This window comes from Zingiber officinale, chromosome 1B (genome assembly GCF_018446385.1).
Source record: "Zingiber officinale cultivar Zhangliang chromosome 1B, Zo_v1.1, whole genome shotgun sequence".
NCBI classification, from domain to species: Eukaryota; Viridiplantae; Streptophyta; class Magnoliopsida; order Zingiberales; family Zingiberaceae; genus Zingiber; species Zingiber officinale.
In genome coordinates, this window is record NC_055986.1 from 76489543 (window position 1) to 76561631 (window position 72089).

The 72089-nt window shown below is 40.8% G+C and overlaps 2 protein-coding genes and 1 long non-coding RNA gene across 20 annotated transcripts; all 3 read left to right on the forward strand.

Annotated features, from left to right (window-relative positions):
- Positions 1-21207: 21207 nt before the first annotated feature.
- LOC121972145 (NAC domain-containing protein 104-like) lies at positions 21208-22251 on the forward strand. Of its 3 annotated transcripts, none has more exons than XM_042523845.1 (3): positions 21208-21455; positions 21539-21843; positions 22009-22251. In XM_042523845.1, exons 1-3 carry the CDS (start codon positions 21278-21280, stop codon positions 22153-22155), a joined length of 630 nt encoding a protein of 209 aa, XP_042379779.1. In that variant the 5' UTR covers positions 21208-21277; the 3' UTR covers positions 22156-22251. The 3 variants fall into 3 exon arrangements, with proteins under 3 accessions (XP_042379779.1, XP_042379855.1, XP_042379911.1); XM_042523921.1 differs by having other exon boundaries at positions 21545-21843; XM_042523977.1 differs by having other exon boundaries at positions 22056-22226.
- A 14761-nt stretch (positions 22252-37012) lies between these two features.
- On the forward strand, positions 37013-43365 carry LOC121967861 (ACT domain-containing protein ACR3-like). Of its 15 annotated transcripts, none has more exons than XM_042518362.1 (10): positions 37013-37164; positions 38642-38838; positions 39954-40042; positions 40242-40441; positions 40689-40734; positions 41242-41356; positions 41430-41497; positions 41803-42408; positions 42567-42671; positions 42825-43365. In XM_042518362.1, exons 4-10 carry the CDS (start codon positions 40338-40340, stop codon positions 43176-43178), a joined length of 1398 nt encoding a protein of 465 aa, XP_042374296.1. In that variant the 5' UTR covers positions 37013-37164; positions 38642-38838; positions 39954-40042; positions 40242-40337; the 3' UTR covers positions 43179-43365. The 15 variants fall into 15 exon arrangements, with proteins under 15 accessions (XP_042374296.1, XP_042374323.1, XP_042374355.1 ...); XM_042518389.1 differs by having other exon boundaries at positions 40280-40441; XM_042518455.1 differs by adding an exon at positions 40535-40601 and having other exon boundaries at positions 37014-37164; positions 39954-40441.
- Positions 43366-63601: 20236 nt separating this feature from the next.
- LOC121967936 lies at positions 63602-66472 on the forward strand. 2 transcript variants are annotated; one of them, XR_006107884.1, is made up of 3 exons: positions 63908-65373; positions 65458-65581; positions 66042-66472. It is a non-coding gene; the product is annotated as an uncharacterized LOC121967936 (long non-coding RNA). The 2 variants fall into 2 exon arrangements; XR_006107883.1 differs by having other exon boundaries at positions 63602-65373; positions 65458-66472.
- The last annotated feature ends 5617 nt before the right edge of the window (positions 66473-72089 follow it).

A 72089-nucleotide genomic window follows, 5' to 3' on the forward strand; every position in this document is an offset into this window, starting at 1 on the left:
GCAATTAGACCGTCCATCATAACACTCCCGCAACACATAATAATCATATGTACACACCACATAGATATGCAGAATCAGCATATTTAATCCAATCAACCTGGCATTCCCCATGCTACCTTCTATGTTATTCAACTAGGTACATATAGTCAAAAATGAAAGTCCACATGGAATAGGATACATCGATCCTCTATAGACTGACCAAATCGATAATGGTATACCGCTAATTCAGTCTTCTCCCCGTCAGTACAAGTCATGTACCCAATATACTCAAGATATCCAACTAAGCACGAATCACCCAAAGATCAGCATTTTTATAAAATAGAGTAAGTCTATCCCCTGTTGATCAGACCAACCAAAACAATGAATCAGTGATCGACTATCTAAATATAACAAATGTATGTTAATCCTCCGCAATCACAAAGGTATATCGATCTACGACTACCCAAGTCGAAAAACGTAAATCAGTCTTCTACTGACCGATCTAACAAGAGTAAATCAATATTTACTGATGAAATTAACTAAGATAAAATGGTATATTACTTGGCTAGGTCAACATGAAGATATAGATACTATCCACTACCCAGCTAATAATAGCAGAGGCTGGTATGTGCCTCAATCTGCTAACCAACTAGTAGTAACAAAAGCTAAAAACTACTGGTGTATGATATGAAAAATCACCAGAAACTGTAATCCTTGATCTCTAATAGGGTCGATCATCATCAGTGGCTAACCCATCACATGTAATATGGGTACAACATCAGACAGATACCAAATACAAAGTGCTATTACATGTCATAACTATTATAGTCAACAATGCATATACTAACCAAAAAGGTAGGATGACAATATACCAGCATACCTCCTATAACTTGGAGATGTCCTGCTGTTACCAGGTCCCAAAACCCGAAAAGTCATATCGAGAAGACTAAAACACGAAATCCGAAACACCGAAAATAAGACTTGTAAACCAAGCTCTGATACCACTAAATTGGTATAAGATAAATCTCAAAAATCCAGAACACATAGCAATTATCATATACCTGCTCTGATACCACTAAATTGTCACGCCCTGGGGAAGTCCCTGTCCGAAGAAATTTCGGCAGCACCTCCCCTGTACGGGTGACAATCTGAAACATTTCTACTGACACAATATACATCAGTCACAGGCGGCTAGAATATATACACAACCACGCAGTTATATATGCAGCCTACTCGGCTGATACCATAAAAATTCAACCACGCAGTTATATATAAATCTAACAGCCCACTCGGCTGTACCAAAACCAAATACAGCGGAAATCCAAAAGACAACACATACAACTATAACAAAGACTGCTAGCCGGCTAGGCTTACACCACACAACAACACAACACTCCAGGAACAAAGCCAGAACACAAAGCTAAATACACAAATTCATATATATCAAAATACAAATAAACAAAAAAAGAAACAGATCTTCTGATGTGACGTGGGGACCGACAAGTAGGATACTCCAAGTGACTCCATAAACAACCTGGTACCTGAAAATAGTATCCTCGGGGGATGAGTCCAACACTCAGCAGGTAACAATTGATATGCATAATAAAGAAAATAACAACTAGCACTAATCATGCGTACAGTCTCCTGATATAAGAAGGGTAAATGCAACTGAAATAAGTAGGAGAAAACTGTACTAACTAGGACCAGGGTATAAGTACAACAGGGTCGTTAAACCGAGAGTGTCATAAATCCTGTATGCATGTCAATCATATGCATCCATATAAATGCAGTAAGTAAATGCAGCAAACACAAGCAATAAATGCATCATGCATATGATGCCAATGTCATGGTCACCCCTGACGCCAGTCAGCCATCTCACATATAATGGCGAGACTGAGTGGGTAGGGCTCTGACAGCCGTGCACTCTGACATCACTGCTCCTGATGAGTGACCGAGTGGACGGGATGCTGTCGGAGTACACCTATCCTCCTACCCCAAATCATAAATGGGGGAGCTCAATGCTCTCATCTCCTGGTATACGATGACGAGGAGGAATCTCTGCCGGCTACCACGCTGCGTCACACTACCCATGAGCGGACCAACAGAGCCAAACAGAGTCCAACCGCCTGCCGGCTACCACGCTGCTACACTAAACCAGCGGAGCCAAACAGAGCAGAACTGTCTGCCGGCTACCACGCTGAGTCACCGGACTAACGGAGCCAAACAACAGAACCGTCACACACCTGTCTGATATACCACTAACCCATGAGTGGTGGTGTGTATAGATACATGTAACTGCTGATGTGCTCGACAATAATGGAGCAACTATCGCACAGCATGCAATCATGTGAGATGATGCATGACACTAAACATGACAATATCCTGAACAGCATAGCAACATCCATATATAAATATAAAATGTGTACCATAGGATAATGAATCAAATCAAAGGTACACAGATCAGACAAGGTATCAAAAACCCTAGGTCCTGAACATAATATATAACATGGTTGTGTCACTACCCCTATAAGCATGTATAATCAGATAAGGACTAACATGATGTGCATAACAAATAAACAAATAAACATGTAACAAATCGGGTAGTGATCAACCGAAGCAGATAAGAAAATACAATCATTGCTATTTGTTAAAGACATTACTATGCATATCAAATGACATAAAGTCAAAGTACCCGCCTCCGATAAGAGGATCGTATCCAGTCCAAATCTGACGTCGAGAGGCTCGTCTCGAGTCAAAGTCCTATGTCACCAATATATATACTTTTATTTAGCTAACATTCAAAGGAATGGCTAAATAAAATCCTTAAGGCTAAATTAGGGTAAAACCCTAATCAACCTAACCATCGAGTATAATTCATCTACAACAAAAATGATCATACCTAACTAATATCAAATTCGAAACAGGACTATAATTTACCATGTATCAAAACGTACCTAAATCACTCCATAACCAATTAGGTATGTAACAATTCATACCTAAAACAACATGTATCCAGAACGTGTCAACTCAATCCATACACCAAACCCTTACCTTATGGCTGCTGGACCAAGATTCTGCTGGAATGAGGGATGCCGGAATAGGGGCAATTGCTGGAGACCCTCCTCACTGTCGGATCACTGATCCATCGAAACCCTACAACTGCCGGACCCGATCAGAAGGAAAAATCTAGAGTTCAATCAAGTGTTACAACCAACTCACCTTGTTGGCTCGGCAGTAAGGAACTAGGGCACGACTCAAGAACAAGGAGTAGGCGGCGATCAACCAAGCAGCGCACAAGGGATGGCTACAGTGGTCGCAGGATGATCACCTCCGACCGAGGTGGCGACAATGCGGCAGTGAAAGGCAACCGACAATGGCGACAGGGCAGGGTGGCGCCGTCGGGCAGAGACAAGAGGGAGGAGGACGACGCTAGGGCAGAGAAGGAGAAGAGAAGAGGGGAAATCAGGTTCGGCGAGGGAGAAGATGAGAAGAGAAAGGGATTTGCCACAAACCCTAGGCCACGGCTGAGGAGAGGGGAAACTGTCGCGGCGCCGGTTAGGGCACGGGAGGAGAAGGCATCGCGAGGTTTAGGGCAAGGGACGGGCTCGCGGGGAAGAAAACGGGAAAAAGGAAAAATAAGGAAAAGGAAAAAAGAAAACAAAAACAAATAAATAAATTCAACTTTTCATCGTTTAAATGGGGTAGTCCAAACAGGCTTTTCCGGACCCCATTTTTATCCCCGTAACCTGAGCCATATGAGCTCCGAAAAAAATTCAGAAAAATTTCTAAAAATTTTGAAAAATTCCCTTATCATTATTCGACATTTTTCGGTATTTTACAGACCAACTACTTTTGCGTCGGTCGAGGCGTAGTCCTGCTGAGGCCGGCCATGGAACCAGGGTCTCCCCTAGGACTCAGGTGCCCCGATCAGCTGTAGCCTCTGCTCCAGAACTGCAATTTCAGGGTGACCCTTCCATTCCTCCAGAAGCTCGACTGGGGCTTGACCGAGGGAAAGCCCTTGTTGTTAAAGAAGAGGTTAATGCCAACGGAAGCTCCATACCAGCTGCATCGGCTGGGCCTTCCTCTCCTCGACCATCTACTTCCACTCATCCTCCTCCCAGTAGGACCACTCCCAGATCCTCCAGGTCCAAGGTGTTCCGCTTTCACACCAATATACCTTCTGAGAGGGGATACACCATGACCCTTCTTCCAGTGCTAGTACCGTCATGCTTTGGGGGAAACTGGCAATGGCCTGGAAATATGCTTTGGATAAGGCAGACTCTCTACCCATTCATGGTCGGGTGGACTTGTTCGCTGAAGATGCTACTGCGATCATTCCTTGATTTCTTTTTGTTCCTCTCGTCCAATTCTAGTTATCCCTTTCTATGGCCAGCTCTATGCCGCAATGTTGCACCTGAGTCAGACAGCCAAAGACCTATATCAGTAGAATAAGATCCTGAAGGAGCGTATTGAAGACTTGGAGTCTCCTCCTTCTGACCCTCCTCCAGAGTTACGTCAACTAAAGGTAGAGGTGGCATCCTTAGAAAAGTTGAATGTTTCACAGGAGCATCTTCTTAGTGAGGCCTTACTTGAAGCCCGACATGCCAAGCTACCTGCAACCCCGCCAATAGTGCCTCATACTCCGCGTCATTGTTGGTAGCTCTAAAACTTATCATAACGGCTAGTTGCATGATGTCTTCCTAAGGGGATATCAGAAGTATCCCTACTTTGCTCCCTTGCTGAGTGGACGTCTCATCCACATATATTTTCCATATTTTCTCAGCATCGCCTTGATGGATTTCTATTAGGAAGTCAGCTAGTGCTTACGCTTTGATTGCTGTTCGAGGCTGATATTGTATATCATATTCGCCCAACTTGGTAGCCTATTTAATGAGGCGACCGACTATCTTCATGTTGGTAAGAGCCTTCCCTATGATGTAATTAGTTAGAATGGTAATTGGTGTGCCAAGAAGTAAGGTCTTAAGCGGCAAGCCATGAGAACCAATCCATAAACCAACTTCTCTAGGGCCGTGTATTGGGACTCACCCCCTTTCAATAAGTGGCTGAAGATGTACACTGGCCGCTGTACATCATCCTGCTCTTTTACCAACACTGCCCCCACGACCTCAAGGGTAGCTGACAGATATACCCAAAGCGATTCTCTAGCAATAGGTTTAAATAGCAAAGGCAAGGTCTCCAGATGTTGCTTCAGTTCCTCAAAAGCTTTGCTCCATTCTTCATCCCACTGAAACTTAGCAGCCTTCTGAGTACTATGAAGAAAGGGAGCGCCCAGTCTATAGATCGAGATATGAACTGAGAGAGCGCCGTAATCCTGCCCACCGGCTTTTGTGCCTTTTTTATATTCTTGGGCGACTGCATGTCTCAGAGGGCCTAAACCTTCTTTGGGTTGGCTTTGATTCCACGCTTAGTAACAAGGTACCCCAAGAATTTTCCCCCTCGGGCTCCGAACAAGCACTTCAGTGGATTTAACTTTAGGCCATATTATCTCAGGGTGCCATAGATTTCCTCCACATTAGTTATAAGACCTATTGCTACAGTGGACTTGATGAGGATGGCATCTACATAAACTTTCATATTTCGCCCGATCTGCTTCTGGAAGATCTTATCCATCATCCGCTGATAAGTAGCTTCCCTGTTGCATAGACCAAATGACATAAATGTATAAAAGAAAGTACTGTCGGCTGTGATGAAGCTAACCTTCTCCTAATCTTCCTGAGTGAGAGGGATCTGGTGGTATCCTTGATAAGCATCAAGCATGCAGATCCTCTCATAGCCCGAGATAGAGTCCACCATCTAGTTGATCCTTGGTAGCGGGTAGCAGTCCTTAGGGCTGGCTCGGTTGAGGTCTTGGAAGTCGATGTAAACCCTCCACGTTAGAGAGCTAGGGCAAAAATTGGACCTCTCTAACGTGTCCTACTTTTAAGAGCTGATCAACTTCATCTCGGATGATTTTATTTTGTTCGGTTGAGAGGTTCTGCTTCTTCTGCTTGACCGGTCAGGAATTAGGCAAGAGGTGTAGCTTGTGCTCAGATACCTCAGGCTTGACTCTTGGTAGCTCCTCAGGGGACCAGGTGAAGACATTCCTATTACATGTCAGGCATTTGATCAGATCTGTCTTGATCCCGATCGGCAAATCGCTTGATATGCAAGTGATGCTCTCTCGATGCTTTGGATAGAGTTGGCCTTCCTCCCAAGGGATGGATTCCTCTACTATAGGCAGAGGCTCCTCTTAGATGACATGGATCCTTCCATCCTAGGTTCTTTAAGCTTTGCAAGCCTCCACCTTCACCATATCGACATAACATATGCGGGAGACCAGTTGCTCATCCTTGACTTCCCTGACCTGGTCGCCCACAGGAAACTTCATCTTCTGATGGAAGGTGGAGACAATTGCTTGGAACTTGTGCAGTGCGGGTCTTCCCAGGATGACGTTATAGGAGAATAGAGAATCCACTACAATAGAAGTGCTCCTCGGGGTCCTCACCAATGGCTCACTACCCAAAGAGATGGCTAGCTTAATTTGACCCATTGGTCACAATTAGTTGCCAGTGAACTCATACAAGAAAGTAGCTATGGGTTGGAGCTCACTAGCATCTATCTGCATGCCCTCGAACGCATTCTTGAACATCACATTGACAGAGCTTCCGGTATCAACAAAAACCCTGGCCAGGCGACTGTTGGTGATGATAGCTTTGATTATGAGGGCATCATCATGGGGTAGCTTCACTCCCTCCAGGTCTTGCGACCCAAAGCTAATCATGGGCCCAATAACTTGTTCCCGGCTACACCCCACCGCATGTATCTCCAAGCGATGCTCATGAGACTTTCAGGCCTAGGTGGAGTCTCCATTAGTGGCCCCCTGGAGATCATGCCGATCTCCCTGATGATGACATTTCCCTTGTTCTCCTCCTCAGGGGATCCCATTGGCTCCTTGCCCTGGCCTGACTACTGGGTTCCCTAACCTACATTTTCGGGCAGGGGTTTACCTGATTGCCCTACGAAAGCAGGAGAGTTGGCCAACGACTTCTGAAGCTTGGGCGCCATCTCAAGCAGAGGCAAGCCCAGTTCAGACGCCCTCCGAGAATCTTGGGTGAACTGGATGCAATCTCTAGTGGAATAGGTATGGGATCTATGGTAGGTGCAATACCGAGGCCCCCACTGACCGGACCTAGGGGCTTGGACAGCTTCTACTCGTTGTAATACCTTGGAATCCTGACCGGGAGGAAATCCTGGTCGGGCATCCCTGGAATGGGGAAAGGGTCGAGTTGGGGGCTAGGGTGGCTTCTTCTCTAATTTGTTAGCAGGAGCAGGAGCAGGTGTCTTGTTTGCTTTCCGCCGAGCCGCCTGTGCTTCTTCTACATTGATGTAGTTGACTGCCTTCCCTAGCATCTCATCAAAATTCTTTATTGGCTCTCGGATGAGATCCCGGAAGAACTCTCCCTCCCCTAGACCGTGGAAGAAGGTGCTCATCAAGATCTCTAAGGTAGTGGACGGGACGTCCTGGGCTACCTGGTTGAAGCGTTTAATATAGCTCCTTAAGGGTTCCACAAACCCTTGCTTGAGGGTGAAGAGATAGTGGTCTGTCTTCTAATACTTCCTGCTACTAGTAAAATGGTGCAGGAAAATGTTCTTGAAGTCTTGAAAGTAGGTGATGGACTCGTTCGACAGTCCATCGAATAATTTTTGTGTAGGATCGTAAAGCGCTAGAGGGGTGGGTGGGAGAATAGCGCTCATGACTAATTTGTTCGTTTTATAAAACTTTAATTAAATACACAGCGAAAAAGTAAAAAGATACAATGCAAACACCAAGATTTTACTTGGTTTGGAGCTTGTGGTGACTCCTACTTCAAAGCCCACATGTAAGAGTGCTTTCGATGGACAATCACTATAAATTCACAGATTTACAAATACAATGATTAAATGAAGTAATGTAAATTATACTGACAATTAAGAACAGAGAATTTTAAAGCTTTCGGTCGTTGGAGTCGAGTTACGGCTTTGTCGGATCGTCTTTTGAGCAGCTTGAAGAAGCGGAAGTCGTTCATTGTGTTGTTATGAAGCTCCTGGTCGAAGCTACTTTTATAGGCTTTCTGAGCGCTCGGAACCCCTCCGGGCGCTTGGACCACGTTGCTCGGCCACTCCGTGTGTGCCACATCAGCTTGGTGACAACTTTTAAGTTTCGGGCGCCTGGACCGACTCCGGATGCCCAGACAAGCTCAAGGCACTCGAACCCCTTCCGGGCGCCCAGACCAGCTTTTTCCAGCACCTTATTTTCTGTAAAATAAAGTTAGTCCAAGCATAAAATAATATATATAAACTGAAATTTGATAGCCTCTAACTATCCGGTTCTGACTTTGAGTTTCGTCGAAATTGTAGGTCGAATCGAGGCCTACTATTCCCTCTTCGGGGAACGCGCCCTCACCAACTCCTCTCAGAAGAGTTTATCTATTGTTAGATTGATCCTCCAGTCTAACTGGACTTTTGCTCAATGTCTGAAGCTTCCGGTCTTCATACTGGACGTCCGCTCTACGATCCATCCAGACTTCCACCCAGTTCGCGACACCAGGATTTCAACCTAGAGTCCTCGACTCTAGGATTTTTTTCTCGAAGCCTTCAACCCACCAAGACTTTCCACCTAGGGTTACCACCCTCTAGGACCTAGGGTTACCAGCCCCTAGGGTTTTTCACCTGCCTAAACGCAGCTAGGGCTTTTACCTAAGAACCCTTAGAACTTTCCTGCAATCTCATTTAAACTTGTTAGATAACAAATGACATTAACTTTGGACCCTTTGCCATTATCAAAACTCAGGTTCGATCATCGGATGCTTCCTTCACCAATAATCTCCCCCTTTTTTGATTATGCAAACAAAATTTAAAGTTAAGTATAACATAACTTGATTATAAGAACATAAATGCATACAAGTTTAAAAAAAAAATGTAATATCAAGATTCATTTCAAGTGCAATTAAAAAGATGCAATATTTAAAACAACTTGTTGTAGCTCCCTCTTAATCACTCATTCACTTTTTAATTACTTAACTTTTACTTTTCTCTCCCTCTGTCATATATCAAAAAATACTAAACAGACAAAAGGATGTAAAGATAGAAAATTCTTAGCTCCCCCTATAAGGTAGCTCTTACTTGAAAAATATTGGCAAGTTCGTAGTTTTGAAAGTAGTATTTAATTTAAGAACTTAGCAAATCTATAAGGTTTGAAAGTGATTTGGGGTTTACCAAAAACTTAGCTAAATTTAAGCTTTGAAAGATGACTTAGCTTTTTAAAAAAAACTTAGATAAACTTAAGTTTTGAAAATTATTATTTTGAAAGACACTTAGCTAAATTAGAAATTTGTTCGAAAATACTTAACTTTTAAAAAAACTTTGTCAAGTACTTAGTTAAGTGTTTAGCTTTAAAACAGGATTTTGATTAAAGCTCAGTAAAAGAAATTTATAAAAACTAAGTTTGCTAAAAATTTACAAAATTATAATTTCAAGATCATTTTTTTAATAAAATCCAAAAAGTACTTAGCTAAACAAGTTGATAAAAGGTTAGGCTTTAACTAAATTTAGATTAAGTACTTAGCCTTTTTACCAAATAATTTAGCTTAGTTTTGAAAATAATTGCCTTGAGAAACACCTAGCTAAATTAGAAATACTTTGAAAATATTTAGCTTTTTTAAAAAAATTTAAGCTTTGAAAACACTTAGGTTTAGAACGATTTGATAAACACTTATCTTTAAGATAATTTTTCTTGAACCAAAAAAGCATCCCTTTAAAAAATTGAACTTTCTTTTTCAAAAATACTTTTAACTTTTGAAAAGTTTAACTTTGAAAAACAATGCTTTAATAAAAATTAAATTCTTAACCTTCTTTGCACTCTCCCTTAATTAATGCCAAAAATTTTTAGGGTCCTAAAGTCCAAGCATGAGTAACAATATATTTTCAAGTATAAACATCTACTTTTAAACAAATGTCTAATCGTTAGCTACTAGATGTTTACCATGAGGTTTGATTAGTTAGTCAAATTTAGTAAGTGTTCCAGTTAGTTTGACTAAGTATGGATAACTTAATTTGATTAATTTGAATTTGGTATTTATTGCCCAGACTTATGTTGATGCACATACATAAGCATTATGAAGTCCAAACAGTACCCTATACATCTCACATCATTCTAAGTATTTTTCATACACAAGTAATGTACTCCCAGTGTGCTTGTGAGATGTTTTGGCTGAGACCGAGGGGAACATGCTTTATAGGGGTTAAATACCTAGGCTAAGTCCAAATTTTGAAAAACTAATAAAATTGGGATTTTAAAAATATTTTCCCTACAAATTTAAAACCAAGCTATTTAAAATAATAAAGAGGAGTATTTTAATTTTATCAATATTTAAAAATATTGAAATTGAGATTTAAAATATAAATTTGAATTTTCAATGAGTTTGAATTTCAAATTTTAAAAATATAAGTTTAATTAGATTTAAACATTTGATAATAACTAAAATTATGAAGATTTTGAAAATATATTGAAAATTAATTAAGTTTAAAATTATAAACTTATATATTAATTATGATTTGAAAATTAATTATCTTTTAAAAATAATTAAGATTTTGAAAAGCTAAGAATTAATAATTTGAAATTTAATTATGATTTGAAAATTAATAATCAAATAATTAAGATTTTTGAATTTTATTAAAATTAATTTTCAGATTAATCATGATTTTGAAATTAATTAGATTTTATAAATAATATTTTGAAATTAAGATTTATTAAGATTTTGAAATTCATTAGAATTTGAAATTAGGATTTCAAAATTAATTATGCTAACTTAATTGAATTAATTAATTTAGGTTTGGTTAACTACTTTAAACCTAAGTCCATCTCACCCTTTTCTAGATTTTCAATCAGGAAACCTTATAGGTTTTTGTGAGATGGCTAATTTTATCTTTGATTTAGATTATCATCTAAGGATTGATTTATATTTGAGTTAGACTGAGGTTTTACAATTAGTTCATTAAATATTCATTTAAAAAATTGGCTTCCAGGTTGTGGCGATGCACTAGACCTTCTTGGGTATGAGATCATCCACCACTTTTAGACAAAGTCTTTCAAAGAAATTAGATATTTAATTTCCCTTTTGAAACCCTTAGGTCTAACTAGTCAAGTGTAAATCACGCCTAGACCCTTATCTAGTCTAGTCTAAGCATGCATAAAAGGGCAGTAAAAATAAGCATCAAACAAATTTATTTATCGATAGAGATGGTCCTTCTATTGGCTCCCCCTATATCATAACCTCGATAGGGTCTATCAAGGTAATGTATCTGATCCTTAGGGATCCAATATTGATCAAGTCCAACTTGATTAACCAAGTTCGACTTGGGGACCCATGCTTGAACTATTTTTTTATTAGTTCTATTTACAAGTGATAAATAAGACTACGTCACCTGCAGTGCTTTCTTCTTCTTTTGCTTCTTCACTTCCTTTTTATTCGGACAGTTGGTTTTGATATGTTCCTTCTTGTTGCAACTTTAGCAGGTTACCTTGGTCTTTATTTTTGGACTTGCTTGCACTGTCTTAGACTGAATCACCTTCTTGATGTCCTTCTTGGTGAATCTCTTCTTCTTCTTGTAGAGTTTTAGTACCAGATTCACTAGCTCGGTTGTGATTTCATCGTCATCTTCATCTGAGTCTGGCTCTTCTTCGGACTCGGGTTCAGTTCTGCGCTTTGCTTTTGCTTCCTGCATTATGCTCGTACCTGCAATTAAAGCAATACCTTTCTTGGCCATAGGTGTATTAGTCTGTTCATGTAATTCAAACTCTGAAAATAATTCATCTAATCTAATGGAGGAAAGGCCCTTAGAGACCTTGTAAGCATCTACCATTGATGCCCATAAGGTGTTCCTAGGAAATGCATTTAATACATACCTGATGATGTCACGATTTTCTACCTTCTATCCGATTGTGTGGAGACTGTTGAGAAGGTCTTGGATGCGCGCGTGTAGTAGACTTGCAGATTCACCATCCTGCATTTTTATGTTATACAACTTATTTAAAATTAAATCTCTTTTACTTACTTTCATGTCAGAAGTTCCCTCGTGGAGCTCGATCAGCTTCTCCCATAGTTCTTTCGCGCTTGAGAATGAGCCTACTCGGTTTAGATTCTCCTTTGTTAAACCTACTCTTGAGAGGTTTTGGAGGTAGTATTCCATTCGTCCTTTCTAGTAGCAAAATCTTCACCGGAGAAGAGAGGTAGGCGAGCTGTGCTAAATCCTTCTTGGCCGACCATTTAAAAAATCTAGCACTGTAGAAAAATAAGAAAACTTGTTCCAAGACTTGGTCTTGGATTAGTAGTGCGGGAATAAGAGAATAAAAACTCAAGTGGTGTTTCCACAGACTTCGAGAAACGAAAGAACTTGATCGATAAAAAAGATCGGAAGGTGGCAATTTTACCGATTCTGATTGACTCCGAAAATCAAAAAACAACCATGAAAAAATTGCTTGAATGGTGGTTTCACCGATTCGAAGCGACCCCGCTTTGATACCAATTGTATGATCGTAAAGCTCTAGAGGGGAGGAGGGAGAATATCGCTCGTGGCTAATTCGTTCGTTTCAGAAAACTTTAATTAAATACGTAGCAGAAAAGTAAAAAGACACAACGTAAACACCAAGATTTTACTTGGTTTGGAACCTGTTGCGACTCCTACTCCAAGTCCCGTACGTAAGAGTGCTTTCAGTGGGCAATCACTATAAATTTATAGATTTACAAATACAATGATTAAATGCAGTAATGTAAATTATACCGACAATTAAGAACAGAGAATTTTAAAGCTTTCGGTCGTCAGAGTCAAGTTATGGCTTTGTCGAATCATCTTTTGAGTAGCTTGAAGAAGCGGAAGTTGTTCGTTGTGTTGTTCTAAAGCTCATGGTCGAAGTTGCTTTTATAGGCTTTCTGAGCGCCCGGAACCCCTCCAGGCGTCTGGACCACGTTGCTCGGCCACTCCGCGTGCGCCACATCAGCTTGGCGATAAGTTTTGAGTTCCAGGCACCTGGACCGACTCTGAGCGCCCGGACCAGCTCAGGGTGTTCGGACCCCTTCCGGGCGCTCGGACCAACTTTTTCCAGCCCCTTATTTTCTGTAAAATAAAGTTAGTCCAGGCATAAAATAATATATATAAGCTAAAATTTTACAACCTCTGACTGCCCAATTTTGACTTTGAGTTTCATCGAAATTGTAGGTAGAACCAATGCCTATTGTTTCCTCTTCGGGGAACGCGTCCTCACCAACTCCTCTCAGAAGAGTTTAACTATTGCCAGATTGATCCTCCAGTCTAACTGGACTTTTGCTCAGCATAAGAAGGTTATGGTCTTTATGCTGGATGCCCACTCCACGACCCATCCAGACTTCCACCCGGTTCGCGACACCAGGATTTCAACCTAGAGTCCCCAACTCTAGGATTTTTGCACCAAGCCTTTGACCCACTAAGACTTTCCTCCTAGGGTTACCATCCCCTACGACCTAGGGTTACCACCCCCTAGGGTTTTCCACCTGCCTAACCGCAGCTAGGGCTTTTGCTTAAGAACCCTTAGGACTTTCTTGCAATCTCATTCAAACTTGTTAGATAACAAATAACCTTAACTTTAAACCCTTTACCATTATCGAAACTCAGGTTCGATCATCGGATGCTTCCCTCACCAACAGTTTGTGCCGAGCCTAACAAAGTGTTTAAGAACACTCGACACTTGATAACATCACTATATTGGTGCAGCAGTGTAGCATTCTGAAATTTTTAGAGATGATCCTCTAGATCTTTGCTACCATCATATTCTCCAATAGCTGGGGGCTTTTACCCCTTCGGAAGCTTTTCCTCGAGTACCCTTAGAGAGAAGGGCACCTGCTCTTCGAGCATCTCCTTTGGCTCTTCCCGAAGGACTATAGCTTTCCCCTTCTTCGAATTTCTGGGCAGGAAACTCTCGGCCTTGGAGACCTGCGGTTGCTCTTTCTTATTATAATAGTCCGGGCCCTTGTTATAATAGTCCGGGCAGGGCTCATGATAGAAGTCTTGAGGAAAATCCTTGAGTTATTTTCTCTTAGACCCTCTATCTGAGATGCGGGTCTGCTCCTTGGAAATTACGAGCATCTTGTGTGGGTATGAAGCAGTGGTGTGTTTTTCGAAAGTCGCTCGCCTTTTGGCCTCTTTGAATAGTTTGTACTCTCCTACTGTCATGGTGATGTTGATTCTTCCGGTATCATCCATCATCACGTTCTAGAACAGGTGAAGGAAATTCCCACAGACGGTGCCAAATTGATCCTGTTTTGAATCTGAGTTAGACGAAGACCCGCTGAGATGGCGTTGGTGTTGACAGAGAGGCGACTTAGACACACTTAGCGTACGAGCACTGAAAAGGTGGACCCCCACATGGAGGTGAAGGACAGTGGTGACAAAACGATGGTATTTAGGCTATGTGCACACTCAGACAAGAACCCAGAACATTAGAGACCAGAAACTAGAGAAAAAGTCCCTGGCGCAGACCCTCCGACGCTCAAGTCAGGTATTTTTTCCCCAGAAGAACAGTGTATGAAGGAAAAAAGTACTATAGAAGATGAGTACGAATGTGTGCATGCGCGTACCTAGCTAAGAGATAGGACCTCCCTTTTTATATGACAATGCGTACCTCTGGAGACTGACCGATATCAGAGAATGTTGGGTGCTAGGACTTGTCGGGTGATGGAGGGCATGTGGTGCCCTCTCATTGGTTGAAGGAAGTTTCCATTCGCAGATAATAGTAGACCATCAGAATATTCCCTGACGCATGACAGTTATTCTCTGACAGGCGGTTACGATTCCCTAACATTATTGTTGCCTAGTGTTTTCTATCCCACCCGGATTTAGCTACGGACAGCTCGAGATGACCATTCGGGTGTGACACCTGGCTCGAGTCTTGATGAGGGAGACGAGTTGTGGTGAGGGTCCCATCTTTCATGCTTGGATCACTGAAGGGCCGACTGAGAGTTGTCTTATTGAAAGTATCAGGTCTGGCTATGCAGACCGGGTTGAGGAAACCTGACCAGTCGGGACAAGTCAGGCATTACTCTAGACTACATCGTATATCTCAGATTTGGGAACTTGATTTGTCTGTACCTAATCAGGAATTATGTGGCTAATGACGTTAGGAGGGTTAACTCCTTCTTTCCCCTCCTAACTGCTGACTGCCACGTCCCTTTGACTTCTGACTACCACGTCCCTTTGACTTCTGACTATCACATCCCCCTGACTTTTGACTATCTGGACTCATCAAGCCCCCCTTTCTGCACAGTATCACAAGTGATGGATCTGGCATGCAGTCTATTGAACCACCTTTATACGGAGTCTGATAGAGTGTTTAAGAACACTCGACACTTAATAATATCGCTATATTTATCAAGCAGTGTAGTATTTTAGAACTTACAGAGGTATCGTCTGGGTCTTTACTGCCTTCATACTCCCCAATAGCTGGGGGCTTATATCCCTTCGGTAACTTTTCCTCGAGCACCCTTGGAGGGAAGAGTACTTGTAGTTCCTCGAGTGCCTCCTTGGGCTCCTCCCAGATGACTATGGCCTTTCCCTTTTTTGAATCTCTTGGCGGGGAACTTTCGGCCATGGAGGCCCGGTACTGTTCCTTCTTGTTGTTGTAATCCTAGCCGAGGTCACAATAGAAAGCTCAGGAAAAGTCTTCTAGCTATTTCCTCTTAGACCCTCTATCGGAAATGTGGGTCTAGTCTTTCAAGGCCGCTAGTCTCTTCAGTGATTGTGAATCTGTAGTATGCCTCTCGGAGGTCACTTGTCTCTTGGCTTCCTTGAACAGCTCGTACTCTCCCGCTGTTATGGTTATATTGATCTTCATGTTCCAGAACAGGCGGAGAAGATTCCCACAGATGGCACCAAATTGATCCTATCTGGAATCTGAGTCAGACGGAGGCCGGTTAAGGTGACGTCGGTGTTGACGGAAAGGCGACTTTGACACACCCTGTGTATGTGCGTCATAAAAGCGAACCCCCATGTGGAACCAAAGGTCTGTAGTAATGGACCCGGTGATCCTTGGATCCTGCACACATTCAGATAAGTACATGGAGCGTTAGAGACTAGAAACTAGGGAAAAGGTCCCCAACGCAGGCCATCCGCACGCATCTTCAATAGTTCTTTTTTCCTTCCTTCGTACACTGCTTTGTCGAGGAAAAATGACCTGACTTGAGCATCGGAGGGCCTATGACGGGGACCTTTTCCCTAGTTTTTGATCTCTAATGCTCTATGTGCTTGTCTAAGTATGTGCAAGACCCAAGTACCACCGAGTCTGTTACTACAGACCTTTGGTTACACGTGGGGGTTCACTTTTCCGATACACATACACAGGGTGCATCAAAGTCGTCTTTCCATACACATCAATGTCACCTTCGGTAGCCTCCGTCTAACTCAGATTATGGATAGGATCAATAGCTAAAGAGGATCGAGGAAGTGGAGATTGAGAATGAAAGACAAGGAAAAGGGAAAAGGGAAAAGGAGGGGTTGTGACTAAGAGGAGAATACAACAATGATGAAGCAGTTGGAGGAGAAGATGGAAAGGTTGGAAAAGAAGGTGAGGAGGAAGGGCAATGCATGCTGGCTAGCTAGGAGGCTATAGTTGAAAACAATATAGAGGATAAAGGAGGATGCATTGAGGAAGAGGAAGTGTGCATGTGGCAATAGATGAGAGGAGGTTTGATGTCTGTTGGAGGTCATCAATGAGCTTAAAGAAATAGGTTTGGCAATAGAAACAAGAAAAAAAGGAGTTGATTTTAGAGCTTTTATATGAGTATGAAGAAATAGGTACTTATAGGTGAGCGAATCCAAGTGGAACGATTAGTCAAGGTGAGTCATTTGATTGGATCGATCAGTTAATTGAGGCAAACTGGTCAATGAGGATACGCCATTAGGTATGAAGGACAACCAAGGGTCTGCATGGATTGACCAAGCTTATCCATTCAAATAAACTAAGCAAGCCTAAAGGGGCAATCAAGTCTTGTGAGCAAAATAGGTCATTAATCCACACGAATTGTTCGATCAATGTGATTCAGTCTATTAAGACATGTTTGTTTGATTGAAGAGGCTAGGTGGGACTGGTAGAACTAATGGTTGGGTTGATCTTGCTAGACGAATTGATCCTTCAACTTTTAGAGTAAACAAGTAGAAGATTATATTGACCAATCTCTCTCCTACTATCTATCCATCTGTCTATCTATTTAATTATTTTTGATCCTTCAAAGTAAACACAAATAGACCAAAGAAAAATAAAAACCCTACTCTACACAATCATGTAAACGTTGGCTCAACAATAAAGTTACTATCGTATGACGTAGAGGTAACAAATTCTAGTCTAAAAAATAACCTTTTGTAAAATAGAATAAGACTGTGAACAATAGACCTTTCCTTGGGACTTGCATCGATGAGCGTTTCCCTTATATATATAGTGACATCTTAAGTGGATCATCTAACGCGATCAAAACTAAATTTTTTATTCCTCTCTCTCATATGCATGTAATTTTCTTCTCTCTAATGCATGCATGCAAGTCTCTCTCCTACATGCACGCTGGTCTTTAAAAATCAGCACCAAGGTGGAACTGGTCTTTAAAGATCATCACTAAGGTAGAGCTAATATTTAAGGACCAATTCCAACGTGTTGATCTTTAAAAACCAACACTAACATGTTGGTGCTGACTTTTAAAGACTAAAACAAACAGTGGTGCTGATTTGGGCATCAACACATTGGTGTTAGTTTTCACAAACCAACACCAACGTGGTACTAATTTATGCACCAGCATGTTGGTGTTAGATTGTGTCAATCAACACCACATTTGGTGCTGGTTTGTGCAAACTAGCACCAACATCGGTGCTTATTTGCACACCAGCACGTTGGTGGTGGTTTGCACAAACCAGCATCAACATGCTGGTGCTGGTCTTTAAAGATTAACACGTTGGAGCTGAAATTTAAAGATCAGCTCTACCTTAGTGCTAGTATTTAAAGACAAGTACCAACGTGCATGTATGAGAGAAGAGAATTGCATGCAGATGAGAGAGAGGAATAAAAAGTTTAGTTTTAGCTACGTCAGATGATACACGTGAGATATCGCCCATGATTATATAGGATAAGCCACCCAGTATATATATATATATATATATATGACTGAGATGATGTGGTGCCCGACTCATTTTTGGATTGCATTTATGTGACTGAGATGACTGGGGGCACTCGGAATCACTAGGCGCATCCTGATTCGTTCAAGGCGCCCGAGTGATTCTAGACGCCTCGAGTCGTCTCAATCGTAGAAATGCAATGCGGAAATAAGTCAGACCCCATATCATTTCTATATATACCGATGAGATGTTGCTGATATTAATTAAGTCATCTTGAGCTAGACTAAATCATCTAGAGAGCTTGCAAAGGGTAAAAGAGCGAAGGAGGGGGTTAAAATAGAGATTCGGCTGCCTCGGCCTTCCACTTTGATGCTCAAGTCAGATCCCTAGCGATGGAAATAAAGAAAATAAATAGTATAGTAAAATATTGTGTATCTATGTATACATGCGCCTGAAAGAGTGAAGAAGAAAAGGGGGCTTGAAGGTTTCATCGCCGAAAGAGAATGGAGATGAGAGAGAGCCAGGGGGAAAAAATCCCTAGGAAAAGGGGGTATTATGGTCAAACACACGACTCCGACTGACTAGACCATGAGGATGTGGTCACGACTCCCTCTCTCTTCCATCTGGACTCCCCTTATACCTCATCTTACAAGTTTCCCTCCTCAAGTCTAGTTGAAGGAGACACGACTCCGACTGACTAGACCATGAGGATGTGGTGGGATGGGCGCAAGAAATGTCAATCCTATTGTAAGGTCGTGTGTCATTCACCTGAGAGTTGGAGGAAGCGAAGCCCTAGGAATCTGAGGGAGCGGAGCCCTGAGCATCTTAGAGAGTGTCAGATGGAGAAAAGTCCTGAGCGTTGTAGGGAGCAAAGTCGGGGAATCAGGGAGAGCGAAGTCCTAAGAGGGAGCAAAGCCCTAAGAATCGGAGGGAGTAGAGCCCGAAGAGTCTGAGGGAGTGGAACCCTTAGTGTCGGAGGGGGCAGAGTCCGAAGTGTCATAGGAAGTGGAGCTTGGAGTGTCAAAGGAAGAGCCCTGACCGTCGAAGGGAGCCGTGGTAATGTCGAGCGAGCGGCTATAGTAGTGCCAAACGAGTGGTTGTAGTGATGCCGAGCGAACAACCATTATAGTGTCGAGCAAGTGGCTATAGTGGTGCTGGATGAGCAGCTGTAGTGGTGTTGAGCGAGCGGCTGTAGTAGTGTCGAGCGAGTGTCCATAGTCTTTTTGCTTGTCGTAAGGTATTTATGGTCTCGTTGCCTGTCGTAAGGCACTCTTGGTCTCGTTGCCTGTCATTAGTCACTCCTAGTCTCTATACTGAGGTAGCAGCTATGCCGAGTGAGCCACCATAATCTCATTGCTTGTTATAAGGCACTCTTAGTCTTGTTACTTGTTGTAAGATACTACTAGTCTTGTTGTCTATCGTAAGGCACTCGTAGTCTCTGTGTCAAGCTAGAGGATGTGCCGAGCGAGCGACCATAATCTCGTTGCTTGTCGTAAGACACTCCTAATCTCGTTGCCTATCATAAGACACTCCTAGTCTCGGTCGCTATCGTAAGGCACTCCTGATTTCATTGCATGTTGTAAGGCACTCCTAATCTCTGTGCCAAGCTAGTGGTTGTGCCAAGCGAGAGTTGCAAAAAAGAGTGACAATTCATATAGAAAGATAAAACTATATGGATTCGAACTTGATGCACAGTTTTGAAGTGACCATAATCTCGTTGCTTGTCGTAAGACACTCCTAATCTCGTTCCCTGTCATAAGACACTCCTAGTCTCGGTCTCTATTGTAAGGCACTCTTGATTTCATTGCATGTTATAAGGCACTCCTAATCTCTGTGCCAAGCGAGAGTTGCAAAAAAGAGTGACAATTCATATAGAAAGATAAAACTATATGGATTCGAACTTGATGCATAGTTTTGAAGTGACTCCACCGCTGGTCCGAAGATAATAGCTCGATCTCTTGACTCTGAAGCATCCACGAAGTTAGGGAGAGAATAATAAATTCAATCCTGTGACTCTTAAGAATCCGTGGAGTAGGGGAAAAAATTCGCTGAGAGAATGAATAATTCAATCTCCCAACTCTCAAATACCTGTAGAATCGGGAAGAGACTAGAATACAGATTCTCGTTGGAGATAATATCTCAATACCTTAAATCCTGAATGTTCGTAGAGTCGGGAAGAGAATAATAGACTTGATCTCATGACTCCCAATTATCCACGGACTCGAGGAGAGAGTATAATAGAAAACTAAGCTCTTATACCGACAATGACCTAGAGAATAAGGATCTTGCGAAGATGAAGACCTATGACAAATCCTCCAGGGCTGATGATAGAGAGTTTTTCGACATTATCCATTTTCACATTTTAGATCAGGCATATGTTTCTATAGACGATGCTAAATTTGATACTATCTGAAATAGGCGAAGGCTGGACTATGAGTGAGGTGTTGTCAATGTTGACCAAGTCACCGTGAGCTGGACCGAATAGTCTGGAGAGCCTACAAACAGTAAAAGAGTTGGAGAGCCTACAAACAGTAAAAGAGCTAGCAAAAGAGGGGGGGGGGGGGGGGGGGTAGAATGGAGATCGAGTTTTCTCGACCTTTCACTCATATACTCAAGTTAGATCCTCGACGATGGAAATAAAGAAGAAGAATAGTATAGTAAAATAATGTGTGTATTTATGCACGCGCTTGAAGAGGCAAAGAAGAAAAGGGGGCCTCGAGAGTTTAGCTACAGAGAGAGAATGGAGAGGAGAGAGAGCTAAGTGAAAAAAATCCTAGGAAAAAAGGAATGCTACAAGCAAACACACACCTCTCACCTCCACATGGACTCCCCTTATATCCAACATCATATAACTTCGTCTGGGACAATGTACATAGTTTATTTTAATATTTTTTTAAATTTCCAGTTATGCTATTAATACTTTACTTTCAAAATTTAAGAATTGAATTATAGTGTATATATATATATATATAAATTAACCGAATTTTTTTTTAAGGCGTGGACAGATTATGCGGCATAAGGTATGTATATATAAAAGCCCAGACAACAGGTTCCATCAAATAAGTATTCACACTCTCCTCTCCTCTTCTCTCGCCTGTCTTCATATCCTCAAACAGGCCACCAACAAAAAAAAATGGACCCAGATGGAAGTGGACATGGCGACAGCAATCTCCCACCAGGTTTCCACTTCTTTCCCTCAGACGAAGAGCTCGTCGTCCACTTCCTCCGCCGCAAGGCCACTTCTCCTCTCCTCCCTAACACCATCCCTACTCTTCATCTCCGACAGTGCGATCCATGGAACCTCATAGCAGGTTAATTCGCATCTACCTAATTAACATATACAAGCACTTGTAATATAATGCATCTTAATCGCATTCTAATTAGTACTGATCAGGTCCAGCTCTCGAAGGAGGCCACAAGTTTTGGTACTTCTTCGCCGCTCGGCCGGATCATGGCAGCACGACTAGGGCTACTGCTAGCGGTTACTGGGAAACCGTCGCCAGCGTGGATGAGATCATAAGCACTGCCGGTGACGACGTCGGTGTCAAGAAGACACTTAAGTACTACCTCGGACAACTCTCCGGCGGCGGCGAAGGCGGCGTCAGAACTAATTGGGTGATGCACGAGTACCATTTGCTGGACTCGGTTCTCTCCGATCGCCATCGCCATGGAGCTTGCTCGAGGAAGAGAAGGCAGTCGGTAAGCATTAATTAATTCATTTAGCCCCATGAAATATATCTATTTTTACAATACTCTCTAAAGTTTTAAAAATCATTCAAATGTACTCCCTTAGAGTTTTTATACTACTTGTATCAATGCTCTTTTTTAAGAAAATTATTATTTCAAAAAAATTCTTAATTTTAGGAGTTGAACCAATGGGTTTTATGTCGTGTTCATGAATCATCGACAAGCGGTGGGTCGCATGGCGAAGACTCGAAAGAGCTATCGTGCCTCGACGAGGTGTTTCTGGCACTAGATGATGATCTCGACGAAGTGAGCTTTGGAATATAATTAATGGTGGATTAATTCTAACCTATAAGCTAAGATAAGCAAATTTGTATATTATCAGGGAGATGTATTACCGTGACTGTAATCTTAGTTTGTATTATATAACAAATATATATAATAATGTAACTCATTTGGCTCTTAACTATATATTTGTTTATGAAACAATTTTTTTTTAGTACTCCTGACGAGCAAGTTATTTTTACGTATATAGCCTAACGAAAGTTAGTGCTTTTAGGAACATGACATTACTAATTAGTTTGTTAATCATGATTTGTCGATATGGACTAAATATATATAAATCGTTGATGGGTCGAACAGATTCATGTGTAGCTACAAACCTTTGTGCTTCCAACAACCATCATCTTTACACTAAATTAGGTGCTAAAAATGATTTGGTGGCTACAAGATCGAGCAAGTTAACTCATGAAAATGGTGCGCTATGACTAGTTCGTGAATTCGATTGGCATAGTTAGACTTGTACCTTGGTGTACAAATTCACTATTTAAGGGAACATGCACAAGCCCTACCAACCTCTAATTTTAGTGAAGGGCCAATGTTTCTATTGAATTGCATTGAAGGAGCCAATAGTTTGGGGCTACTAATTAAGTTTGTAGCTAGGATTCAAAGCTACACTCGGTGATTTACTTCATTAAAACCATGCATGTGTTCGTCTCAATGGCGGAGCCAGGCTTAGGTTTACCTGGGCTGTAATTTTTAATTCCAAAGTAGAAAAAGAGGGTCTTTAGCCCAGAGATCCCTTTGGAGGACATTTGTAGCCCAAGCGGGCTACAAATTCTAGCTCCGCCATTGGTTTGTCTGCACTTGAATAGATTTAGGAAGGCCTTCTTATTGATTGTAAATTGATTATATTTGTGAATACGCTACGACATAGCTAGAGTTACTAAAGAATAAAAACAAAAATTAGATCATGATCGCACTGGCTTTGATAGTCAAGGGGGATTGCATCGAGTGATAGAGTTTTCTCACATGTTATTAAACAAATTAGGTAGTACTAAATTACAAGAGGTCCATAAATTGAGTGTTTGTCCATAGTAAAGCATGGAAACCAATAATTTCAAACGATGTCTAGGATGTTAGGGATGATCTTTCCTCGATTTACAGTCCCTAGCTCAGTTAAAGACATAAACGATGTGTCGAAAGCAAAGGAGCTAGCCCAAGGTGAATCGATAATAAGTTGTCGAGGGGTACATTGCATGAGAAGACGAAGGACAATACAGAGAACATCGGTAGGTATGCAATAGAGTGGGAGGATATCTAGCGAATCAAAATCCCTTTACAAGGAACAAATTGCATGACACATACAATTTAAGTGTAGTATATATGAGAGTATTATTGTTGAAAATGAAATTAATTTTATTGATTGAGATGAAATTATTGATAGAATATATTATGGATAGAAATAGAATATATGAGATGACAATACTTAATAAGAATGAGAGATGAAATATGATGAGGTTGCATTCTTGATAAGAATAAGAGTTCGTGGAGAGAATATGATAAGATGACAAAAAAAATAAAAGGGTTTAGATTAAATATATTTGAGATCAGTGTTTATCCAATATGACTATAAATATGTACTTTTTTTCAATTAATAAAAGTAAATTGAGTTCACTTTTTTTTTATTTTCCTTTTCTGCGTAGAGTGCATTTTTCTTCCATAGTTCTTTTTCCCAACAAAGTGGTATCAGAGCTATGACTAATGGAGGTATGACTTCCTTCCAAGTTCTAGTACTCAAGGCGAGTAATTTTGATAATTGAGGTATCAAGATGAAGACACTTCTTGGAGCTCATGATGTTTGGGAGGTTATAGAAAAATGCTATGTTGAACCATATGATGACTCAACACTATCTTCGACTGAAAAAGACAGTCTGAGAGATTTAAGAAAGAGAGACAAGAAAGCTCTCTTCCTCATTTATCAAGCTTTAGATGAGGGTGGATTTGAGAAAATCTCAAATGCCACTTTGACCAAGCAAACATGGGAAAAGCTCCAAATCTCACATCAAGGAGAAGAAAAGGTAAAAAAGATATGACTTTAGACATTAAGAAGTCAATTTGATGTTCTTCGTATAAAAGAAGATGAGTTGGTATCTGATTATTTTTCTAGAGTCTCTATCATTTTCAATCAACTAAAGAGAAATGATGAGAAACTAGAAGAAGTAACTATCATTAAGAAAATTCTTTGATCATTGGATTCAAAATTTGATAGTATTACAACCATCATTGAATATATCAAAGATTTATAAGTTATGACCATAGAGCAACTCTTAGGTTCATTACAAGCTCATGAAGAAAAAAGAAGATAAATGAAAAAGTTACTCAACAACTGTTAAAGATGACTCTTCAACAGACAAAGAAAGATGAAAGCTTCAGTAAAAATAGAAGTCAACGTGTAAAAGATTGTGGATATGGACGAGGTCATGCTAATGAGCAAGGATGAGCTTCCAATAACAACAATGAAAGAGGAGAAAATTCAACAAGAGGGAGTGGAAAAGGGTACACAAACTCAAGGTATGATAAATTTTAAGTTAAGTGCTACAATTGTGATAAATTTGGGCATTATGCTAAAGAATGTAGATTGCCCAAGAATAAAGTATATGAAAGAGCAAACTATATGGAAGAAAGGAAAGAAGAAGAAAGTGTAGGATCGAAAAGAATTTATATATCTTCATAATTGTATGATATTGTCCACTTTAGGTTTAGACCCTCATGACATTGCTCTTGGGTTCTACCCAAAAAGCCTCATGCTAATGGAAATATCTTTTTCTTATAAACTATGATCTTTCCCATATATTTTCAATGTGGGACTATATTTGCAACCTTGCAACCCCAATAATTCCCCTTCAAACAAAGGACCACAGTGTCCCCCTAAAGAATCAAGTCACTCTTGACTTGCATAGGGCCTCTCCTCGAGCATCGGGTCACTCTTGACCTGCTTAGAGTCTCCCCTCAAGCATTAGGTCACTGACCTGCTGCTTGAGGGGATAGAGTATATGATAAAGAATGTAGATCGCCCAAGAATAAAGTATATGAAAGATCAAACTATATGGAACAAAGGAAAGAAGAAGATAGTGTAGGATCGAAAAGAATTTAGATATCTCCATAATTGTATGATATTGTTCACTTTGGGCCTAGACCCTCATGACTTTACTCTTGGGCTCTATCCAAAAGACATCATGCCAATGAAGATATTTTTTTCTTATAATCCATGATCTTTCCCATATATTTTTAATGTGGGACTATGTTTGCAACTTTGAAATCCCAACAATCCCCACCCCCCTCAAATAAAAGACAATAGGGTCCCCCTCAAGTATCAAGCCACTCTTAACCTGCTTAGAGTCTCCCCTCAAGTATCAGGTCACTCTTGACCTGCTTAGAGCCTCCCCTCAAGTATCAGGTCACACTGACCTGCTCAAGGCCTCTCCTACTTTGTTCATGGTTTCACCCACATGGTTAAATCTTGGATGATAGCTCTGGTTCGTGCTTCTTCCAGTGGTTAGTTCGGTGAATATTGACCTTGCTCTGATACCAATTAAAGGATCGAAAAATATTTTAGATATCTCTACAATAGTATGATATTGTCCACTTTAGGCCTTATGCCTTTTGGGTAGAGTCCAAGAGGAAAATCATAAGCGCTTAGGTCCAAAGTGGATAATATCATACCATTGTGGAGATATCTAAATTCTTTTCGATCATTCAATTGGTACAAAGCGGGGTCATTTTGAATTGGTGATAATTGAACGTAAATTACAAGTAATTAAATCTTGGCTAAAACTTAATTAATCTTAATTAAAACATAATCCAGGTTCAATAACTCAAGGGGAGAAACCAAATTAATTGGCACATCCAAAATAATAGTTTACTCGGTTGGGTAATTAAGGACTAGTTTAATTAGGGATAAAGGCTTAATTTGACAAATAGCACTGGAGAAGTTTTGAATGATAGTAGGTTAGGGAAACTCTGTCTATATATATCTAGGAAGATATTGTAGGAATGAGATGTGCAAGAAGGGGGGGTGAATAACACTCATGACTTTCATATTTATTTTTTTGAAAAACATAGAATACACAACGAAAATAAAGAAAAGACAATCACAAACACACCAAGATTTATTTGGTTCGGAGCCTGTGGTGACTCATACTCCAAGGTCCACATATGAGAGTGCTTTCATTGGGCAATCACTATAGTTTCAGAAATTCAAATATGAGATGAAATACAATGATGATGTAATTAAAGTACTATGAACAATTATACCGATGACTTTGGAGAGTTGGAGATACGAGATTTCGGTCGTCGGAGTGCCGTTATGACTTCGTGGACTTGTCTTTAGAGTAGCATGCACTAGAGAGATCGTCAGAGTTCATTGTCAAAGTGCTTGGACGAGGCCTCCTTTTATAGCCAAGTTGAGCCTAATCTAGATCCACTAATCTCGGGATCAAATTTGACTCGATGCTGATCGGTCGACTGATTCTTCTGAATCACCCAGCTTTCCATCCAGATGCTGTTGCTTCAGATAGAAGTCTTTATTTGGTTGACCGATACAGCTGTTCGATCGACCGAACCTTTGACACTCCTCGACTTATCTGGTCTGATTAATACGATTCGACCAACCTATAGTCTATCCACTATTTGGTTGACCGATACAGCCGTTCGGTCGACCGAACCTTTGACGCTTCTCTACTTATCTGGTCCGATCAATCCGGTGTAACCAACCTGTAGTCTATCCACTATTCGGTCAACTAAACCTGAGGTTTGGTCAATCTATCCCTTGGTCAAAGCTTCACTGTGAGCTAATATGATCTTTAGGGTTTGGTCGACTGATCCCAATGTTCAGTTGACCGAACAAGGCAAATTATGACCCTATAAAATGTTAGTCTTCTTGCAAACATAGTTAGAATAATATACAAATAGTATATAAAAATTAACTTTTTGACAACCTTCGGGCTGTCCGGTCCTGACTTTGAGTTTCGCTAAAAATCAAGGTCAGACCGACGTCTACTGTTCCCTCTTCGAGGAATACGTTCTCACCTTCTCCTTTTAGGAGAGTTTACCTTTTGCCAGACTGGTCCTCCAGACCATCTGGACATTTTCTCAGCATCCGAGACATAAGGACTTCATGCTGAACATCTGATCCTGACCCATCGAGTCTTCCACCTGGTGTCTGCAACCCCCAAGATTTTCACCTAATGTCCTTGACTCTAGGATTTCACCCAACACCCTCGACCCACTAAGTCTTCACCTAATCCCCCGGACTAGGACTTCGTTACCTAACCACATCTAGAACTTTCTATAATCTAAGGTTACCTCTCCCTAGGACCTAGGGTTACCTCCCCCTAGGATTTTCTACTTGCTTAGAATCCACTAGGATTTTTACCTAAGAACACTTAGGACTTTCCTGCAAGCTCAGTCACACTTGTTAGATCACAAGATATCTTAACTTTTGAACTCTTTGTCATCATCAAAACTCAAGTTTGATCATTTGGTACTCCCTACACCAACAATCTTTCCCTTTTTGATTATGACAACTTGATTCAAAAATTAAGTAAAACATATAGCAACATATAGCAAAAGTTAAGAGATTCATTCATAAAGAAAAGAATTAATTTGTTAGCTCCCCCTTAGACTCTTAACTTTTTCTCTCCCTTAACTTTTGAATATTCTTTCCCCCTTTGACATATATATCAAAAATAATTTAGGGAGGAAAAATGCTTAATTTCAAAATAAAATATTTTAGTTTGTTTAAATACTTTGAAACAAACTCTGATAGTAGAATTCTACTTTGAAAAATTTTTGAAAAGGGAGAGTTAAAAATAATTTCAAACAGACTATATTTTGAAAGTACTTAGTATTTTGTAAAAGCCTTAAAGAAGAACTTGAGTTTTGAAAATACTTCATTTTTGAAAGATATCTTTTAATGATTTAGTATCTTTGAAATTACACTTAAATGCTTTGAAGAAAAAAAAATTAGCTTTTTCTTTAAAAACTTAGCTAAATTCTTAGATTTGAAAAACACTTTGTCAAGTACTTAACTTTTTGAAAAATTTCAAACAAACTTAGTTAAGTACTTAACTTTTTGAAAAACTTAGTTAAGTAAAAGATGCATAAAAAAACTTATTTAAGCTTTTTGAAAATATTTCATAAAAACTTAGTTAAAAAAACTTTTTTATAAACTTATTTTTCTAACAAAAACTATTTAAACTTGCCTTTTCAAAAAAAAATATTTAAGGTTATTTTTTAACAATAGTTAAAATTTTAAAAATAGTTAAACCAAAGAAAAAATTAACTTCCTTTCAAAAAATATTTTGACATTTGAAAATAAAAATATTTAACTTAACTCCCTTTTTCTCCCCTTATTAATACCCAAAAAGAATTTAGGTAACTTATTTAAGTTTGGGAATTCTAGAGTCCAAATATAAAAAATTAAGAATATATTTAAAATAATCATTTATTTTAAAAAAATTTCATCTCACCCTTTCTAAGTTATTAACTAAGTTAAGCTTATGAGTTTATCTGAGATGGAGTTAAGTTAACTCTACCAATAAGTAAGATAGTATCGAAGCACATGCAATAGGTATATAAACCAATCATATGTAAATATATCACAGTCATATGGATACAATAAAACAACATCATATGCAAACATAATATCATATACGTATGCATGGCATGGTCACTTCAGCCCACCCCTCTGCACTATGACCCCTATATGGTCGAGAGGCCGAGACAATGACAATTGTATAGCACTTCAGCCGCCACTACTCTCGAGTGACCGAGTGAACAGTTTGTGTAGTAGCTAACTAGCTACATAACAATGGGGGTCCCTACAGCTCGTAACTCTAGCTACTACTACCCATGAGTGGCTAAGTGGGGGCACGACAGACAAGCAACATGTACTTTAGCTACCACTATCCATGAGTGGCTGAGTGTGCGGCTCTAGTCAACAACTCTCTCAACCACAAGAGAGAACTGGTCGCCGACATGCATGCAATGATATGATGAGTAAGATGCGAACAATCGTCACCCCAGATATATAAATAGCAATCAACTATGCTATAATAAAATTAGCATGCTCAATAGTGTACATGAATAAATAGCAATCTATGCAAGTAAACACAGTATGTAGTATCTGCTAAATATCATGGATGACAATGAGAGACTGTATAGATCTCAAATCGATCATCTCTAAAGTCAACCAGGTAAGTATCAAGCTCAGGAAAAATATGAGTAGAGTCAAGGCAAATACAGCAACTATCTGAATATAACTTATGTATAAAGATCAAAGTACTAAAAAGGCAAGGTAAGAAGTACCCACCTTTATTTGTCGATCATTCTACACAATCTGACGTTAAAGTGCTCGTCTCTTATCAATGCCCTACATCACCTGATACATATTATAGCTAAGTTCCATCATAAATTAAGTAGCAAAAAACTTAATCCCAATCCAATTGGGAATCCATATTTTAATTCCATTTACTGATACATCCATTCCTTCAAGCTAATCTTCATATGAATTTATCCAACCAAATTTATTAACCCTTTCCATTAACATGCTTCAATTAACCAAACAAGACATGAACTAACCATCCAACCATTCCATTTACCATTCTAAGATCTAATAAATCTATACTTAACTCAATTTGATTATAAATTTGATTAGTAATGGAATTGAACTCACCAAATACTCAATTCAGTAAACTTAATCTCATCAACCAGATTAATTAACCCAAATCAACAAGGGGATCGAACAAGCGGCTTCCAATTCCTATAGTGAGATTCAACCCATGTTTATTGATTGTTAATAGGATTCAGTTAATTAACTTGAATGAATGAAACTAGGTACAAAATATGATACCTACATCTTCTTCTTTTCTTTTCCAATGGTCGACGCTGCTCCATTAGTGGCTCACTGTGACCAGTAGAGGCACTGGGTCAGGGAGCTAGGGTGGTAGTGAGTAGGAGCTACCAGCAGAATCAATTGACCATAGCAGCCATGAGCTTACTGTGATGGTCGCGACCTAATCATGTATGGTCGTGCCCGACCGCAATGATTGTGGTGGCTGATATGGGTTATGATAGGCTGACATGTTGGATGACGTAGAAGTCATGGTCGAGAAAGAAAGGAGAGGCTCATAGCTGGGTGAATGTATGATTAATAGGATAATGTCCGACCAAATAAAAGGTTTTCCATAGGCGCTCGGCCAGGCTAAGCTCGATCGAGCGTAAAGACACTTACCCTTATACAGCTTTTAGTATATTACCAGCCGAGTGAAAGTTGAGTAAGCACCAATTTGCTTATATGTGCTCGGTCGGAAAAAGCTAGACCGAGCGTAAATGTACTTAATCCTATATACAACTTTTAGTATATTACCAGCCGAGTGAAGGCTGAGTGAGCACCAATGTGCTTATGTGCTTATATACGCTCAGCTAGACAAAGCCCGACCGCGCATAAAGGTACTTAACCCTATATATAGCTTTTAGTATATTATCGGTTGAGTGAAGGCTGAGCTAGTACCAATGTGCTTGTATGCGCTCGACTGGACAAAGCCGAACCGAGCGTAAAGACATTTAACCCTATATACAGCTTTTAGTATATTACTGGCCGAGTGAAGGCTGAGCGAGCACCAATGTACTTATATGCACTCGACCGAGCAAAGCCCGATCGAGTGTAAAGACACTTAACTTTATATATAGCTTTTAGTATATTATAGACCGAGTGAAGGCCGAGCAAACACCAATGTATTTATATGCGTTCGGCCGGACAAAGCCTAACCAAGCGTAAAGACACTCAGACTTATGAAGCTTATAGTAAATTCTCGGCTGAAACATGCTTAGCAGAAGGTATCCTCATTATATACACAACCGACTTTATTAACTGGTCTAAACATGCTTAGCAGAAGATATGCTCATTATATACATGACCAACTTTATTGACTGATCGAAACCTGTTTAACATGGAATGCTGTACAATTATTAAACAATTTTATGAAAGCTTGGTGAATTTGGCGGAAAACATTCTCTAGAAGCTTCTTCAGTTATGGGAACATACACCTATTCATACTTTATCAAGAATATGAGTTATAAATGACAAAAGAAGTACATCTGAGTTACAAAAAATATTCCTTAAAGGATTATTGCACGAAGCTTAAAGTGTGACTTCATCTTCTAACAAACTCTAACAAACCGGGGACCACCTCATGATTACGGAGGTTATATGAGGTAGTATAAAAAGGGAGATCCTCTCCGTTGGCAAGGTACACAAACTCTAGCATCCAAAACTCTGTTTCTAAGTACTTTTGTTACTGTACTTCTTCTTCTTCTTCTTCTTTCACCTTCGAGAGGGAGGAATTGACTTGAGCGTCGGAAGGCCTAGCCAGGGATCCCCACCCCGATCTTAGGTTACTAACACTTTGTTGGCTCATCTCACCGTGTGTAGGACTATTGAGGAGCTCTTTCAGATCTTTAGGAGTGCACCTTCATCAGAACCATCGTTCACCGGAGCCAGCACGCCACCTCGCAGATTTCAGACAAGATCAGTGGCCAAAGTGAATGTAAGGCGACAACGATTGGCTATACTGGTTGCATCCAGCTATGGTGGCCATGAGGCAAAGGCAATAGGGTGATGGCCCCTCAGTCCAGAATAGGGACTCCAGGGGTCGAGGGTGAGGTGGTGCGACGGTGATGAATCGAAGCTAGGGCACGGATGTGGCTGGGGCCGATAGCGTCGGCAGATAGAATTGGGAGAGGAAGAAGATTGATCGAAGGCCACATCGAGCGCTTCTAGTCCATGCCCTTATGAAGAGTCAATGGTGGTCTGCATCGACAATGAAGGGGAAAAGAGGTGTGGTCAGTTGCTATAGTCGGGGAGATGATGAGTGGCTGCTGGCTGTAATATTCGCTGCTAGTAATACTGGCCCTAGGACTGCTCCGGTGAAGGGTGGCATGACGCAGATGGCGGTTGATGCAAGGAGGCGATGGCATGATCAGGATCTAGAAGAAAAGGGCGTTGGGGATGCTTTAGGGCAGGGATGGCAGAGAAGAAGAAAGGATTGGAATGAACTTAGGGTTCAATAACCCTCTTAGGCTTTTATATTCCTAACATAGATTAATCAACTTAATCAACTCCCACTTAAGTGTTAATCCAAATAGGTCTCTTCTAAGCCCAATTGATTCATCCCCTTAAACGTGTCATACATGTAGGATTGTAAAGCGCCAGGGGAGGGGGGGAGGTGAATAGCCCTCATGGCTAATTTGTTCGTTTTGAGTAAATACGCAATGGAAAATAAAGATAAACAACACAAACACCAAGAATTTACTTGGTTCAGAGCCTGTGGCGACTCCTACTCCAAGGCTCACATGTAAGAGTGCTTTCGATGGGCAATCACTAATCAGTTGGAAAGAGTACAAATATAATTTTACAAGTAATTTGAAAATTAAAGAATACCGACAACTTTATTTAAGGAAATCTTTAGAAGAATCGTCATTGGAGCTTTCGACCGTCGTAGAAGCGTTTTCTGAGCAGCTCAAAGAAGCGAAAGTTGTTTGTGATCTTACAAAGTGTGTTGTTCTTGAAGCTGCTAGTCAACCCTCCTTTTATAGCTGAGATATACCTGATCTAGATCCACTGATCTCGGGATCAGTCTTTGACCCGACTATGATCGGTCGATCGATCCAGGTGTTTAGTGGACCGAACCATCTGAACCTGTCCAGCTTCTCATCTACATGTTTCTGCCACCTAGATAAGTCTTCGATCGATCAACCAATCCTATCGTTCGGTTGACCGATTAGCCGATGATCTCTACCTCGATCAACCCGGCCTGATCTAATCGTCGCTTATCTTTGGTTCGGTCGACCGAACCTGAGGTTTAGTCGACTGATCCCTTGGTTGAACCTGATCCACTGGATGGAACTTTGATCTTGCTGTTTAGAGGTTCAGTCGACTAAACTCAAAGTTCGGTTGACCGATCTCGATCAAATCTAACCCTGCACAAAGTGTTAGTCTCCTGTAAAATAGAGTTAGCATATAGCAAATAATATATAAATCATTAACCTGACAGCCTTCGGACTGTCTGGTTCTGATTTCGAATTTCCTCTAGAAACCCTAGGTCGAATCGACGCCTATTGTTTCCTTATCAGGGAACGCGTCCTCACCTACTCCTCTCAGGAGAGATTACCTGTTGTCAAATCGGTCCTCTAGACTGACTGGACTTTCCGCCTAGGGTTATCACCCCCTAGGACCTAGGGTTACCGCCCCCTATGATTTTACATAATCTAGGGTTACCGTCCCCTAGGACCTAGGGTTACAACCCCCTAAGATTTTCTATCACCTAGGGTTATCGCACCCTAGGATCTAGAGTTACCTCCCCCTAGGATTTTCCACCTGCCTATCCGCAGCCAGGATTTTTTTCTAAGACAACTTAGGACTTTCCTGCAAGCTCAATCAACCTTATTAGACAACAAATAACCTTAACTTTGAATCCTTTGTCATTATCAAAATCCAAGTTCGATCGTCCGATGCTTCTCTGTTAACTTGTGGGTCGACTTAGATTGTTTACCCTGTTGGCAAGCATTACAGATTATATTTTCTAAATTTTTTGATTTGGGTAAACCTCTAACTAGTCCATTTTGACTCTTTTTTGAAATGAGTCTGATATGAGTGTGACCTAGTCTTTTGTGCCTCAACTTAGTTTCCTCTTGTTGTGTTAACTTGAGTTAGGAAGTTGGTAGATTAATTGTGTAGATGTTCTTTTTCCTAATTTCTTTAAGTGTAATTTCAGAATTTTTGACATTTTTAATTAAACACTTTGAGTTTGAAAACATTACTAAGTACCCAGAGTCACACAGTTGACTAATTAATGCTAAGTAAGTTAAAATTTAATTTATCGACCAATAGAACGTTTCAAATAAAAAAATCAGAACTCAGTTTGATATTACATGTTTCGATTACCTTAAGTGTTTTGTCGTTGCTGAATGCAATAGATCCTAGATTTTTGAATTTTAAGTTGGTGAACTTCAATCGATCTCTAGTCATGTGCTTGGAGCATCCACTATCCAATATCCATTTGTCCAAATCATTATGTTCCTGCACATAAAGTATTTGATTTGGATCCAACTTTAAGGGATTATAAGATAGATTGATTGGGTCTAGCTCCTTATTTTAATTTCATCTCACCCAATCTATGTTGTCAATCATGTTATACCTATGGGTGATTGTGAGATGGTTAATTAAATTAGATTAAGTTTAAATAAGTTTAAATTAAGTTTTGGTTAAATTTAAATTTAGTTTAAGTTTAGTTTAATTTTGGTTTAGTTTAAGTTCAGTTTAATTTTAATTTAGTTTAAGTTTAGTTTAATTTTAATTTAGTTTTAATGTAGTTTTAGGTTTAGTTTAATTTTAATTTAGTTTAAGTTTAGTTTAATTTTAATTTAGGTTAGGTTTAATTTTAATTTTAATTTAATTTTAATTTAATTTAATTTTAGTTTAATTTTAATTTGATTTTACTAATTGAAACCTAGATCTATCTCACCCTTTTTCTAAATTATCAATGGAAATCATATATGATTTTGTGAGATGATTAATGTTATTTTTAATTTAGATTACAATCTAAGGATGGATTGCATGTTCCTCTGGTCAAAGAAAATCTACAATACTTCTAATTTACTCTACTATTGTTTGACAGAGAAAGGCAGAAAATGATGCTTCAAATGTTTGAATTATTAGATATTTCTTTTATTTTCAAATATATTTTATTATTATTATTTATTTTTAAAAAGTTATAATTCAATAGGTTTTAATTTAAGGGCATCATAAAACTGTATATGAGCTTTTTATAATCTCTAAAATTCATATCAAAAATATAACAATCTATTATTTTTTTATATTATCAATTTTTCCTTTCCTGCATCAATTACTAGCCTCATTCATATTATTAATTTTAGATAAAAGAGCAATTTTAAAATTTTACTACCGCTTAAACTATAAATCTTAAATTGTAATCCACCATGATTAAATTTTTTACTTTAATTTTTTTATTTCAAAAATCTCTTTCAAAATTTTCCATTGGAGATGTGCTAACTAGCCTAAGTATCGATCTAAACCTGAGCATCTCTAAGTCTAATAATTGGACTAGAAGATTCAAGCAAATAAAAAGAAAAGGAAAAAGGAAAAGATGATGATTCGACCCTATCAATAACTTTGTTTTTGATTGAATCGAATGCTTCTCCAATTCAAATTTAAAATAGAAACAGACAGCTATCCATTCATATGCTAAAAACAAAAACAAAACAAAACAAAAAAAAACTGCAGTTTATATATCCACCTTCCACTAGCCGCAATGCCCACTCACTTTAACATACTGAAAAAATAAAATTCTATTTTATATTTACAACTTTCTCTTTGTTGATAAATAATATATTCAAATGGCCACTCAATTCCATCAATTACTGGACCTCTTTTTGTTTTCTCGTTCTGCTATCATTATTATTATTATTATTATTATTAATAATGTGGTATCTTCGTTACGGCTAAGCAGTCGATCAAAATGAAATCGGTCGAATAGAACAGATTAAAATTATTAAATTAATTTTTTTAAAAATAAATTAAATCCATCCAACTTTATCATCAAAATTAAATAAATCAAACAGATATAAAATATATAGAACAGATCAAATTTTATTATTAAAATTGAACAAATGAAACTGATAATATATCATCAATATATTGATATGGAGCAATTGAATCAGACTAATTTATCACTTTAAGTTACATATGATTCAAATATATTAGGCGACGGATTACAATAGTTTAGTCGATTAATAATCCTTCAATTCAGTCAATTTAACCTATGAAATTTAAAATCAAAACGAAATATTAATATATATAAATATATATTTTTAAAAGTAAAATTTCAAATTAGACAAATCATACTATATAAAATAATACAATTTTAGACTGATTTACTTATTTATTTTTTTAGTTAGTACTTAGTGTTTAATCTTTTAAGTTGAGTATATCTAATATCAGAATAAATTTAAAAATAATCATAAGGAACCTAATACTCATAACGGACTATTTAACCGTTTAGCGTTCTAAATTTATTATCTCATTATCGAATCATAAATATATATATAGGAGACTATATTCTGCCACATCATAGTCCAGCGACAAGTGGCTGATCTATTGTAGTGTATTGTTACGCTCTCCTCCCATGTAAAGGGATAAATATAAAGTAAAAAATAAAATAGTCTGTGGAAAGATAAAGAAAGAATCTATGGTCCATCCATCTAGTTGTTTCCTGTAGATAAGTTCTTTGTGGAACTTTTAAGAATGGTTCAAATGGAATCGAATCCATATCATGAACGGTCCATTTATCGACTTTGAGTTGTTTTTTCCCCCAAATAAACCGGTTGGTTTTTTGTGCGACTTTTAAATTTGGCTCAAATGAAATCGAATCCATTTAACGAATGCTTCACTTATAAAACAAATTGCCATGAATAGATTTAACCTGCGTCCTCGGAACGCTACGGCCGTACCGTTCCCCGTCGCTAACGGTAACGGCCACGATCTCCCAACTCCACCGCTCGGACGGCGGATGATTCCCCGAGCATTTACCCGTCCCTTCCGAGAGCCGGAGCGATGAGGGGTGGGGAATCATTCGCCAACCCGCACGGCCGTTTGGTCTCCTCCCTCCGAACAAAATGCTATTTGTCCTCTGATACAATTCACCCGCGTATCGTACTCGCAACTGAAAAGGGTCCCACAAAGAGTTGCGGGTATGCAGATGGGCAAAAGGTTCTGGGACGCAGGCAGCGTCAGTGGCAGTGGGGCGCCTCCTTTAAAAGGTGGGGGCGGGCGAGCGGCCTCGCTGCGTGCGTGAGCGAGCGAGCGGGCGAAGGGGCGGCGAGTGGCCTTCCGACGTCGAACGACGCCTTCCCAGCGCAATCAATCTCGATCCGATTGCAAGATCCCTCGTAAAGCGATCGAAGAAAGAACGAGAGGTAAGAGTTTCGGGGCTTTCTGATTCTTCATTGTTTCATCTGATCTAGCTAGCTCCGCTTTGCTGCGTTTTTTTTTTTATTCTTCATGGAAAACCCCTCCGAAGAGATCTTCGCTTTCTTGATTGCTCTTAGTTTGCTTTGAGAATGCTATCGATCGTGTGATTGGAGCATGATGATAGTACAGATCCCCGCGATACTTGCAATTCTTTAATTTAATTTCTTCTTCCCCTTTCGCCGATGATGACGTTCTTTCCGGGTTTGTATTGATGATGGAACCGGCCGCGACGGCACTCAATTCGTGGTTCGTCTCCCTTGTTCGCAGCGGCAGATGGAAATTGGAAATTGGAAATTGGAAAGGAACCACCCTAGGGAACAAAAAAAAAACTCAGGTTATCGTCTTAATTATGCGGGTTTTGATTTTATTTACATAACAATTTCTATGGAGGTGGCTTTGCTACTAACGATCGTGCACATGCGGATGGCCGCAGCATGCATGGTTAAAGTGCGCAGAGAGAACAAAAAATGGTGGCTTTCCTATTCCATGCACGAGGGGTGTTCTCGTTGTTTTTTTAAGGCATCTCTGGTATTTGGGTTTACTGAAGATTTAATTTCACCCCTTCAGAACTTATCCTTTTTTTTTTTTGAAAAAAAAAATCCATAAGAATTTTTGAATTCCTATAAGAACTTTTAAATTGTTATCCTTTAATTTCTAACCATTATGATCATTATCATATTTATTGCAAATCATTTGGCAGGATTAAATTTACATGTATTTTTTATAAAAAAAATAAAATTATCAAAATATCTACTCATGTAATTTCTATCATTTTGCTACAGCAACTACTAAATATAGGTTGTAGGTGTAAATCATTTTGATTCAAGCTTAAACATTGTTTATTTACTTATTCAAACTTATTTATTAAAAATCTTATGGAGCGAAACTTTTATTGTTCTTATAGATTAGATTAAATATTTATCTAATATATACGATTTATATTCTTTTTTATTTTAATATATTTTTAATAAATTAATATTATAAAAAATAGATGAATTTTTATAATTTTTATATAATTGAATAAAAATAAAAATTTAATTTAATTTAATAAAATTAATAAATTAATTAATCTATAAATTATTCATTAACTTTCTTCTAAACAAACAAACCAATTAACTTACTAATTTCAAAGTTATTTATTTTATAGAGGGAAGTAACGCTGCACCGCACACAGTCGCCCACATGGCAGTTGCCTAGGTGGGCTCCTGCCTCTCATGCGCACGCCTAGAGTGGAGCCTAAATAATTCCTTTAAAATATATATATATATATATAATTTGTCGAATTGAATATTAAGACTGTGACTTGTTGAAAACTATTATAATATTGGGGAATTCTGATATAATCTGAATTGTTTTCCTTTCTTTGTTTTGAGTTATTAAATACGTTTTCGGACTTTGTCCACTAAGATATTTTTTTAGTAGGTTGGTTGAATGGAATCCACTGGGAAATTGCGTGCCTGTTGACCCCAATACATTTACACCGATCATATATAAAAGTTTGCGACAGCGACATCTTGGATATTTTTGTCCACCGTATCCACCAGATCAATCATCATTGACAGAGTTGCTGCGCTATGACTCAGCTGGATCGTGTCTCTGCGTCAACGTGACCCCAAAAGGTTCGTCTTTTATCCCAAACTTTGTTTAGACCACCAATAGTGTTATGTTACCTTTGTGGTGTTTGGGGACGGAGGGAGGTTTTACTACTTTTCGTTTGCCATTTTAAGTGTTGTTCTTTACTCGGAATCTAACTTGTGGGCAGGAATTATGTGGTGTAGTGAGGGACGACAAAAGTATGTCAATGAGTGGTTGGTTGGTGTTGTATTATTCATTTGATATTCGATACCCGGAAAGCCTATAAATGAATAAAATTGTGGATTGTTGAGTTCGAACATAGCTGGAGTTCCAGTCCCAATTAAGTGGTAAGCATGGAGTGCCTTGATGCGTTGGTTTTCTGAAAGTGAATTGGAATATAGCTACTGGAGGATAAAGATAGGATGAGTAATGAAATTGTAGTTGAGATATGTAGAGAAACTTTGTTCACATTTTGATGGTTGAGTTGTTTTGTAGAGGCAATAAGTACTTTATTTGTCAGCTTGATAAGCTTGACAGGAAACTCATTTGACTTTGTCAAGCTTGAATGAATTATGATAATTAAGGTAGAAGAAAGCTGATTGACTTCATCAATCAAACGTTTTGGATAATTTAAATTAACTAGAAAAATCGTCCTCCAGTTAGCTATCTGATTTTGAAGTTTAAAGGATGATTGGACATGAAAATAGAGTTGTTATTTATAGGATAACCATTATCCATACTAGTTTTGATTTTCTGGTTCTTTGTTCTTGCTAGATTTGATTTGATCCTTTAACACGTGTTTTTAGTCTCAATTTCATCCTCTTAGACGAAAATCCTCTTTTCTTAGACGACTAATATTGTTGATGAGAAGCAATAATTGAAACGAATGACAATGCATATCAGGAAATATCCGAGTCGACTCTCCAAGTTATGCAAGTAGCCAACATATTTCCTTTCGAGTTTTATAAATAAAAGTGCATAGTCCTCTGATTATTGGTGCCTGATATCCACATGGATTTTTTACTTCTAGAAAGAAAAATGAAATTTTATTTTGGAAAATATTTCTAGCTTAGAACTTCTTTATTTATTAATTGCTTCTTCTTCTGAATGGAGATGTTTTCAATCTAACGTAGCAACAGCTATACTTTGGTGTTTACAGGGATAAATCGTGAGTTCTCCTCTCGGCCACATGCGGCCATACTTCGATCCTGATTATGACAATTTCAACCAATGGATCAATCCTCCAAGGTTCTACTTATTCACATACTTTGTTTGCACCTTTTCTCAATATGCATCATTAAACAAATATAATGTTGTATCAGTGACTGTGCTAGAAAAAAATTCGAGGGAGGTCATTAAACTAAAAATATTTTGCCATTAAATTAAGTAGATAAGGATAGTTTGCCATTCAAAGAGTAATTAAGGACAAGGATTTTTGTTTCACAAGAAAATTATTGTGCCAATCACCACTCTGGTGATATAAAGGAGTGGAGAACAAGTACACGAGTGCAATGATGTTCAAAGGGTGAGACTCTCATTGTGAATGGAGGAAGTCGGAGAGGATTGGCCAGGAAGGAGTGGAACAGTGAGCAGCGAGAATGCAAGCAGTGATGGCGAGCAAAACATGAGAGCAGTACAACGTGATAGGTCGATAAACTTCTCTCTCTCTCTCTAATATTATCTTTACTATGTTTTTGGCGAGCGTATTCACCTTTTGTCATAATATTTTTGAAAATCCAGTGGGGTTAATTGATTTCAGCAAGACAAGCTAGCGATGTCCCTGTGTTGCATGAACTACACATGCATAGTTATGATCTGTTCTTTTTATTATGTACTTTGTCTATTCATGATGGAAAAGATTGGCTTTTGGATGGTTTTGTTTTGGTTGTTTCAGGGTATGCATTGACAACACTACTCGGAGTGATTGCACACTTGTTAAGGTAAGGTCTTTGTATCTTCTGAAGACTCAGTACCATCATGGGAAATTCTGTAACATCCAACATATGTAATCATCTGTTTGCATTTAAGGTTCTAATTGATCCATTAAGTCACAACACCAAGCAATTGCTTCTTTTTTTTTCCTCTGTTGTACAATGGATCTTTCCTACCTGGAATGCAACCAATTTTTTTTCTACAAGGATATGTTATATGTATAATGGAAGCATCTCTCTATTATGCATGACAAGGCCTTGAAGTTAACTTCCTAAATACTGCCAAATTAAACTTTTAGAAGGGCTCATAACTCCGATCTCAGTCTTTTAGGGAAAACATCAAATAGTCCTTTACTTGAAGATAGTATTGGGAGAAAAGTCACAATCATAGGAAACGCTGAAGGATGAATTATGTTATATTCACATTGACTCCCAATCAATCAAAGTAGCTTGAACTAAGTGACTTTGTCTTCAAACTAACCGTCCGATTTATAATGTTTTTTCCTTCTTGCATAGGTGGACAGTGTCAACAAGCCTGGCATACTATTAGAAGTTGTGCAGGTTTTGAGTGATCTGGACCTTCCCATTTCCAAAGCTTACATCACTTCTGATGGCACGTGGTTTATGGATGGTATGTACTGACAAATCTATATCCTGTTGGTGGTTTCTGAGAAGCTTATGCACTGAAACATGCGTATGTTTAGTGTTCCATGTTACTGATCAGCAAGGGAGAAAGATTACTGACAAAAAGACAATTGACTACATTGAAAAGGTGACAAAAACATATATATATCTATTTATCTCAAACTATTAACATCAGTCAACTTTCATTGAAGCCGTGGCATTGCTTTAGAAAGTATTTTGTGTTCCTAAGCTACCGATTGACTTTGATTTTGCATGGTTATATAACATATGAGACCTAGAGGGTGATCTGCATAACATCTACTAGTTTTTGATTGCAAAGAGACGAGTTCATGGTTAATTCTACTATCACAATAACTTATTTGATGAATTTTGAAGGAGTGAAGTCATTCACTTTTTTTTGGCTGAACTTCGTTTAAATTTGGTGATTTTCAGGCTCTAGGTCCAGAAGGAATAAAGGCAAAATCATCACCAGGAAAATCAGTTGGAGTGCACTCATTTGGTAGCCACGTTGCTATAGAACTTATAGGCACAGATCGTCCAGGCCTTCTCTCAGAGATATTTGCTGTCCTTGCAAATCAACATTGCAATGTAGTAGCTGCTGAAGTCTGGACCCACAAGACACGAGTTGCCTGTGTCATATATATAAACGATGAAGTCTCAACTCAGCCGATGACTGATCCCAATTGCATGTCAGCAATGGAGGAACAGCTTAGGAATGTTTTACGTGGTGGTAATGATTTAAAAGGTGCTCGGACTAACTTCTCTGTAGGTTCAACCCATGTTGATCGTCGCCTCCATCAGCTAATGCTGGCTGACAAGGACTATGAAAGTGACGATGGGGTTATAGATGAGAAAGATGGCATGCTTTTCAAGCCAATCATCACTGTTGACCATTGCGAGGACAAAGGGTACTCAGTGGTGAACATTAAATGCAAAGATCGGACGAAGTTGTTGTTTGATATAGTGTGCACATTGACAGACATGCAGTTTGTTGTATCCCATGCTTCAGTCTCATCCGATGGTACCTATGGTTTACAGGTACGGATAAATTTGTTGCTCTCTCAACGAGCATTACTTGAGTAATGGTAAGTTGTTTCATTATGACCAGAGATTAGGGAACAGTATTTAGTGGTTCATTATATAGTTGAACTGTTTTTGCAGACTATGATTGCAAACTTAACTTTACTAATTCACAGGAGTTGTACATCCGTCACAAGGATGGAAAGACCCTTGATTCTATGGAAGAAAAGGAGAACGTCATCAAGTGCCTTGAAGCTGCAATTCTTAGAAGAGTGTCTGAGGTAAACTCAAAATTCTCTAATGATAATTAATGTTTTGATTTTTCACGAAGATGTTAGTTTTAGCTATTAAATCAGATCCAACACTACGTTTATCTGACAATTGGCTCAAGTCCTGTAGAACAAACAAACCTATCAACTAAAACTTCATTATAGGGCTTCGGTCTGGAGATCTGTGCTAAAGACAGAGTAGGATTGTTATCTGATGTCACAAGAGTGCTGCGCGAGTATGGTCTTTCAGTGTCAAGAGCAGATGTGACAACTATAGGAGAGAAGGCCATGAATGTGTTCTACGTGAGAGATCCATCAGGTAATCCAGTAGACATGAAGACCATCGAGGCACTCCGAAAGGAGATTGGGCAAACTATGATGCTTAATGTGAGGAAGTTACCTTCAGCTACCAAGTCTCCCGAGGCGAGTGGGTGGGCCAAGACCAGTTTCTCCTTCGGCAACTTGCTTGGCAAGTTCTTGAGTTTATCAGGGAGACAGGATTTGCCTCCTGTGGTCTGATCTCAGTTCTTGCCATAAGGATTAAGGCATGCATGTAGATTATCACTCTGTAAATGTAAGTTCCTAGAATCTGCTGGGGCATTTGAGGTGCATCCTATTATCTGATTCCTGTAAAATGTGCACCATAATAACTTGTTGTAGGATCTTGCTAACTTCCTCTTTGCAGTTCATAACCATTTAAAATATTCATTTTTCTGTGATTTGTTTGACAACGATTTACAATTAGGTTTATATTGTGTTATTCACGTTATGTGCCAAATGTGATACTTGACACTTATATTGCAGGAGCAATGGTTGAAGTTCGATCAAGTGGATTGAGGTCGATGGAACATTTGACGGAAAAGAAAAGTCTAATAAGTATTAACAAATGAGTGAGGTCTAAGTGAATCAGGATTAACTAAATATTTAACAGAAAAAACAAATGAATTGAATCTAAGTGAGTCGAGATTGATTGAATATTTGACAAAGATGAAGTCACGATGGCAAATATGAAACTCCAACAAGAGCTAAGAGATGAGAAGCCTAGAGATGAGGTCTCTTGGCAAATAAGGAGTCCATCCATGCAAGAATTAAGTCTCAAAGGTAAACTCAATTGTTTGAAAATAACATGTATTTGGAGCATTGGTAACTTTCTTACTTAGGCAATGATTTATTGAGAAATATATATTTTGGAGTTAAAGTCAATCTGTCAGTCAACTAATAGTTATATTTAGTTGACTAATATGGCTAGTCAATTAAGCAGTCAACCAAAGGTAGAAAACTTCCAAACAATTGATTAGATCATAGTTTGACTAATGTTTATTCAGTCATCAAGTAATCAATTAGAGATAGAAATCTTACGAACAAAATAGTTCTATTTTAAGATGAGTCGGTTGATAGATTAGTTGTATAATCACTAGTCATTAGTTGTCTGATGACTATTTCAAAATAATAATTCACTAAGTAGTTGACTAAAGCTCTATTTCAAATATACATAATGTTTCTATTTGTAACACAGTCAGTTAAAGCCAACTTTACCGACTGGGAGTTGATTGATGAGAATGAAGCAGTAAACTAGACCAAGATAACTTCAGAGTTAAGCCTAGGAACTAATCCAGATGAGTAGACTAACAAATGTTAGTGATTGGGATAGATAATATATAATTGACTAACATGACTTGGAATCAACCAAAGATACTAGCTAAGGTCTAAGGAAGATTGATACTGCATAAATAAAGTTTCAATCAACTGATGGTGTTAAATACTTGACTAACATTAATGTAGTGCAATTGTTGAAGCTTATCCATGGCTTCTTGGAGGATTATAAAATGGGAGGCAAGCAAGAGCTCCAAGATATAGGACACTCCTACAACAATTTTCACATCATTTCCTCAACTTCCATGTGCTTTTATTATTTTATTTTTGTATTGTCTTTTTATTTTTGAGTTTAAGGTATTTACCTTTGTAGAATATTCTTAGTTCTTTGTATAACTACAACTGATAATTAGTTAATTAGCCTCTTAAAAGATCTTTTTTAATATTAATTTTAGGAAATTTCATGAGTTCCCTTTTGTAGATATGAGATCATCTATAAGTAGGGTTCTACAATATAATTTTTGAGTGTTGATACCATTTTAATTTCTAACATGGTATCAGAGTCAACCATAATCATCTCTCCAAACCCTAGCTAGTTGTTATTATAAATCCTAATCGTCTCTCTGTCCTCCTCAAGTATTGAATGACTGCTAACTCTAGCCTCCTCTTCAATTGTTGACCAACGTCAACAACCCTTTCTTGTTATCATTGCAAGCAAGCATCCATTCCCTCCTTTACAACTTCATAGTCAGAACATTAGTGTCAAAAGTTTGAATGACCACAAATAAGACTTAGTTCCTCCAAAGCATCTGACATCATCTCTCATTAAAATTTTGTTATCTCCAACCCTAGTGGAATATTGAACAACAATCAAATCTTGATTATAGGACACAAACCAATGGGAAGAATTATCTCAAATGGTCTCAATCGATGATGATGTTCATGTGTGCCAAAGGAAAGAATTATTATTATTTAGAAGAACAACCCCTCCGAAGGTTGACTTGAGATTCAAAAGTTGAAAATTAGAAAATAGTATGGTTATATTGTGGTTAATTAATTTTATGTGTTGGAAATGGAGAGAGTGGGGAACATGCTTACATTCTCCATTACTTATAATAGAAAAGTCCATTATGCCCATAGTTTATTTCCCTATATAAAGGGGTGCGTCCAAGGATTATAAGGTATGTGATTGTGCAACGCAGAGAGAGAGGAAGGAGAATATTTGAGGCGGTGGAATTTGATTTGTGGACTTGCGGAGAGCTTTCCGATCCTACGATCGCTCTTCCGATAGCGAGTTTCGCCATTGCCGATTGCGGATCTGCGGGAGATCGCTGTAAGTTTTTACCGCTTTAATTAATTCGTCTTTCATGCATTTAGTATAACCCACATTGTTATCAGAGTGAGGTTATTTCTAAATGCTTAGAGACGAATTATGAAATCTCTGTTTGGAAATTTTCTGTGTCGCTTTTTCATTTCCCGTCGCTATTTTGCACGACTAATGTGTCGTAGCATGCACGCTGTGCCAAATTTGTAAAATCAAGACCGCTGGATTTGACGACGACGGCAGTCCGTGGCCGTCGATGATGTCTTGGTTGGCCGGCTATGTGTTGGTAGCTAGGACAGGTAGAACCATCGTCGGCGATCTCGTCAGGCCTAAAGATGACTGGTTTATGGTACCAGAAAGGACCGGTAGAAGGCTGGCATGACCGACGATTGTGTTTATCGCAGTTGCAGCATAGGCAGCATGATCGAAGTGGGTGGCTTGGTGGCGTGTGTGAGCGACATGGGTGCGGCGGAGAAAACAGCAGAAGACGTGTTCGTTTTTTTAATCTCTTTGAATAGGATAAATTCTATTAAAAAAAAAAAAAGAAACTGTATTTTTTGGTTTCGAAGAGAATAGTGCATATATGTTAAAGCTCACGTGCTTTAAAAACTATTGATATATAATATATATAAATAATGTATGTTAGAATTAATTAAAATTATGATTATGGGTCTAATTTTAATTAATTAGGTGAGTTTAATTTGGTTGGTCCAATTAGACCCGATTTAGATTAAATCATTGGGTTTAATCAAACCAATTTGATCCAACCCCAAATCAATTTGGGTTAATTAATTGGGTTTGGACCAAATATGATCAAATGACTAGTTGGGTCAGATTTGGTCAAATTGATTAGATTTGTTCTAATCAATCAGACTTAAAACCAATGAATATTGATTTGATCAAACGGATCTGAGTTTGATCAATAAATCTGAAATTGGTAGAAATGGACTTAGATAAAAAAAATAACAGAACATAGGTACAAAAATCCCTGTCCAATTAGATTAGTTCTAATTAAGGACAATGGACCAAGCTTAAAATCTGGATTTCTAATCAACCGATCCAATGGGTCTGACTAATTAGATCAGTTCTAATTGTCGACTTGAACTCCTGAAAATTGAGAAGATTTATTTTTCTTGATTTATTATGTTGGTACTATGCCTATATAAATTGAAATAAACTGGTTTTGTACTGGTTAGTCGGTTTTGTACTGACTTATTTTAATTTCAATTTTTTAGATGGCTAGTCGTGATTTACGACAACATGAGCTTTGGGAGGAGATCAAGGAGCTTGATTTCGACCCAGTTCAAGGACTCTGATGGCTTATTGGTAGGCTTGATCGGTTGTTCTGAAAACTCGAGCGAGAAGAGTTTCCAGTTTAAGACACACACAGAAGATGGGCTCTAGTCTATTCACTGTCGGAAAATCTTAGGCAAATAGCATTCCAACTTTGGGATGATTATGATGGACACATCTCGTATTCAGATATGTGCAGACAGTTACTTCATCTCTATTGGGGTCCTGAAGATCCAGAGGAGGATCCAGAAGAATCTGAAGAGAATTCAGAAGATCCTGAAGAATCAGAAGAGGATCTGGGAGAGTGTGTGGAGGATCCTATAGAGAATCTTGAAGCTGTCCTGCCTGAGATTACCCCAAATGAGTCTAGGCTGAGAGGGATTATTTTGACCACTGTACTAGTGTTTGTTCTAGTGGGAGTGGTAGTTGCCTATCTAGTTTTCTAGGGTTCTGTTATTTTCATTATGTATGAACAATGTTAGTCCATTTCATTTATGTCAGTTAGTTATATGTTAACAATATGCAACATAATTTTATGTTAATGATATGTTCATTTATTTATGCTGTTTGCTTGACATGATGCATGATTAGTTCATGATGTATTAAATGATTAGTTCATTTAATTAAAGAAATCATGATATATTAAATGATTAGTTCAATTAAAGAATTCATGATATTATAAATGATTAGTTCATTTGTTGGGATGTATGTAATAGAATTAATTAATATTAATTTGATTGGTCATACGAATGATGAGTGAAAACATAGTTGTCACTTAATTTTGTAAACCAACCCAAAGTAATATTAAGTCAATCATAAATTACATACATATGATATACACTGAATACTAAATAATGTGATTATTTATGATAGATTATGGCAACCAAAAACATAATAGCTAAACTCAACAAAGGTGAAAAACATAATAGGGATAACTATAAGATCTGACACCTCAGGATACAGTATGTACTTGAGGAACAAGAAGTTCTAGAGGTTGTAAATCAGGTTATGGAAGAACCTGTAGATGGTCCCACTACACAATACAGACGAGATTTTGATGCCTATAAGGCATGGAAGAAAAAGGACTCCACTGCGAAGGGCATATTGATTAGTTTAATGGTAGATGGCCTAACTTTTAAGTATGAGTCGTATCTTATGGCTCATGCAGTCTGGGCAGCCCTTAAAGAAAAATACAGTGGAGTAAGTCTGAGCAAGCTTCGACAGCTGACAATCAAGTTTGACAGCTACAAAAAGCGTCCGAATGTATCAATGGTTCAACACCTCAGGGAGATGTCGAACATGATTCGGGAGCTGAAAACTGTTGGTCATGAGTTGACTGATGAACAACAGGTTCAAGAAGTTATTTGTTCACTTCCAGATTCTTGGGAGACCATGAAGCAGACCTTAACTCACAGTGAGAGTATCAAGACTTTCACTGATATCTCACTCCATGTAGAATTGGAGGCGGAGAGAGTTGAATCCGCAAAAATTTCTGGACAAGCCTATGTGGCTGTAAGTTCTACTGGATCATCTAGATCCAAGAAAAAGAAATGGTTCAAGAAAGGGAAGGGAAAGAAGCAGGAAGCTGCTACTGTGGGACAAGGCCCAAGCAAGAAAATAGTAAAGAAGACTGGAAAGAAACCTAAAAACAAGTTGACTTGTTTTAACTACAGCAAGAAGGGTCACTTCGCTCGGGAGTGTACTGAGCCGAAAAAGGTAAATCCAAGTGTGTCTTTTTTTCAAGAGCATTTTGTTGCTAGCTCAGTGTTGTTAGCTGATTCTTATCCTTTGTGAATTATAGATTCGGGAGCAACCAACCATGTAGCTTGAGAGCGAGTTACATTTGTTGAGTACCGTCAGGTACCAGCTGGCAATAAGTGGGTCTATGTGGGAAACAATGCAAGAGTTGAAGTCAAAGGAGTCGACACTTGCAAACTCATCCTCCGTGGTGGTAGAGTTTTGTTTCTACATGATGTCCTGTATGCTCCTGAAATTCGACGGAATCTTGTTTCCGTTACGTGTCTTCTTGATTTAGGGTATTGTATTAATTTTTACAATCGGTATGTTGAACTTAAGATTGACTCAGTGTCAATCGGACATGATTTTTTAACAAATGGTTTTATGGTTCTTGATGTAGAACCAGATGTCAATTATGCTATTGATGGTTGTTTTTCAACATTGCTCAAACTAGTGATGCAGATATAACTGATGAGGTTTGACATGCTAGATTAGGACACATAGGACAAGAACGTATGAATCAGTTGGCTAGAGAGGGTCTATTGGGCACTCGGGCTAAGATTCAATTGTCTATATGTGAGCATTGTCTTGCTGGAAAAGCAACTAGGAAACCATTTGGTAAGACTATTAGATCTGAATCAACATTGTAGTTAATTCATTCGGATATTTGTGGTCCAATGAATGTGAAAGCTAGACATGGAGCTTCCTATTTCATTACATTTATTGATGATTTCTCTAGGTTTGGTCATGTGTATTTGATTTCTTATAAATTTGAAGCATTGGATTGCTTCATTCGTTATATGAACGAAGTTGAGAATCAAATGGAACGTAAAGTTAAGACTTTACGCACTAACTATGGAGGGGAGTATTTGTCTGATATGTTCAAGACAATATGTAATGATAGAGGGATTATTAGACAGCTGACAATCCCTGGAACTCCACAGCAAAATGAGTAGTTGAAAGAAGAAATAGGACTCTTCTTGAAATGGTTAGGTCTATGATAGCGCAAGCTAATTTGCCAATCTCCTATTAGGAAGATGCATTATTAACTGCAACCTATATACTTAACAAAGTACCTTCAAAGTCAATTCCATCTACCCCATATGAACGTTGGACAGGCAGAAAATCAGATTTAAGTAATTTGAGACCCTGAGGGTCAGCTGCTTATGTTCATGATAGTTCTCACAAGTATGAAAAATTGGGACCTAGGGGTAAGAAATGTATCTTTATAAGATATCATGAGACCTCCAAAGGTTATGTTTTCATAGGTGAGCAACTAAATGGAACCATCTCCGAAATAGACTCGAGAGATGCGACATTTCTTGAAACAGAGTACTTAATCAAAGGTGATGTTGATAAAAATGTTCCTCTATTTGGGGAGGATGAGATATTATCAACAAAAGATGTGTCAAAAGGAACATCTGAGTCTAGTCAACCGAGTGGGAGTGATATGCCGAGTCATGAGTTGACTTCTCAACAACCCAACTTACGGAGAAGTGTTCATAAGATCAAACCTAAGAAGACATTTGATATTGAGAATGAGGCATTGGTTACACTTCCATATGACGACGACGAACCTCAATCCATTGAGGAAGCATTGGGATGTAGAGTTAGAGAAAAATGGAAAGCTGCAATAGTTGAAGAGATGGAGTCCATGATCCAAAATCATGTTTCGAACTTAGTCGATCTTCCTCCGGGCCGAAGGGCTATTGGGAATAAGTGGATTCTCAAAATAAAGAGGAAAACAGATGGATCAATTAACAGATACAAAGCTCGTTTAGTTGCAAAAGGATATACCCAAATAGAGGGTATTGACTTTGAAGAGACATTTTCTCCCGTAGTGAAATTTGTGTCAATACGAGTTATTTTGGCCTTTGTGGCACATTATGACTTGGAATTACATCAAATGGATGTAAAAATCGCTTTCCTCAACGGTGATCTTGATGAAGAAATCTATATGGTTTAACCAGAAGGTTTCATTGCTGAAGGCCAAGAGCAGAAAGTATGTAGACTTAGAAAGTCTATATATAGGCTAAAGCAAGCGTCAAGACAATGGAACATAAGATTTAACGAAGTCATTTTATCTTATGGTTTCGAGATGATCAATGAGGATTATTGTATTTTCCTGAAAAGGGAAAAAGGAAAGTATGTCATTTTATCATTATATGTTGATGATATGCTGATAGCTAGATGATCCTGTCCGAACCAGGAGTCAACGGACACTGGGCACGTGGCGCTCCCTGCTGAATCCTCGAGCGCTCCGGCGAACCTGCAGCAAAACCGAGCCGGGAGGGGTGTCCCGGCGACGGCCCTCCAACGCTCAAGTCAGGCGAGGAATAGCAAAAAGGTGGCCTCAAGATGAAGACTTTTTTCCTTACCTCCGGTGAAGAAATGGAGGCCTTATATAGACCTCTTGAAGAAGCCTGGGCGCGCCAATCAAAGCAACCACCTGCCTTTGACCATGCCCAGGTATGAGTCTGTCAGAAGAGCTATGCCCAGATATGGATCTGTTAGGAAGACGTTCATGAGGCCATACTGCTATTGTATCAACCTTCCCATGATGTGACGGCAAGATCCTCCATCGTGCGATCTTGTGTACGGCCTAATCATCAGACATCTGCCAATATCTCATATCCCGAGCCGAGCGCATAGGCCGCTCGGCCACCTTTGTACCCTCGCCCTTATCTGGGCCGAACGGACAACCCGATCGGCCCTTTGGCCCCAGCCGAACGGACTCCCGTTCGGCCCTTCGATCATCCTGCCTTGGCGTCGGAAACCCAAGCCCATGGATGGGTTATCTCTAGCTCCGCTCGGGCCTATTCAGCTGATCGGCGCGGCCCTCAACCGCTTAGTCAGCCCTTCATCGGTCCTCAAGCTGAGACCCTTCAGGAAGTGGGTCCCCCATTCTTACCGCCGGATCACTTGCCTTCCCTTCAAGTCTAGTCTAAGGAGGCAGTGAGTCCGACTGACTGGACTATACGTGCCCGAGCGGGCGGTCGCCGCCTTTCCGTAGCTTATAATATTCTTGGGGCCGTTCGGCTCTTCATTTCGATTGTCTTGTCGCTTAATATGGATATTTGCTTGCCTAGATCTTCTCGAAAATTACGCAAATCCTCCCCATTAAGTCGAAGCATGCGCGGTATGGGCGCATTAATTGTGCCTGGCGACAGAACGCCACGTGTCGACCATTGTGTGGTGGCGACGTCACTGACGATGGGACGCCCTCGTTTAAAATGGACGGCCCGATGGCGTCCTTGTCCGTCGTGACCTGGATCGGACGGCGGAGGCCGACGGGCCCCGGCTGTATAAAGTCTCAGTTCCCCTCCTCTGCCGCACGCTCGCTCGTGCTTTCTCCTTCTGCCTCCTCTGCCACTGTAGCCTTCGGCGATCCAGTTCCACTTTCCGGCTGCTACCTTTTCCCCGGTGATCTTTTCCGCCCGTTTCCTTCTCAGTGAGTCTTCTTCCTTCACTCGCTAGGTTTTCCCTGCTCATTTCGCCTCTTTCGTTCCCATTTTTTCGATTTCTTGCTATCCTCTTGCCTCTCCGAGATGGCAAGTTCCTCTGAACCCGCCACCAACGTTCACGGTCCCTGGTATATGACCATGAAGAGTCGGTTTGATGAGGAGGGTGCTCGGCGCCTCGTTCGGACGTATGGGATTCCCGATAACCATGAAATAGTTATAGCCAATCCGACTGACCGGCCACATGACCCGCCGATTGGCACCATTTGTTTCTTTCTAGACCAATTCCAGGGCGGCCTTAGATTCCCTACCCATCCCTTTATTTTAGAGGTTTGTAACTATTTTCGCATCCCGCTCGGCCAACTTGTGCCGAATTCCTTTAGGCTGCTGAGCGGGGTGGTCGTCCTCTTCAAGCTGCACAGTATCCCTCTTGACCCCAAAATATTCCACTTCTTCTTCTACCCCAAACAATCCGAGCCAGGCACTTTTATCTTCCAAAGTAGAATAGGCTTTAAATTTTTTGATAACATGCCGACCTCCAACAAACACTGGAAGGAGTTTTTCTTCTATATCCGACTTCCCGAGCGGCCAGCATTCCGAACCAAATGGCAGACCGCTGTGCCGACTCAGCCGGAGCTCGGCAAGTTCAGAAGCAATCCATCCTATCTTCATGCGGCGAACTGGTTGTCCGGTCAGCGATACAAGATTGACCAGTTGCTTCTCAAGGGGGTGTTGTATATTTTCGGATTGTCTCCCGTTCGGGCAAATCTCCCCTTCCGCATGAGTAAGGATTCTTTACTCTCTTAGTCTTTTTTGTCTAACTGATTTTAATTTCTTTTACTGCAGCTGAAGTCATGTGGCGCTCCAAGGCTACCGCTCATTTGAAATTAAAGTCCGTGGAGATTGAAGCGGCCACCAAGAAAGAGCTCGCCGAGCGAGGTCTCATCCCCAGCCGCCCGGCAGATGCAGGAGAGGGGGGAGTGCAGTCCGCCCCTGAAACAGAAGCTGCCCCATCCGCTTCAACGGAGGTTGAGGCGGATCCTGTTTCCTCAGCCCCCGCCGAGCTGGGCGTTCCCCAGGTTGGAGATCCACCATTGGAGGTTCGGCGGAAACGTCGAAGAGACCCCAACCTTCCGCCGACCCAAGAGGGGGAACCACAGGCGCCGATCGGCGTAACTTCTCCTGCTCGTACGCTATCACAGATCGGTACCCCTGGGGCTTCGCCTACCGCACAGCCCTCCGGTTCTCCTCCCCGTACTCGTCGCCGCTTACGTCGGCTGGGCGAAACTTCCACCATAGGGGAGTTCTCGCATCAGGCGGCCGCGACTGAAGAAGCGCCGTCCGACCATCCGATCATCAAGACTACCCTCCGATTCCCATCGGAGGAATATTTACTGTCCGCCGATCGGCCATCGAGCCCTGTCCACGAAGTAACCCTGACGGGTCCGCTCGCCAAGCTCTTCGAGGACGCCCAGATTCAAGTGGCCCTCATGACGCCCAAGCAGCTTGGCGACAACAACATGCAGCAGGCCACTCAGGTAAATTCATTTTTCTTCATGTACCATGCTACTGTTTGGTTACTGACTTCATTATTTCCTTTACAGCGCTGGGCTGAGCAAATTGCCACTAGCCATCGGCTAGCCGAGTTGGAGGATCTCCTGGAAAAACTCCAAGTGTCGGGAGGTCCCACGGCCGAGCGGGAGAAACAAGCTCTTGAGGCCGAACAGAAGAAGGCTGCCGATCTAGCTGCAGAGGTGGCCCGACTCGAAGACTTGGTGAAGAAGCGGGACGGGGACGTGAAGCGCGCCAGTGGCCGGAAGAGGCGGGCGATTGCTGATCTGGATAAAATGAAAGTCGAAGTCCGGGCCCTAGATCAGCAGTCTAAGAAGCTAGAGGCCGAGCTGAATGCCGAGCGGGAGATCCGTTCGGCAGAACGCACCAAGGCCGAGGTGGACTTGAAGGCTGTCCAAGATACCTTAACCGCTTCCCGAGCGGCACTCAAAAAATATAAGGAGGGAGAGTCGAACCGCCTAGCAGCAGCGCGCCAAGAATACCTCCGCTCGGAGAGGTTCGGCGTAAAATTCGGTGGCAACGTCTCTTCTACTTTTGCCGAAGCGGTCAAGGTCACCATGACATACTTGAAGAAAGGTGGCCACCTTCCCGAGGGAATGCATATTCCCGCCTCCGACCTGGCGGCCATGATTGATGATATTCCGGACGCCTTCTTTAATTTTGAAGACCCTGAGTGAGGCGAGTTAGTGCTTTCTGTGTTTCATCCGCTTGGCGGATGCAAAAACTTTTTTTGTACGTGCCGTTCGGCCCCCTTATGTTCCTTGTATTTTTTGTTTGCCTTTCATTGCCCCTCTTTACTGTGTTGCTGTTTATTCGTATAATCTGTTGGGCTCCCCGGGTTTCCTACTAAACGCCCGATCGGGTTAATCAATTTACTCGTTTCCTCAAAATCGCTTAGCGCTTAACTATATTGTTTGCATTCAGTGCACGCGACGTATTGGCAAACCGACGACCGATCGGACCTAATTAATTTAGTACTTGCGAACGCTCGTTATTTGGCGTCCTCAGTTCCGTCCAAGTTCGCAGTCACGAGATCGGCGCGGCTCTCGATCTTTAACGACGGTGCTCGTCGGCGCGGATGTTTATAGCCGATCGGCACGGCTCTCGATCTTTAACGACGGTGCTCGTCGGCGCGGATGTTTATAGCCGATCGGCGCGGCTCTCGATCTTTAACGACGGTGCTCGTCGGCGCGGATGTTTATAGCCGATCGGCGCGGCTCTCGATCTTTAACGACGGTGCTCGTCGGCGCGGATGTTTATAGCCGATCGGCGCGGCTCTCGATCTTTAACGACGGTGCTCGTCGGTTTTCTGCTCGGTTTTTATAGCCGGTCGGCGCGGCTCTACGGTTTAACGTCTGGGCTAGACGACTCTGGCTAATTTTGACGCTTCCGTTCGGCGAAGCTTTTTGCCCTCCTTTCACCCAGATCGGATAACGCACTCTTGGCCGAATGGCTCAGGGTCTGCTTCGTCGAGCATCTGGGCTAAGATAATATACCTCCGCCCGAATGGTACGGGGCCCTCAATTTTAGAGCGTTTGGCCCGACCCATTTACCTCCAGCCGAGCGGCTCGGGGCCTTCGTTCTTTTGTTGGCGATGTCTTATTTGTTCTCTTGATTTTTCGTTTCTGCATTTCAAGTATTCAGTCGAAAAAAGTACACAAGATGATTTACATAGGCACACCTTTCACCCTGCTCGGTAAGGCTGGAGGTGGTTCGCGCTCCACGGCCTATCTAGCTGGCGACCTTCCTCATCTTCCAAATAATACGCACCCGAGCGGAGCTTCTTGATGATTTTGAAGGGACCTGCCCACGGAGCTTCAAGCTTGCCGACGTCGCCGACCGGCTTGACTTTCTTCCAGACAAGGTCGCCGACCTGGAATGATCGGGGAATGACGCGCCGGTTATAGTTTTGCTTCATTCGTTGACGGTATGCCATCAGCCGAACGGATGCCTTTGCCCTCTCTTCTTCTACCAAATCCAGCTCCATGTTTCTCCTTTCGGCGTTGTCATCATCGTAGCTCTGGATCCGGGCTGACTCAACGCCGACTTCGACCGGAATGACGGCCTCACCGCCATATACCAAATGGAACGGTGTGACTCCTGTCCCTTCTTTTGGCGTCGTTCGGATGGGCCACAAGACGCTCGGCACTTCGTCCGGCCAACTTCCTCCTAAATGATCGAGCCGAGTGCGCAGAATATGGAGAATTTCCCGGTTGGCCACTTCAGCTTGACCGTTGCTTTGAGGATAGGCCACGGATGTGAAATGTTGCTCAATGCCGTAGCTCTTGCACCAATCCTCTAACATCTTCCCTGTGAACTGCCGCCCGTTGTCGGACACTAGTTGGCGAGGGATCAAATGATGTGTTGCCAGATGAATTTTTTAACCATTTGTTCAGTGATCTTTGCTAGCGGCTCGGCCTCCACCCACTTGGAGAAGTAGTCTACCGCCACTAGTAAAAATTTCCTCTGCCCGGCCGCCATTGGGAATGGACCGACAATATCCATTCCCCATTGGTCGAACGGGCATGAAACGCTTGACGCCTTCATTTCTTCAGCCGGTCGGTGGGAGAAGTTGTGATACTTCTGGCATGAAAGGCAGGTAGATACTGTCCGAGCGGCATCTGTTTGTAAAGTTGGCCAAAAGTATCCGGCCAATGAGCGCCCGCCCGGATGACCCCCGCATGATCCTTGATGTACTTCCTGGAGGATGTAAGCTGAGTCCTCCAAGCTTACACATTTCAGCAACGGGCGCGAGAAAGCTTTCTTGTAAAGCTGATCTCCGATGAGTGTAAACCGACCGCCTCTTCTTCTGAGGAGCCGGGCTGCATATTCATCTGAGGGTGTGGTGCCCGAACGAAGAAATTCTATAATAGGTGTCCTCCAGTCGCTTGGAAACGTGAGGCCTTGCATCCGATCGACGTGCGCCACCAGCAGTACTTTTTCAATTGGTTGCTGAATGGCTATTGGTGTTATTGAACTCGCGAGTCTGGCTAGCTCGTCTGTTGCCTGGTTCTCCGTTCGGGGGATCTTCTGTATAAGAACCTCTCGGAAAGTGGCTTTGAGTTTTTCAAAGGCCTCAACGTAGAGTTTAAGCCGAGCACTATTGATTTCAAAGGTGCCAGAAAGTTGTTGAGCGGCCAACTGTGAATCCGAATAGAGAGTCACCCGACCGGCACCCACATGAGGGGCTGCCTACAATCCGACTATGAGGGCCTCATACTCTGCTTCGTTGTTGGTAGCTTTGTAATCCAGCCGGACGGATAGGTGCATCTTCTCTTCTTGAGGTGAGAGCAGCAATATTCCAATCCCACTTTCGAGCCGAGTAGAGGACCCATCCACATATATTCTCCACATAGCTTCCGGCTCTGGCCTTTGCACTTCGGTCACAAAATCAGCCAAGGATTGGGCTTTGATCGCCGAGCGGGGATGATATTGGATGTCAAATTCACTTAATTCTGTCGTCCACTTGATGAGCCGTCCGGATGCTTCTGGATTCAACAGTACTCTTCCGAGTGGACTGTTCGTCCGGACAATGATGGTGTGGGCCAAGAAATACGGTCGAAGGCGCCGAGCGGCTAGAACCAAAGCGAAGGCCAACTTCTCGAGCCCGGTGTAACGAGATTCAGCATCTTTTAAAATGTGGCTTAGAAAATACACCGGCTGCTCTTCACCGCTTGCCCTCACAAGTGCTGAGCCTACAGCATGCTTAGTCGATGACAAATAAATATAAAGTGACTCACCCCCGATCGGCTTGGCTAACACTGGCAGAGAATTAAGATATGTCTTCAATTCTTCGAACGCTTGGTCACATTCTTCATCCCACTGGAACTTAGTAGCCTTGCGCAGGATCTTGAAGAATGGAAGGCTCCGGTCGGCGGTTTTAGAGATGAATCTGGACAAAGCAGTTATCCGACCGGTCAACCTCTGCACTTCTCTCGTATTTCTTGGGGGTGGCATGTCCTGCAGAGCTTTCACTTTGCTGGGATTTGCTTCGATTCCCCGCTCGGTCACTATGTACCCCAAGAAACACCCTCCTTTTGCTCCGAACAGGCACTTCTGGGGATTTAGCTTGACTCCATATTTGCGCAGCGTTCGGAAGGTTTCTTCCATATCCTTGACAAGATCGGTCGCTCGGACGGATTTGATAAGAATGTCGTCCACATAGACTTCCAGATTACGCCCGATCTGCTCCTTGAACACCTTGTTCATCAAGCGTTGATAGGTGGCCCCGGCATTCTTCAATCCGAACGGCATCACATTATAGCAATATGTGCCGTCGGCCGTTACGAAGCTTACTTTTTCTTGATCTTCCCGGGCGAGCGGCACTTGATGATATCCTTGATAGGCGTCAAGCATGCAAATTAATTCGCAGCCGGCCGTAGAGTCCACCAGCTGATCTATCCGGGGCAGAGGATAGAAGTCCTTGGGGCATGCTTTGTTTAAGTCCCGAAAGTCGATGCAGACTCTCCACTTGCCGCCCGGCTTGGAGACTAATACCACGTTAGCCAGCCAGCTCGGGAACTGCACTTCGCGTATGTGGCCGGCCTCCAGAAGTTTTTCTACTTCCGCCCGGATGATGGGGTTCTGCTCGGCACTGAAATCCCTTTTCCTCTGCTTCACTGGTCGAGCGTCCGGTCGGACATGCAATTCGTGCTGCGCCAGGCTCGACGAAATTCCGGGCAACTCATGTGTCGACCAGACGAAGACATCATGATTTCGTTGGAGGCATTGGATCAGTTCCTCCTTCTGCTCCTCCTCCAGATCAGAGGCGATAAAAGTCGTGGCCTCCGATCGGGTCGGGTGGATTTGAACCTCCTCCTTTTCATCATAAATTAGAGCAGGAGGCTTCTCGGTGATAACATTTACCTCGATTCGAGGTGCCTTCCGAGCAGAGTTAGATTCTGCTCGGACCATCTCGATATAGCATCGCCGAGCTGCTAATTGATCTCCCCGTACTTCTCCCACTTTGTCTTCGACGGGGAACTTCATCTTCTGGTGGAAGGTTGAGACGACTGCTCGGAATTCGCTAAGCGCCGGTCGTCCCAAAATGACGTTGTAGGACGAAGGAGAGTCGACCACCACGAAGTTTATTGTCCTGGTCCTCCTGAGCGGCTCTTCTCCCAGTGAGGTAGCCAGCCGAATTTGTCCGACCGGCTGAACTTCGTTGCCAGTAAACCCGTAGAGCGGGGTCGTCATGGGCAGCAGCTCGGCTCGCTCAATTTGCAACTGATCGAATGCCTTCTTGAATATGATGTTGACCGAGCTCCCTGTGTCAACAAATATGCGGTGAATAGTGTAATTTGCTATTACCGCTTTAATGAGCAGAGCGTCGTCGTGGGGCACTTCAACTCCCTCTAAGTCTCCGGGCCCAAAAGTGATTTCCGCTCTTGGCTACAGCCGACTGCGTGGATCTGCAGCTGCCGGACGCCCGCCTTTCTGGATCGGTTGGAGTCTCCTCCGGTCGGCCCACCAGTAATAACGTTGATCTCGCCTCGGGAAGTATTGCTTCTATTTTCCTCTTCCCGCGCGGACGGCCGGGACCGCTCTCTAGACGCTCGGCGATTCTCCTGTCTTGGAGATCGGTGCCGATCGGGCGTCTGTTGATGTCGCCTTTCGGTGCGGGTCTGGTCGGCTTCATGGGTCCTTTGCCTTCTGTCAATGGGGGGAGACCGTCGTTCGGCTTTCCGGGGAACGAGATTGGCCACGAAGGGAAGACTTCGACAATCCCTCGTGTTGTGCGAATCCGTCTGGTGGAAGGAGCAGAACATAGGGGTCCACCTCTTCTTTGGCTTGGGCCGAGCGGCAGCCACTTCTTGTACGTGCGACCTTGCGTGGGGGGCTCGGATTGCTTCGGCCCTCGGTCCTCTAGGTGGCTGCTGAGCGGCGTGCTGTTTCCGCTCGGCATGAATAGGTGCCCGCTCGGTAGGAGTTTCCTTTTTCCGGGCGGCTTGCGCTTCTTCCACATTTATGTATTCGTTGGCCTGATGTAGCATATGATCATAATCTCGGGGCGGCTTTCGGATGAGCGACCGGAAGAAGCCCCCATCCACAAGGCCCTGCGTGAAGGCATTCATCATCGTCTCCGATGTGGCCGTTGGGATATCCATCGCCACTTGGTTGAATCGCTGGATGTAAGCTCGAAGCGATTCTCTCGACTCTTGCTTGATGGCAAACAAGCTGACACTTGTCTTCTGATAACGCCGACTGCTAGCGAAGTGGTGGAGGAAGGCTGTTCGGAAGTCCTTGAAGCTAGTGATGGATCCGTCCGGCAACCTCCGAAACCACCGTTGAGCCGATCCCGAGAGAGTTGTAAGGAAGACGCGGCACTTTACTCCATCTGTATATTGATGGAGTGTAGCTGTGTTATCAAACTTACCCAGATGATCATCCGGGTCCGTTGTTCCATTGTACTCGCCGATCGTCGGAGGCACGTAGTGCTTGGGTAGAGGGTCTCGTAGAATAGCCTCCGAGAATTGACGATTGATCCGCTCGGGAGATGAGTCCGCCCGGGGAGCTTTCCCGCCTAGGCATCTCGTCCGAAGAAGATCCCCTATCTCTTCGAGCTGGTACGGCTTCAGGGGTGCGAAACAAGGCTCGATGGAATGCGACGGTGGCTGGAGGTGCTTCCGCTCGGCCACCTGACGCAGATGTTGCTTGTTGCTCAGGCCGCTCGGCTGCTGCTTTCTGTTTTTGTTCCACAAGTTTGGCGGCCCTTATCTCGACCAGAGCTTCGAGTTCTTCCGTCGAAAGCGCCACCGTGTGTTGTCGTCCAGCTTCGTCCATTGTTTCCAGTCGGATGCAGGAGCGTTCCCACAGACGGCGCCAATTTGATCCTGTCCGAACCAGGAGTCAACGGACACTGGACACGTGGCGCTCCCTGCTGAATCCTCGAGCGCTCCGGCGAACTTGCAGCAAAACCGAGCCGGGAGGGGTGTCCCGGTGATGGCCCTCCAACGCTCAAGTCAGGCGAGGAATAGCAAAAAGGTGGCCTCAAGATGAAGACTTTTTTCCTTACCTCCGGTGAAGAAATGGAGGCCTTATATAGACCTCTTGAAGAAGCCTGGGCGCGCCAATCAAAGCAACCACCTGCCTTTGACCATGCCCAGGTATGGGTCTGTCAGAAGAGCTATGCCCAGATATGGATCTGTCAGGAAGACGTTCATGAGGCCATACTGCTACTGTATCAACCTTCCCATGATGTGACGGCAAGATCCTCCATCGTGCGATCTTGTGTACGGCCTAATCATCAGACATCTGCAAATATCTCATATCCCGAGCCGAGCGCATAGGCCGCTCGGCCACCTTTGTACCCTCGCCCTTATCTGGGCCGAACGGACAACCCGATCGGCCCTTTGGCCCCAGCCGAACGGACTCCCGTTCGGCCCTTCGATCATCCTGCCTTGGCGTCGGAAACCCAAGCCCATGGATGGGTTATCTCTAGCTCCGCTCGGGCCTATTCAGCTGATCGGCGCGACCCTCAACCGCTTAGTCAGCCCTTCATCGGTCCTCAAGCTGAGACCCTTCAGGAAGTGGGTCCCCCATTCTTATCGCCGGATCACTAGAAATGACATAGGATATGTGAATGAAGTCAAGAAGTCGTTGTCATCACAATTTGATACAACAGATATGGGAGAAGCTGAATACATTTTAGGAGTGAAGATCATAAGAAATCGTCCTAAAATACTTTTGGGTCTGTCACAAGAGTCTTATATAAATAAGATGTTACATCATTTCAGCATGTCTAATTGCAACATAGAACATACACCTACTGTGAAAGGTACTATTTTGAGCAAGAGTATATGTCCTAAAACTCCAGAGGAAATAGCTGAGATGGATAAAAAACCATATGCCAGTGCTATTGGTATTTTGATATACACTATGTTGTGTACACGTCCCAATATCAGCTATGTTGTGGGCTTGGTCAGTCGCTTCCAGTCAAACTCAGGACTGAGACACTGGAAGGTGGTAAAAAGGATATTCAGATATTGAAGGCGACAACAGATTATTGTCTCTGTTTTCAAGGATCAGATATGAGTCTGAAAGGTTATTCAGATGCAGATTGGGCTGGAGACTTGGATGATAGAAAATCCACATCAGGCTATGCATTCTTGCTGAATGGTGGCGCCATCTCTTGGAACAGCAAGAAACAAGCTTGTGTAGCTTTGTCGACTATGGAATCTAAATATGTGGCATGTTCAGCGGCTGTGCAAGAAGCAGTCTGGAGTCTGGTTGAGAAGGTTTCTGAAGCATCTGAAAATTGCTGAGGATAGTGGGAGTCCAGTAACTGTCTACTGTGACAGTCAAGCTGCAATAGCTTTTTCTAAGGATTCCAAATATCATAGCAAAGACAAGCATATAGAAATTAAATATAATTTTGTGAGGGATATTGTGGCTAAAAGAAAAGTGATTCTTGAGTATGTTCCTACACGTGCTATGCTTGCAGATCCTTTTACTAAGACAATGACTAAAGAGTCATTTAAAGAACATGTAAAGTCTTTGGGACTTCGTAGAATGTAACAATATTGAAATAACAATCAGACTTTGTGATTTGATTGTGTCATTTGCCATAATTTATTCAGTGTGTATGTTGTATTTGTTACATTCATATAAGATCTCGGTGAGCATGTTGGGAGGTGGAGATTGGTCCACTCACATGGACAATCATCTTTGTTTGTTAAGTACAAATATGGATAAGACCGTTACTTATGGAATAGCTTATGTAGCTGAAATTAGAGATAGATCTATAAGTTGAGGTCGCCTTGATAATTGTATCAAGATGAGATCATTTATGTGTTAATAATGATCGAAGTAAATGAACCTACCATTTACTGAACCTATTGAAAGTCATATTAGAATTCATATGTTGAATTTAAGATTGGAGACACTACAAGAAATTTTAGATTTAACCACACCTAATAGACAACAGTTTTTCGAGAAACTGTTGTCTTTTTGCCATTTAACAACGGTTTTATTGAAAACCGTTGTTGTTCACCATAATTTTTTTTAAATGACAACGGTTTTTAAAAAACTGTTGTCTAATGTATGTCAAAGACAACGATTTTTAAAAAACTGTTGTCTAATGTATGTCAAAGACAATGGTTTTAAAAAACTGTTGTCTTTTAGCGTTGCTTACATGATAATATACAACAGTTTTATTAAACTGTTGTCTATTGAATGTTGTTGAATCCCAAAAAAATAATAGTTTTTTTTAACTTCACGAAAAAAAACTCACGAACAAAGAGTTTTTTTGTTCGCGTGAGGCTAGGTTACCACTGCTGATTCCCCTTTCGCCTCCTTCCCAACCCGACGCTGATCCTCGCCGCCTATCGACGCCGCGATACTTCTTCTCCCCGCATGCATACATAACCACCAGCCAAGAGTTACTCAACGTCGGCTGAAGCCTCATTGAGTCGTGCCTTGCTCCGATCAACGCCATAGCTGCCATTGCCGAGCCCTAACTCTTCCCCGATGCCGAAGCCACGAGGAAATTGATCGCGCTAGCACCAAGCGTCCACCGCCGGCTAAGGCTCTTCTCCACTGATCACTGGAGTCCATCCGGAGATTTCTCTTCTCCTAGAGTCGCCGACCCTGCATTGGTGGATCTCCGGTTAAGAGGGGTTTGAACCCTAGATCTAACCTCCTGCGGCGCCTCTCTACACATATCAGCTTCGACGATCGAACTAGGTTTGCTCTAACCGATCTTTACTATAGTGTTGGCATTGCCCTATTCCTCTGTCCCAGCTCACCGCCACAATAACCTCCCGAGCCCTTGATAATTAACATTTTGATACATTATTTCTACCCTTAATTTTCATGTTTTAATCCTTTCATATGATTAATTGTTGATTTTTATCATGTTTATTAAGTTGGATTTATATTATGAGTTTTGTTATAATTCTTCCTATTTTTATGAATTTCTACTTATAATTGTGCACTTTTATTTTCTAGGGATTGAGCTCAAGTTGATCCAAATTGAACCTAAAGATTTGAGTCAATGAGAAGTCCAATCTGAAGAAATTTGAGCCATTAGATCAAATCTGAAGCAAATTAAATGAAAGACTCAGATTTGATTAATTCTAACCGTTCATCAAGATCTGGTTGATTTTGGCCAATCTGTGTAGATCTGACATGATCTGAGCCGCTCATCTTGATCTAGCCATCTGGACCATTCAATGGGTTTCAGTTGATCTCGACCGTTCACTCAAATTTGATCTCAGCCACTCCTTCGGATCTGGGTTGATCAGGACCGTCGGATCGGATTTGGGGGAATAAATCCACAAAGCAAGCATTTCTGATGGGGGGCATCGCATCTTCTCCCGTTCGGCTCCTTCTCACGCGACTGCCGTTTCTTCTCCTTCACCGACGGCCGGCGGCCACCTCCACTCAACCACCGCCGCCGGCCGGACACCATCTCCTTCCTTCTTCTATTCACACCGCAGCCAAGGAATTTTGCCTCTACCGCTCAGTCTTCTCTCTGTTCGCGACGTCCTCTGTGTTCGCGGCATTTCTTCCTCGCGCGGGCTAGGGTTCGCGACAGATTCAACAGGCGACTTCATTCCTCCGAGTTCTGAGTTCGAGCAACAACATCTTCTCCAGATTTGGTCAGCACAGCATACTTCAATTCCAGCACTACTTCCTTCATCCGGACCAGATTTGGCCAGTCACAGCTCCACCTTTTCTTCCACAGCAGTCTTCAAGTTCGATCAGCAATTCTTCAACAGATCTGGACAGCTTTTGTTTGTTGCAGTTTCTTCACTTGATTCGAATTGATAGTGATGTTTCTTTTAGTTGATTGTTTGATGCTTGTATTGAGTTGTTCTCCCTTGTTTTAGATTTGCACGTACTCATGTCATTTCGATTTATGCTCATAAGGTGTTCGACAAAATGTTTCTTCCAACAGTAGGTTTAAATTCGTGCACTTTATTTCACTTAATGTTTGCTTGTCTTATCTTTTGCAATTGCTATAAGTTTTGTTCTTCATTTGAATGCAATTAGGCTAGGGTAGATTAGCTTTCTTTAATGCTCTAAGTTACATTCCATGCTTAGTTTCATTACATGCTTACTTTATGTTGTCTTTAATTTCCTTGCAATCATAGTTTAAGTTAGACTAGGTTTTCTTATTTCCATCGTCTTTCATTTACTACGTAGGCTCATTTAATGCAGTTTAAATTTTATAACTTCCACAACAGAAAATTTTATGTTATTTGCCTACTACCAATGCAGTTTAACTGATTTATAGCATAAATTATAGAAAATTGGTAAACTGGTTGGACCTGCACTTTAAGGAAGACAAGGTACTTATAATGTCATAAATTATAGATTCTGCTTTCTTAAATTCATGCGTATTAATATTGTACACTGCTTCTTACATTCTTCCTAAACTTAGTTTCTACATTCTAGTATCATTTGTAGTCTTGCCAAGTAAACCTTATATGAAGAACATAATATTGAAGTTGGCATAAATATGTTTGGAAAAGAGTAGTAGAATTTGGCCTTGAGCAAACATATAATAAATGGAATGATACTGCATTCTAATTCTGTTATATCTTGCAAATTTAAGTGTGTCGCCCTCCACCTGTAGGCTTTTACATACTTGCTCTTTCTTGTTTGCATTGTTCATCTCGCCAATAGTTCTCTTAGAACATCAAGAACTATTTGGCTTTTTGATTTGCAGCTTAAGCCAAATCTTGGCCAAGAGAAAGATCCGATGGCAGGAATTATGGATTTGATGAAGGTGATCTATCTATCCTCTATGCTTCTCTATTGCCCTCTGAGTTGTTGTATTCAAACTCGGATAGTGATTTTAATATATTTTCAGAACATGTATGAAGAAGGCGATGATGAGATGAAGCGGACGATTGCCAAAGCCTGGTCTGATGCAAGATCTGGAAAAACGGCTGATCCACTAAAAAATTACCCATGAAAATAGGAGCACGAGGATGGTTTTATCTTTAACCATTCCAGCACATCTTTGTTTATTCAGCTGACAACATGAACTTTGACTGTTGAACTCGTTTTAGCTTTTTTATTATGCTATAAATCGTTTATTTGTTGAACTCTCATTATAACTTCCACAACAGAAAATTTTATGTTATTTGTCTACTACCAATGCAGTTTAACTGATTTTACATTGACTGAACAAGGTTGATTTTATTTAGGTATCAAACTCTCCCATTTGTTTTAGATATTACATGTCTTGTTTGTTAATTTCTCCAAACCATTATTTCTCAATTTGTTAACAAGGAAACTCATGTTAGCATAGTCATAATCAGAGCCTAATTATAGTTTACAATTATCTGAGTGTTATTGATTAACTGTTCTGTCCTTTCTTCTGGTTCCATTTTTTTTTTAAATTTGTGCACTCATTTAGATGATTTATTATTCTTGTTGTGATGAATTCAGGTCTAATGAAAATATTGAAGAAGTATGACAAGAGAACAGGAGCACTTATCAGGCAGCCCTTCATCGAAAAGGTGCTGCAGCAGCCATTCTTTACAACTGATCTCCTATACAAACTCGTGAAGGAGCGTGTGGCTATGCTCGACCACCTCTTCCCCAGCAACAACCTGTCAATTTCAGCAGAATGCGACGGACAAAGTGGAGTGCCAAAGCCGGCACAATCAGGTGGGAGGGTTCCGGAGATGGAGGAGATTAAATATATGCAGAGCTTATACATGAAGAGCACCGTAGCAGCGCTGCGATCCTCGAAACAGATTAGGAGCAAAAGTTCAACAGTCAAAACAGATTAGAAAATCTTGTGTTATATTGTTCTACCTTTGTTTTAATAGTGTTATCATTTTGTTGGTTGCTTATGAAATTTTATTGGTTGCTTATGAAATTTCTTCAGAATGTTATAGAAATTATTTTTGAATGTTAGAAATTTGTATATTAAATTTTATTTTGAAATTTAGTATTTTGAATGATTTATAATATTGGAAAATTGTGTATTAATTTTTTTTTATTTTTTATCTAAAAAAGACAACGGTTTTTCACCGTTGTCGTAGATAGTTTAAAACTGTTGTTGAAGACCCTGTTATTAAAGGTAGACGCTCAAAGACAACGGTGAAAAACTGTTGTCTTTGAAGGAAAAGACAACGGTTTTTCACCGTTGTAAAACTGTTGTTTTTGCCTTCAAAGACAACGGTTAAAAACTGTTGTCTTTGGGTACCCCTTTTAACAACACGGCCTTTAACAACAGTCCGAAAGGGGCTACGACAATGGTGAAAAACCGTTGTTGTAAGGCTTTTTTCTTGTAGTGAGATTAGGTATGTCTAGATCAAAATATGTACGATATTAAATTTGAAGACAATATGCACTCTTTTTAGTAAAGAGAATAGCATCATAGCATGTGATTCATACCACATATGCTATTACAACAATAAAGGTAGTAGGAGAATGAATCCCTGTTTCTCTACTATGTGAGATCTTTGAGATTATAAGTTAATCTTAGTTTTTACCTTAGTGACTATTTAGCTGTTTACTTGAAGTTTTAATCAGTATCTGCTACTTTAGCGTGTATCCTATGGCTATGGATGATTCGGTCTATGGAGCATAACTAGGAAAGTGACTGATTAAAATGAATAGATTCTAGTTAAAAAGGAAGATTAAATATATCTACATCTTTTGTTGTTATTCACTGGTCGACCCATTTCTGTTATATATAGAAATGAATGTGAATATTGGATATGGAACATGCTCTTGACATAATGATCATTATAAGGGATTAGAGAAGTTCATATCGATGTAAAAATAAATTATTTAATCTGGGTAAATAGCAAGACATGGATATCTCCAAGATAATGGTTGTGTCACTTGAAGATTGGATGGATCCTGGAAAAAGGTTATGTGCCACTAGGAAAAAGGTTATGTGCCATGAAGAGTGTGTCTCTAATTTATTTGAGCATCTAAGCAAAGTGTAATAACTTTATTAGCATTGATTGCTCAAGGAGCGACTAACTCAAGGTGTAACAATCTTCTTAGCAACTATCGCTCAGTGTGCTTGCTATCGCACGAACTATTTTCTCTAAGTATGGATTGGATGTTCTCATATGGTCTATGTGACCTAACTCTCTAATAGTCTATATGACTTATTAAGTCTTTGTGACTTACCTGAATGAACTAGTCTTAGTGACTTACTTTGGACGAGTGTGAGATGTTGGAAATGGGGAGAGTGGGACACATGCCCACGCTCCCCACTACTCATAATGGAAAAGTCCAACATGCCCATGGTTTATTTCCCTATATAAAGGGGTGCGTCCAAGGATCATAAGATGTGTGATTGTGCAACGTAGAGAGAGAGGAAGGAGAATATTTGAGACGGTGAGATTTGGTTTATGGACTTGCGGAGAGCTTTCCGATCTTGTGATCGCTCTTCCGACAGCGAGTTTCGTCATTGTCGATTGCGGATCTACGGGAGATCACTGTAAGTTTTTACCACTTTAATTAATTCATCTTTCATGTATTTAGTATAACCCACATTATGAACAATAAGATTGAAGATTTTTTTTCTATATGAGACAATGAGAGAAATTTGGGAACAGTGAGGGAGACTTATTTAAATAAGTAGAATAGCTTATAGTTGTTCAAAATAAAATTATTCTACATGTTTTGTGGCAAAGAGATTTTGACGGTGGCTCAATATTTTAACATTCTTACATGTTATTGGTAGCAAGTTAATATGTGCAAAGAACATCCATTGAATTTCCCTGAAGCAAAGTCAAATATATACAAATTATTGGGAAAAGGTGTACAAATTTCTATTGAGGCTCAACAAAAATGTTGATAATGTTCAAGGAAGAATTTGTTAGAACTTTTATCCCTTCTATAATTGCATAATTTATTTTTGATGAGTTGGGCAAAGAGTTTAAGTTAGTTTGTTACTATATCTGATATATGTGTGAAGTTGTGTAAGATCTACCAAATATATAAGTTGATTTAGCGTGTGGCCAAGGTGGTTAATGGCTTGAGGTCCAAAGAGATCGAAGAAAGATCACAAACATCTGAGAGACCGTAAGACGAGGAGCATCAGAGCATGACCAAGCCAAGGAGGCGAACTACGCAAGTGAAGGAGTGAAAGATGGCATGAAGAGCGCATCTAAGGGGCGAGAAGCTTGATAGGAGAAGACTCAAAGGCTTGGAAAGATTCAACGAGAGATATGAGTAGTGACTTTTTGTTTTTTTTGAGAAAGATAAATAATTTATATATCAAATAAGAAGTTACATATTATATGCACCCAAAGGGATAAACATCCGTCTAAATCTTATGGAATATCTTTTCAACATCAGGAATATCTCCTTCAAATTGACAGTAATTACACACTTGCCATAATAAAAATTCCATGCACGACATGCCCAAGTATCTAGCTCTAGTCAAGAGGCCATTGTTGTGGTATCTCCGGAGAAAGACCTCTAGCATTCGCTTGGAGGTGCTCATCTCATGTCATAGGTGAAGCCAAGTCTTCACCTTGTCCCAAAGTGTAGCGCTAATGGGGTACCGAAAGAATGTGTGATCCAAAGATTCATCCTCATGCTTGCATAGAGGACAGGTTTTGCACAATACGTACTCTAGTTAATCCTTTGTGTGTAGGTGGCCCTATGCAAGGAGACATAGCGTGAACTAATGCTTGGGCATAAGGTAAGTCTTCCACACAGTCTTCACCCATGCCTTGAGCTCATCTCGTGGACTGAAGAAGTCATATGCAGCTATTGTATGCCACTGATCAGTGTTGAACCAACCAGCCAGTAGTGGCTGCACTTAGAATTTGGATCATGTTCAGTTGCATAAAATGTCACAAAGCTATTTCACCCAAAGGGAGTCCTTTTTCCATTCTAGATTCCATAGAGGCTTGCATCACAAGGATGAGTTCCAAGCTTTTAGATATCGAACTTCATACCCTCCTTCATCTTTGGCTAAACACATTGTGTGTTTGGAAGTCCAAACGAAGGAGCAGCAGATGGCATATAGCTTGTCAACTACTGCATATGGAATCAACAAGATAGAGAGCCAAAAACATTCAACGTCCAACAAAACAGTTTTGACTAGCTCTAGCTTACCTACATGGGACAACGTATGTTTAGGCCATGACACAAGTTTGCGCATTACAGCATCTATCAAGGTGCTAGTTGCTAGTCCATGGCCTCTCTATATCTAAGGAGATGTCGAGATACCAAATGGGAAGGTTCATTATTAGAATCTGATAAGCTATAGTAATTTGTCTTTGGTTCGATCATTGACGTCGACAATGTAAATGCTGGACTTTCTAAGGTTTAGGGTGTAGTTTCGCGGTGGTGCCAAACTTTGTTATGCAGTCTGCTAGCAATGTAATGGTGGACTTATTGGCTCATGCAAAAAGAAGTAAGTCATCCACATAGGGCTAAGTGAGTAATGTCGGTGCCCACATCCATCGTGTGATAATGAAAATTAGACTGCATGGTCTGTTAGTAAGAGCCCTAGAGTCGATCATGTGATGATTGTTGTATGAACTCGATGTATCATATTCCTATATTTATAAAGACATTTCTTATGGTTATTATACTTACTTGTATTGGTGCCAAATAACTAAGTATAATAGCGTCCTTGAGTGGAATGTTCTTATTTATATTAATCGATTGGTTGAATTGATAGTGAGATGATATAGAGAACACTAATCTTAATCATTCCTAGTCAAGTATTAACATTCAGGGACAATGTTAATGTGCTGAGACTAGCATGTAGGTCAACTCAATGACTTGATCTCACAAGTCATGGATATTAGATATCAAGTTGACACATGGGTATGCATTGGAGAATGTATACTGAATGACCTGCTATGAGAAAGTATCATGGATCATTATATGAGTGTCATATACTTTCTCATGTGACTATTAGTATGACTATCAGTCCTTGAACCTGAAGTCACCATGGTTCCTTACATAAGGAGTTACATACTTTGGCTTCGTCAAACGTCACCCGTAAATGGATGGACTATAAAGGCGACTACTGGGTATGTAACAAATTATGCGGAGGGATGTGAGTAATGTAGATGAGATCTATCCCTTCTATATGACGGGAGTGACATCATGATTCTTGATAGAGTGAGACCACTAAGTGCATGGCCATGCCCAAATGAGTCAATATGAGATATTGAGCTCATTTGATTAGATTGAGTCTACTTGGAGTTCAAGACATAAATTGATTAGAGGATAACACGGTCTATGCCTCAATTAATCAATCTAGATGTCAAGGATAGAAGAACATTGTCACATATTGTGAGAGTCACAATTAGTAGTCACAATGGTGATGTTGGATCTCAACATTCTTGTAACTTGGGTAGTAATGATGTGTTGCTAGATACCGCTCATTGTTTATGTTTCTAAATGGGTTTAGGAGCATTGCCAACGTTACAAGAACCTATAGGGTCACACACAAAGGGCAATTAGATGGAGATTAGGTTCATATGATGGACCAAGAGGATTAGGTTCATGTGATAAACCAAGTTGGATTAAGAGTAATCCAAATTAGACTAATTGAGTTGGACTCAATTTGATTCATGTGTCGAATGAGTCTAGTTTAGACTATGATTCATTGAGTCAATTTAAACCAATGAATAGAGATTCATTAAATTAAATTGATTTGAATCAAATGTTAGATTTGATCAACCATGGGAGATAAGAGGTCAAGTTTGACTTGACTTGAGAGGGAAGATGAAGGGTCAAGTTTGACTTGACCAAATGCCACGTTATGGTGACTTGGCATGGGCCGGCCAATGATGATATTCCACATCATCAAGGCTACATCAATGTGTGCCACCTCATGAGCGAGACCAAGAGCCATGATTCTTGGTATTACATGGAGGTTTAAAACCTCTCAAGAGTGGCCGACCACATTAAGTGAATTCAAGGGGTGTGAATTCAAGGCTTCATCTTCTTCCTCTCTTCTTCTTCTCTCCCTCTCCTCCATTGCCGAGACCTCTCAAGGGTGCTAGCACACTCTAAGTGGTTCTATCCATCTTTTGTCCGTGTGGATACGTGTAGAGGAGTGTACACTTGACACTATACGAGATCTGACAACTATTTGGACGAGCGGGATAAGCAAAGGGCATCGCTACAAGGGTATACTTCTTTTTCATGTAGATCTAAGGTAGATCTAGTGCAGATAAACATGTACATGTATAATTTTATTTATCTTCGCACGGATCCGTGGCTAGCTTCGGGGTTTCCGTAACGCAAAAAATAATTTTTGCGGCTCGAAATGCTAACAGTGGTATCAGAGCCACGTGCGAAGCATGTACATGTTTGTATTTGTTTTTACGAAAAGAATTTAGATCTGTAAGTTTCTGTAATTTTTTTATTTTTATGGATTTTATGAGTATTTTTCTCGTAGAGGTGAAGCAACAAGTGCTTGGACACTTGTAGGCTTCAAATACCGAGAAAAACCTTTCGAAACGGCAAGGTCTCGCCTAAACAAAATTA

What these genes read in the sequence shown, in the direction of transcription:
- LOC121972145 (XM_042523845.1), top strand. Translation starts at nt 21,278, where the DNA reads ATGGACCCAGATGGAAGTGGACATGGCGACAGCAATCTCCCACCAGGT. An exon ending in TCCATGGAACCTCATAGCAG is followed by an intron (nt 21,456 to 21,538) that starts GTTAATTCGCAT and finishes AGTACTGATCAG; the next exon opens with GTCCAGCTCTCGAAGGAGGC. An exon ending in CGAGGAAGAGAAGGCAGTCG is followed by an intron (nt 21,844 to 22,008) that starts GTAAGCATTAAT and finishes TCTTAATTTTAG; the next exon opens with GAGTTGAACCAATGGGTTTT.
- LOC121967861 (XM_042518355.1), top strand. Translation starts at nt 40,338, where the DNA reads ATGGAGGAAGTCGGAGAGGATTGGCCAGGAAGGAGTGGAACAGTGAGC. An exon ending in AGAGCAGTACAACGTGATAG is followed by an intron (nt 40,442 to 40,688) that starts GTCGATAAACTT and finishes TGGTTGTTTCAG; the next exon opens with GGTATGCATTGACAACACTA. An exon ending in GTGATTGCACACTTGTTAAG is followed by an intron (nt 40,735 to 41,241) that starts GTAAGGTCTTTG and finishes CTTCTTGCATAG; the next exon opens with GTGGACAGTGTCAACAAGCC.